Source organism: Salmo trutta, chromosome 14, assembly GCF_901001165.1.
Source record: "Salmo trutta chromosome 14, fSalTru1.1, whole genome shotgun sequence".
NCBI classification, from domain to species: Eukaryota; Metazoa; Chordata; class Actinopteri; order Salmoniformes; family Salmonidae; genus Salmo; species Salmo trutta.
This window is the reverse complement of record NC_042970.1, coordinates 80,744,203-80,812,814: the sequence shown is the minus strand read 5'-3', so window position 1 is coordinate 80,812,814 and position 68,612 is coordinate 80,744,203. Positions and strand designations below refer to the sequence as shown.

The window sequence follows — 68,612 nt, the reverse complement described above, 5'->3', positions numbered from 1 at the left end:
TTAATTATAATACATATGAGGGATTTTCGGTGAAATACATAAAGTATATGTTATACCTGTAAAACATACGTAGCATTTGCTTCGACACAGGTGTTGTGCTGAAAATCTCCCCTCTGCCAGAATCCCCCCCTTTGTGTTCTTCATTGCTGCGACTTGATTGCTAGTTGTCGTTTCTGCTCTCCACTCCTTTGTCAGTTTAGCGTACATGTCACTGATCTTAGTGGCAGAAAGCATTTTTGTCTGCAGTTTTCGGTTTGGCTATTTGTTTCAAGTGTATGTAGCGGTTCTAGCTTGTATGGCGCCCTGGGCGAACCCCCCTTCAGCGCCCGCCTCGCCCACACCCGGGGGCGACAGATCGCCTGTACCTAAATCCACTACTGATTTTCGTATTAGTCTATAAATAAATCTCTTTGACAAAATTCGTCATCTCTCCCATGTCTTATTCAACTAGTATTTTTGAAAGTGTAAGGATAATTATTCAGCCATAGTTCTGAAATGTTTATTTATTGCCAACATTTTACTCCCTCCTCTATGTTTAATATAACACACATACATTCATTATTAATTTCGGTTGCCTATCCTGACGTGAAGTTTGTTCTATAGAAAGTATTTGACTCTGATGTGTGTCACAGAAAGTATTTGACTCGAGCCACAAAATTAAGGAAATTAGAAGGGGGGATTCTGGCAGGGGGATTTTCAGCACAACACCAGTACCTAACTTAAATGCTGGCTGCTAGCTAACATCAAGTATCTGCATTTGGAGCAAGTTGTGAACTCGATTATCTTTTGGACACCCAAAGCTATGAACATCGTGCATATGTCATGTATGGAACTAGTCTGGGCTGTAGTCTGTTTAGCTAACATTCCACTCCTTGTAACATTGCAAAGGGGGTCTGTAATGTATTGCATTGTTATCTAGGTATTCAATTCCCTTTTTAAATTATGCAAGACTACTTTACAATAATGGCAATTATGCATTATTTTAATCTTCCAATTTACCCATGTGGATCTGACATGCATCGAATGCTACATAACTTTGCATGCATGCTTTCCATAAATGCAATGTACTGATGAAATCCCCCCCATGAATAATAAAAAAGGCAAGAAATGCAACATTAGGCCAACCTGACTAGCGGGGAAAGTGTTAAAAACCGTAGCTATCGATCGTCAACACGACAGGATCTGAATGTAGGAAGAGACGAGTCACGCGCCTGTTTAGACAGTTTTCACAGCCTTCTTGATATGAAGTCAATCAACTGTATTCGCTTCTCAAATCGAGGTTATTGAGTTGACGATGTTTTGTGCTGTATAAATGTTTGGGAAAGTATTTGTTTTAAGCAAATAACGCCTGCCTGCCAGCTGCGAGAGAAAAGTAATCGCTTCCGCAATAAAATCCGACGGGCTAACGGTGCCTGTACACTAAATAGCGGTAAATTGCCGCGTGTCTCTTAGGCCACCCATTGTAACTCGCTTGTGGGCGTGCTGGGATTATATGGCAGCATGTAGCAGCATGTTCGATTGGGAAATGAGAAAGTAAATGAACTACCTAGATAGCTGAATGCAGCCTGCCGCAATATTGGTTAACATATGGCATACACACAAACTTGGCAGTTGTGTCAAGTTGGCTGGATGTCCTTTGGGTGGCGGGCCATGCACGATACACACGGGAAACTGTCGAGCGTGACAAATCCAGCAGCGTTGCAGTTCTTGACACACTCAAACCGGTGCGCCTGGCACCTACTACCATACCCCATTCAAAGGCACTTAAATATTTTGTGTTGCCCATTCACCCTCTGAAGGGCACACACAATCCATGTCTCAATTGTCTCAAGGCTTAAAAATCCTTCATTAACCTGTCTCCTCCCCTTCATCTACACTGAAGTGGATTTAACAAGTGATGTCAATAAGGGAGTATACATTCACCTGGTCAGTCTATGTCATGGAAAGAGCAGGCATTCATAATGTTTTGAACAAACAGGACACGCACGCCTCTGAGAATCACGCAGCGCTGCTGGGCTGGCCAGTAGGGTCTCAGTAGGGTCACACATGCCGCTTTGAATGGGTCGGTTGTGTGAAGACGACACAAATAACTTTGTCCTTTTTAAAATATTTATTTTGAGTGAAAACATCTTCACAAATCGTGATTTTATCAGGAGAGAAGATATTCCATGCGGTAATAATCAGATTATTTCTCTCTCTATCTCTCTGTCTCTCTGTCTATGGCGCACCGCTCACCATCTGCATTTTTTGTGATACCGGGAGCACGTCAGCTGGTGCGTGGTAGCTGCAGTGTTAGTAATAACGGACAGCATTACTGTGCAGACACGGAGGACCGTCTCTCGCGGGTGACGGGTCCGGGTCCGTTGCATTTCTAACTGCCATGGGGAGAAAACGGTCGGCTGAAAACACTCCGGCTCAAGGGTGAATGACCGCACACCGAGAGGCGAGCGAGCAGATGCTGTTAATTCAACAACCAAATGCAATTGATTTTACATACAACAACACCAGAAGCTTTCGTCAGAGCTTTGGACTCTAAACTTTTATATTTCTTAGTTATATCTTGTCTAAAACTCCCCCGATATTTGGTGTTTGGACTGGTGAGAACAGAAGGTGAGTACATCATAAGAGATGGAGGGAGAGGGGGACTCATTTAAGGTTAACTTGAGTGTATCAATGTGGTATCATGTGGTATATGCAGTACTTAGATGTAGAAATGCAACCAGTGTTTCTGGCTCTCTCTTCTGCACTTCCTTTTCTCTGCATGCTCTCTCCCTTTTTCTCTTCCTATATTTTTCTCTCTCTCTTTCTCTCTAGGTCTCTCTCTCTCTCTAGGTCTCTGTCTCTATCTCTCTCTCCTTGTCTCGCTCTCTCTAGATCTCTCTGTCTCTCTCTATCTAGGTCTCTATCTCTCTCTTTCCAGGTCTCTCTCTCTCTAGGTCTCTGTCTCTATCTAGGTCTTTATCTCTGTCTCTCTCTCTCTAGGTCTCTCTGTCTCGCTCTCTCTAGGTCTCTCTCTCTCTGGGTCTCTCTCTCTAGGTCTCTCTCTCTCTCCTCTGCCATCAAGAGTGGTTGGTTGACGGTTACTATGGTATCACTGGGGTGGTAAAGGCTCAAATTACCGTCAGACTAGAGGGAAGAGGGGATACAACTCAGACTAGAGGGAAGAGGGGATACAACTCAGACTAGAGGGAAGAGGGGATACAACTCAGACTAGAGGGAAGAGGGGATACAACTCAGACTAGAGGGAAGAGGGGATACAACTCAGACTAGAGGGAAGAGGGGATACAACTCAGACTAGAGGGAAGAGGGGATACAACTCAGACTAGAGGGAAGAGGGGATACAACTCAGACTAGAGGGAAGAGGGGATACAACTCAGACTAGAGGGAAGAGGGGATACAACTCAGACTAGAGGGAAGAGGGGATACAACTCAGACTAGAGGGAAGAGGGGATACAACTCAGACTAGAGGGAAGAGGGGATACAACTCAGACTAGAGGGAAGAGGGGATACAACTCAGACTAGAGGGAAGAGGGGATACAACTCAGACTAGAGGGAAGAGGGGATACAACTCAGACTAGAGGGAAGAGGGGATACAACTCAGACTAGAGGGAAGAGGGGATACAACTCAGACTAGAGGGAAGAGGGGATACAACTCAGACTAGAGGGAAGAGGGGATACAACTCAGACTAGAGGGAAGGAGTAGAGGAGACAGGTTGAAGGGAATAAAAAGGTTGTTGTTGTCTATCCTCTCCTTCTCTCCTTTTTATGTCTGTCTGTCTGTCTGTCTGTCTGTCTGTCTGTCTGTCTGTCTGTCTCTCTCTCTCTCGGTGTGTGTGTGTACAGATGAAGTGGGTAACAGGTGTGTGTGATGGTGGTCTCTTCACAGAGAGCTACTGTAACATCTGCAACGCTCAACTCATCTCAGAGTCTCAACGCGTGGCACACTACGAGGTTAGTCTCACACACACACACACACACACACACACACACACACACACACACACACACACACACACCTGTAAATACCCTGTAACAGTTTCCTTTGTCTTGTCTCTTGTCCTTCAGAGTAAGAAACATGCCAACAAGGTCCGTCTCTTCTACATGCTTCACCCTGAGGATGGAGGACCTGCCTCCAAGAGACTGAGACCTGACAACGCTGTACGTCTGTCTGTGTGTGTGTGTCAGTGTTCGTGTCTTTCTCGCATCCCTTCTCTCTCTTTCTCTCTCTACCTCTTCCTCTGCTAGGCCAACTAACAGTCAGTCAGACAGAATGTTACCTCTTCCTCTGCTAGGCCAACTAACAGTCAGTCAGACAGAATGTTACCTCTTCCTCTGCTAGGCCAACTAACAGTCAGTCAGACAGAATGTTACCTCTTCCTCTGCTAGGGTAACTCTTTGTACGTGCAGAGTGTGTGTGTGTGTGTACATTCAAAGCGCAGTGTGTCCAGCAGTCCTGTGGGTCTGCAGATAAAACTCAGCTTCCTTTGATCTCTGCAATGAATTAGGGAGGTTGAATCTCTCTCACACACACACACACACACACATCTCTCTCTCTCTCTCTCTCTCTCTCTCTCTCTACTATCTCTCTTTCTCCTCCAGGATAGTGAGGAGAGAGCTGTGGATGGTAACAAGTGTTGTAGTCTGTGTAACATGTTCTTTACCTCAGCCATAGTGGCCCAGTCCCACTACCAGGGAAAGACCCATGCTAAGAGCGTCAAACTAGTGTTGGGCTCCTCACCTACTATTTCTACTACCTCAGGTAACACACACTCGCACGTTTTCCAATACACACACACACTTTCCTTAATAAACACGTTTCATGAATACGCACTCCTTATTTCCTGTTTCCTGTGTCACAGACTCCTCCCCCTGTCCATCAGACACGCCCCCTCTGCCAATGCCGCCTCCCCCAGCCCCTCCCATTACCTGGCTAGTGACCAATGGCAACACAGCGTGTAGGTCGTGCTTCCTGTGTGGGGTATGGTTCAACAACCCAGCGATGGCCCAACAGCACTATGAGGGGAAGAAGCACCGCCGGAACGCAGCCAGGAGACAACTACTGGATCAACTAGCTGATAACCTGGACAGCAACCAGAACACAGGTTAGAGGTCAGGGGTTAGAGGTCAGGGGTTAAAGTTCAGGGGTCAGGAATGCAGCCAGGGCACGACTTCTGGAACAACTGACAGATAATTGGATATGAAGCAGAACACATGTTAGAGGTCAGCTGTTAGAGGTCAGAGGTTTGGGAGATTAGAGGTCAAACTAGGGTCAAAGGTTATGGCAGGTGTAGCTAGGCGTAGGGTCTAAGATTATATAAGGTATGATTACAGGACCGGTGTTATGGTGGCTTTAGGGGGCGTGGCCCACCCTACCATACCCTGCCGTACCTCCTTGACCATCCAAATAAAATATTTAAATATAGATGATTTATTTGACCTAGATGCACGCCGACAGAGACAAATAAATCTCAGATAAAGCATCGGAGCGAAACAGCGACTGATATTATATAAGAATGGCTAATAGTAGGTTAACACCATCTGCTTTAATTCACGGAAACTGTCATTCAAGAAGATCTAAACGCATATTCCCATGAAACTGATTGACATCAAATGATTGACGTGCAGTTTGGACATTTCACCTGTAAAACGTGAAGAATTATCATTAAAGCAGATGGTGTTAACTAACTATTAGCCATTCTTATATGATATTAAGCTGTTTCCTGAGTGAATTAAAGCAGATGGTGACTGATCAACAAGTAGCCTATCTGAACACTGAGTTGACATCATATTTGCTTAGCAACAATATAAGCTCAAGAAACTTGTCATGATTGACGGCCATGTTTTCCAAGTTACCGTAATTTTCGGACTATTAAGCGCACCTGAATATAAGCCGCACCCACTGAATTAAATTTTTTTATTTGAACATAAATAAGCCGCACATGTCTATAAGCCGCAGGTGCCTACCGGTACATTGAAACAAATGAACTTTACACAGGCTTTAACGAAACACGGCTTGTAACAGAAATAAATAGGCTTTAACGAAACAAGGCTTGTAATAAAAATAAATAGGCTTTAACGAAACACAGCTTGTAACAAAAAATAAAAAATTAGCAGTAAGCTTTAGTTGTCTTTTTGCACTGAGTCAATTCCTCACGCTGCTGTTTCCAACGTCTTATCATCGACTCATTAAGACCAAGCTCCCGTGCAGCAGCTCTATTTCCTTTTCCAACAGCCAGATCAATCGCCTTCAACTTGAAAGCTGCATCATATGCATTTCTCCGTGTCTTTGCCATGATGAGGGTGACAAAATGACTACCGTAATCAGAATGATAGGAAGTTTGAGAGCGCTTGATTTAATCTAAACAGTAAAAAAAAAAAGTTGTTTGACCTTAACCCGTTCGGCAATTTCATTGGTCTAATGAAAGCTTCATGCCCCCAAAAAACTGAGCACGTCACAGAATGTTTTTTTTTTGCAAAAAAAAATTGAAAGCGGGAAAAATCCATTTATTAGCCGCGTCATTGTTTAAGCCGCGAGGTTCAAAGCTGGGAAAAAAGTTGCGGCTTACAGTCTGGAATTTACGGTATATGCAGCTTTGTGCCTGTGTCCTCTAGCTGAGCCCACATTTACCAATAACTTTAACTACATCAATCACACGTTTCATGACCTGCCTTCTCTTTCTGACCTGGTCTTGTTGAACTGACATGTGCTTATCACTCAGAAGGGTACGGATGTCTGCTTTGCTGGCTCTGAGGAAAAAGGCATCTGCACTTTCTCTATGGGTCTTGCTTCTCTCATGTTCCTGTACTCTCTGATGGGCATGTTTCCAGGCCTGCATGCCTCCTTTGACAAATGCACTATCACTGGCTGAAGGTTTTGCAAATGCAAGACAAACTGAGCAGAACAAGAACCGGCATTCTTCTCTGTTCTAAACGTTCCAAATAAACGTTCCTGAAGCCCCTGATGTTCTGAAAGAGCTGCAACACCTGAACCCGTACCAATCAGCTGGGCTAGACAATCTGGACCCTCTCTTTCTAAAATGATCTGCCGCCATTGTTGCAACCCCTATTACCAGTCTGTTCAACCTCTCTTTCGTATCGTCCGAGATCCCTTTAAGATTGTAAAGCTGCCGCATTCAGCCCCCTCTTCAAAGGAGGTAACACTCTAGACCCAAACTGTTATAGACCTATATCCATCCTGCCCTGCCTTTCTAAAGTCTTCAAAAGCCAAGTTAATAAACAGTTCACTGACCATTTCGAATCCCACCGTACCTTCTCCACTGTGCAATCCAGTTTCCAAGCTGGTCACTGGTGCACCTCAGCCACACTCAAGGTACCAAACGATATCATAACTGCCATCGATAAAAGACAGTACTGTGCAGCCGTCTTCATCGACCTGGCCAAGGCGTTCGACTCTGTCAATCACCGTATTCTTATTGGCAGACTCAATAGACTTGGTTCCTGAAATGACTGCCTCGCCTGGTTCACCAACTACTTCGCAGACAGAGTTAAGTGTGTCAAATCGGAGGGCCTGTTGTCCGCACAACTCTGGCAGTCTCTATGGGGGTACCACAGGGTTCAATTCTCGGGCCGACTCTTTTCTCTGTATATATCAATGATGTCGCTCTTGCTGCGGGTGATTCCAGGGTCCACGTCTACGCAGACGACACCATTCTGTATACATCTGGCCCTTCTTTGGACACTGTGTTAACTAACCTCCAAATGGCCTTCAGTGCCATACAGCACTCCTTCCATGGCCTCCAACTGCCTAACTAACCCTAGTAAAACTGACTATCCCACCGATCCTCGACTTCGGCGATGTCATCTACAAAACAGCTTCCAATACTCTACTCAGCAAACTGGATGCAGTCTATCACCGTGCCATCCGTTTTGTTACCAAAGCCCCTTATACCACCCACCACTGCGACCTGTATGCTCTAGTCGGCTGGCCCTCGCAACATATTCGTCTCCAGACCCACTGGCTCCAGGTCATCTATTAGTCTATGCTAGGTAAAGCTCCGCCTTATCTCAGCTCACTGGTCACGATAACAACTCCCAACCATAGCACGGGCTCCAGCAGGTATATCTCACTGGTCATCCCCAAAGCCAACACCTATTTTGGCCGCCTTTCCTTCCAGTTCTCTGCTGCCAGTGACTGGAACGAATTGCAAAAATTGCTGAAGCTGGAGACTTATATTTCCCTCACTTACTTTAAACATCATTTAACCGAACGCTGCAGCTGTAAATAGTCCATCTGTAAATAGCCCACCCAATCTACCTACCTCATCCTCATATTGTTTTGATTTACTTTTCTGCTCTTTTGCACACCAGAATCTCTACTTGTACATCATCATCTGCTCATCTATCACTCCAATGTTAATCTGCTAAATTGTAATTACTTCGCTACTATGGCCTATTTATTGCCTTACCTCCTCACGCCATTTGCACACACTGTATATAGACTCTTTTTTTTCTATTGTGTTATTGACTGTACGATTGTTTATTCCATTTGTAACTCTGTGTTGTTGTTTGTGTCGCACTGCTTTGCTTTATCTTGGCCAGGTCGCAGTTGTAAATGAGAAGTTGTTCTCAACTAGCTTACCTGGTGAAATAAAAAATCGCCACGATTCTCCTCACCCTGACCACTCCTCTGATTGAGAGGTAATTATAATTGACCTTTGTGTTGAAAATAAAAATGCTATTGCAACCTCTTTGAAATAAGGAATTGAGACAAACTCAAGACAATTTTCAGGTGTTTAATACCAAGGATGCCATCAGCTGAGTGCATACATTTAGAAAGATCACAACACATCTTATACTCTTCCCTTGAAGGCGTCACCTACCCAGCTATACATTTTATGACCCCAATGACTTTCCCCTTCTTTCCCCTGTGGAATATCCATGGTCCTCTTTGTTTAGCTATCCATCTTCTGGGCCTGACCCTGATCTCTGATCCTAGGCAATTTCCTCTTATGTGATTAGGTTCTGGTTTCCTAAATTAGCATACACAAAGTTTCATGTCAACTCAATTAATACTCACTGTAATCATTCACTAAACAGGATAAAAAACAAACTACAGTTGAACTTGAAACATGTTACATTTGACCAGATTCCATCTGATTTTTAGTTACACAATATAAAACATTTTCTATTTCCTTTGTAGAAGAATCTTATGTGTTACCCCTAAATGTTTGACATCGTCCTCATCGATTCTTCCATGTCTCTTTATCTTCAGGGGGCGACGCAAGGCCCTGATGCAATGCCGGGCTACCAGCATGTCCGCAGGCTTGCCAGGGCCTTGGTGGGGGTGAGGAACCGTCAGGGGCTGTCGGACCGCAGGGTAGATGGTCTGGTGGCGCTGTGGCTGGCGCTTGATCTACCCTGCCCGACACCAGGAGAGGATCGTTCAGGGGCGGTTCAAGGCAACGAAGGGGAAGTCGTCCATTATCCTAGGAAAAGACTCTCTCCAACGGTATGTTGTTAGTGTTCATGTCCTCCACCTTACTGTTATATTGCCTGCCTTTACATTAAATGCATATGAAGGTCAGGCGATGGATATCATTATTTTCAATGTTCTCTAATTATTTATCTCCTCTGTTTCAGTTGCCTTCTCGGACTCAACTCGGGCCCTGCAAATTGGCCAGGCACCAGCCGTTTGGTGGAGGCAATTTGCAGTCAGCTCTGCCAAATCCATCCCAAAAAGAGCAGGTGGGCGCTCATTCTGGCAGACTACGTGGCCATCAGGGAGGAGGTGCTGAACAGCCCAAGGTTGATGGCCCAGACCAACCTTCAGCTCTTTGAGCTGAATCAAAGGACCATCAGTCAGTGGTAAGACATTAACTTATGGAAGACTTGTTACATAAACCAATGTGACTAATGACAATCTGAGTGACAGCTTGTGTTTGTTTTCTCTCCCTGTTTCAGGTACTCCCGGCGTCAGGAGAGGATGGTGCCGCAGCAGGGATTGGGGCTCGCTGCTGCCCCCAGCGTCACCGCCCAGCCCCTCCCTGCAGCCAAGCCCCTCCACTACCAGCAGGAGGGTAGCAAGACACCCTTCCCTTTCCCTAATCCGGTCCCACGCCAGACCACCCAGCAAGGAGGGCCTGCCCATTCTGCCAGCCCACCTGGAGCAACAACCCCCCTGCACATCCTGGCCCCTCCCAACCTCCTCCAGTGCCAAGGACAATGGCTTGGAGGAGGAAGAGGATGGCGGAGGATACAGAGGAGGGGACAGCCGGAAAGAGAAGGCGACGTGAGCAGTACATCTGCGCCAAATGCGGGTTGCGGGAGACAGTGCACAGCCGCTTCGGCAGCGTGGCGTTCTGCTCTGTTGCTGCGGGGGGGTAAGATCGTGGCCGGCGGAAATTAAGGACGCTAAGAGGCAAGGTGAAGAAAACTGAGCCACTGGCTGGGTGGTCGGATGTTTTTTGTTGTTGTAAATAGCTCACTGTCCCCCTCTACCTGGACTGAGACCTTGAGCTCAGTGAAGAGGCTTGTGTGTGTTGAGGACCCTCAGAGCTATATTGTCTGTAGTCTATAAGACTACTGGTAGGGTAACCCATGGTAGGCAGTTCTGAGGCGAGACACCAGACTAACATCGGTCCGTTCCCAAGCAAAATGCACGTTTTATTAGCACATTAACATTTTATTTAGATAGTGAAATAAAAGTACTGTATAGCAAAAACAGACAGGATCGTGATGAACCTGTAAAAAAAAGGGATAGACATTAAAATATACATATACAAATCAAACATGATTTATCGATACATCTTCAAGTGAAAACTCAACTTCTTGGTAGAGCTAATGTTTTTTTCTACAGCAGTAGCTATAACACATAGGTAAAACAATATAAGGCATGAATAGCTTACCTTATGCAAGTATAGACATTTCCGTCCACAGGTCAGTGGCCCAGATGCACTTTCTTCAAACTGCTCTTGATGGTGTAATGCCAATGTTATACATACACCAGGCCATCCGATTTGACACATTGAACTCTATCAGAGAAGTAGTTGGTGAACCAGGCGAAGCAATCATTTGAGAAACCAAGGCTATTGAGTCTGCCGATAAGGATGTGGTGATTGACAGAGTCGAAAGCCTTGGCTAGGTCAATGAATACGGCAGCACAGTATTGTTTCTTATCGATGGCGGTTACGATATCGTTGAGTGTGGCTGAGATGCACCCATGACCAGCTCTGAAACCAGATTGCATAGTGGATAAGGTGCGGTGGGATTCGAAATGGTCGGTAATCTGTTTGTTGACTTGGCTTTCGAAGACCTTAGAAAGGCAGGGTAGGATAGGATAGATATAGGTCTGTAGCAGTTTGGGTCAAGAGTGTCCCCTCCTTTTAAGAGGGGGATGACAGCAGCTGCTTTCCATTCTTTTGGAATCTCAGACGACAAGAAGGAGAGGTTGAACAGGCTAGTAATAGGGGTTGCAACAATTTCGGCAGATAATTTTAGAAAGAAAGGGTCCAGATTGTCTAGCCCGGCTGATTTGTAGGGGTCCAGATTTTGCAGCTCTTTCAGAACATCAGCTGACTGGATTTGGGAGAAGGAGAAATGGGGAAGGCTTGGGCGAGTAGCTGTGGGGGGTGCAGTGCTGTTGACTGCAGTAGGGGTAGCCAGGTGGAAAGCATGGCCAACCGTAGAAAAATGCTTATTGAAATTCTCAATTATAATGGATTTATCAGAGATGACAGAGTTTCCTATCCTCAGTGCAGTGGGCAGCTGGGAGGAGGTGTTCTTATTCTCCATGGACTTTACAGTGTCCCAGAACTTTTTTGAGTTTGTGTTGCAGGAAGCAAATTTCTGCTTGAAAAAGCCAACCTTGGCTTTTCTAACTGCCTGTGTATATTGGTTTCTAACTTTCCTGAAAAGTTGCATATCACGGGGGCTGTTCGATGCTAATGCAGAACGCCACAGGATGTGTTTGTGTTGGTTAAGGGCAGTCAGGTCTGGAGAGAACCAAGGGCTATATCTGTTCCTGGTTCTAAATTTCGTGAATGACGCATGCTTATTTAAGATGGTGAGGAAGGCATTTAAAAAAAATAACCAGGCATCCTCTACTGACGGAATGAGGTCAATATCCTTCCAGGATACCCGGGCCAGGTGGATTAGAAAGGCTTGCTCACTGAAATTACAGAACTATATTACAGAACTATTTACGACGATCCTCCAACTCCTTCCTTCGCCTCCTGTGGTCCTTGGCACCCGAGGCTCAGGGCCTCTCTTCTCCTCCAACCACTCCACAGCAGTTTTTCCTCCTCCTGCTGCCTCACAGAAGTGCTCTCCCCTGTACTGGCTGTGGGCAAATTCTTTTCTTTTAGGCTTGCCACATACCTTGCAGGGGAAAGCAACAGGAAACCTCCTCTTCGTCACAGGTCCATGACCAGCCTGTGCATTTCTCCTCCTCAAATCTGTGTACCTGGTCAAGGGGAGGCCTTTTGTGAGGGTGGAAGTGGCAGCAACTCTAGCAATAGAGGGTTTGCTTGTTGGTGGGTGCCGCTTATCTTTCCTCCTGACCCCCTTGTTGATTCTAGATGGAGCTGGCTTCAGTTTCTTGTCTACAGAGGGAAACACAGGTAGTGGCTTATTATCACACATTACACAAAGGGAAATTGATTGTTTTTCTTTTCATTAACTTAAGTTTTATTGATTATTTATTGTTTGGATAGTTTCTTTTTGTAAGATGAACAAAATGTATGGGATAAAGACCTCACCTTTGGGGAACCGCCAGTTCAGAACTGGAGGCCACCATTGTGACGACCCTCCAACTCTGTCTGCTGTATTTTCTCTCTTCGCTCTTGTTCCTTATTAGGACGCCAGTGGGCGGAGTTGGAAGGGTCGTCAGCTAGATGGGAAACACCTGGGCTCGGGTGTGTCCCAGGATAAAGACACCTCTTCCACAGTCATTGGAGAGACTCTCTCCATGCAGACACCTTGTTTTTGGTTGCGCTAGTTATGGTATCTAAAAAATATATATTTTTGATACTCCTTGTCTCCACGTTGTCTCCCTTTTGTTGCGAACTCTGAGCCGGTTCGTAACACCATGGACGGCTACATTTCAGGTGTGGAGGTGGGTACTTGTATCTCCCAGCATGCCGCTGGGCTCTCTCCTCTCTTTCCCTCGGCTGCCTTTTTATTCTTATCAAGTCCAGTTGGGCCTTGTGTGCTTTCTTCCTCCTCCTCCTCCGATCCTTTTTCAAAATATATTGTTGGAAAGCATGCATTCTTGTCCCAGGCAAGGTGTTGAGCTGCCTTATCCAGCCTATGTAGCTGTGAGAATTAGAATTAGCAGATACACTGAAAAGGGTGGATAACAAATATTCAGATATATTACATATGTTAAAACAAGTTACCTTCTTTGTTTACGGTCTGTAGACTGCATCGATAATATTTCTATAGCCTGGCCTATTGAAAACTGTATCCATCTTGAGTAATAGTTCTTTGCAAACTCACTCTCCCAAACTTCAACAAGTGAAGGTGCGCAGCAACCAATCAGATTAGTGGGCATCACTGGGGAGGCTGGGGGTGATTGACTCCCTGCTGTCACCTATAGTATCTGCTGGTCATCTCAAATGTCTCAGTAGAACTTGCCTGTTTTTTCTGTGCTACAACTCTGCAAACAGTGTGTTTATTGAACTTTAAAGAGAGTGTATGACAAATCTAAATGAATTCCAAGGGAGAAAAAGTGCTTGTATTCAATTATTTATTTCACAGGGAATGTCAAGTGTGAAACAACCCAGCATAATAACCACATACTTTGTTACAAGTTAAGAATTTTAAATGAGCTAAAGGTACAAACAATCAATGTCATAAAAAAACAAAACAACAAAGAACATATGTACAAGAACTACTTTACACACCAGTCAGTCAGAGTTTACTGGCCTTTGCTAGCACCATGCTGGGCCCTCATGATTGCCAGCCACTCCTCAATAGTTTGGCCACCAGAGGTAGCAGCACAGAATCTCACAGTACCATACATACTGTGTCCAAATTCAGAAGTTTTAGGCTTGCCACATTTAGAGCACTTATAGCCTTCGTATGGCTTGTGCGCTCTGACTTTAATGCCAGACTCCAGCTTCTTCCTCCTCCATTTGGTGGTCCTGGAGACCTTGGGTCCAGCAGGAGGAGGGGGAAGAGGAGTGGAGGTCGAGGGCAGCTCTTGGGAGACTGGAGTTGTAGGGAGGGAGGTGGTAGGCAGACTGGGTGGCGGTAGAGGTGGCAGTGGCTGACTAGTGGCTGCTCTGCCACGCTGTGTAGCCTGCCCCGTTCTGTCCTCTGGTAGGTGCTGCTGGTTGATGGGCCTGGCAGCGGTGAAGTGCTCCTGACTGCAGCGTGGAAGGAGCCTGACTCCTCCCTCTCTGCAGTCATGCTGTCCTGGGTCTGGTGCAGGGCCACTCTCTCCATAGAGGATATCCGTTTGTTGTCCCTGTGTGAAAAACATGGAATATGTTAATTGTTATCAGGAACACTGTCAACCAGTGTTAAAAACTTACCACTGTGTCCAGGTCAGCTTGTTGACCTCAAAGTTGCAGCCTTGTGTGGGTTTTCAGGTTTGGGCTGCCCAGCACCATGGTCCTGATCCTCCTGTAGTCCCCCAGGATAGCACCCCACCTGTTGACCCGGTTACCAAGAACCGTCTTGCCAGCAGGGTGCTTGTGGCACAGCTCCACAAAAATGGCCTCCACTGTCCTGCTGGTGTTGGGCCACTGAGCAGGTCCAGAGCCTTGGCCAAGCAGGGAGCTGAAGGTAGATTAAGTTAACAAAAGGAAACATCACGTTAATGAGAAATACACTCATGTCTTTATGTGTGTAGTGAGTTTAGAACAATGTGTAGTACGCACCGCTTCATACTCTCTTCCCCCTTCACGGTGGAGGTCTTTGAATTTTTAAAGTGCCCCTGCAGGACTCGGTCCCGGAACCTCTCTGGGTAGGAGACTGCCGCCTTGTCTCTCTCTGGAAGATTTCCCCAGAGAGCCATGGTCTCCTCTATTTGCCTGTTAGAGATCCATGGCCCCTCCAGCAGCCTCACCAGACTCTTGGCAAGGAGGACCACGTGCTGGTATCCACTAACCCCATCAGGTCCTATGTACTCCTGGAAATAGAAGAGTCATAGGGAAGGGTTGGAGTAATAGTCAGATTAATTGTCATGAATGGAAAGAAACTTCAGAGTGAGCTGTTAGGATGTGGATAGTCACTTACGTCATCGTCCAGGTCCTGACTGGCAGCAAGTGTAGTGTCCACCTCCATAGTGTCATCAGGGGGTGTGACGACAGGTACCTGGGATGGGTTGGGTTGAGTGGGCTTAGTGAGCGGTGGAGTGGCCTTCCTGAGTGGAGGTACTGGTGGGAGACTGTCATCGAGGGCGGGCAAGGACATGGTGGGGTCATCCTCCTCCTCAAGCTCTCTCAGGTCCTCCTCCTCTCCCTCTCCTCCCTCAAATACATCAGGTGTCCCGTCTGGGACATCCGGGTCCTTACCGAGGTTGGACTCCAGCCTCTGGTCACCATGGGTCTGGGAGAAGAGGTACTCGACCCCAATGAGTTCCCCTTAAACAGAGAGACAACAAAAAAAGAGAGTAGTACATAAACAGACTGCACATGTTTTAGTGTGTGTGTATATATAATTGTATAATTTAGAAATACATACCAGTGTACTTTGCAGGCCTTGTGTGATCCTTCACAAGACTGCAGCCCAGGAGCTTCTGGCTCAGCTCATTGATGGCGTACTGGGCTACACCATCATAGCAGTGCAGGGTCTGCTTCTGCCCCCCCCCCCCGCTTCGGCACGGTCCTCATTCCACCAAACCAACCCTTCAAGGAGGTAGGCCTGAAAGTGCTCGGCACACGCACTTGTTCCTATAAATGACGACAACAAGAAATAAGAACTCTTCACATGCACACAGTTGTTAACACAACATGACGTAACAACATGACCCAGTTTAACATTTAACATACCAGGAATGAAGCGGTTGAAGATTCCAGGGAGGTGGACCCACGTGAGCAGCGCAACACAGGCAGTATGACCCCTCCCTTGGTCACGTCCTTGCCCTTGTTGGTGTAGATGCTGACATCAGGGGGGTCCTGAATGCAGACCAGGTGGTGTCTCTGGGTCTGCCAGATGGCCTGCATTCGGTCACGGTCCAGGAGCCGGATGCCCATGGTGTCTGTGGCATCCATGAAGGTGTCCAGGAGCTCCCCGATGAGACGCTCGGTCTCCTCCGCCCCGCGCGTGCGGCGACGATGACAGTGCCGAGCCATCTCCTTCAGGCTGATCCTCTTCATCAGTTGTGTGTTGCTGAGCCCCGTGATGTGGCTCTCCTTGAGCTCACCTCGCTTGGCCTCCCGCAGGCGCTCCACATCATCTGCACACCACACCAACATGCAGGAGGAGAGCCGCTGCATAAAGAGAGCATAGAGAGGATGGCTCTCTGTGGTCACTCCCCGAGCAAAACGACGGATGAAGTGCCACACATCCAGCCGGACGATGAGTTCATCCCACTGGCTGAACATGGCTGCCGTCTTCCCCTTTCCCATCAGGGCGCAGCAGTCCCGGTTGACATACAGCAGCTTGGGAGGTGCCACTCCAGCTCTACTGTAGCGCTGCTGGAGGCCAGCTGCCATGTCGAGCAGGCCCTCTCCTTCACTGTCTGTGAGGACCGTAATGAGCACCTGGCCGTACTCATTACCCACGTTTGTGGCCCACGCTGCTGTCCCGTGTGCCTTCCCAGCTAGTTTCTTGGTCACCTGAGGGGAGTCAAACAAACACAGACAAGACAGACAAACACACAGTCATGTCAGTGAGTGGACACAAAGTTTCACAATACATTTAAGTCATAAAATAAGTCATAATAAATTATTCATTTGATTGTCTCTAACTAACTCGGATTATTTCTGGTCAAAACATCTTAAATCACCTTCTTGGTTGAATCCATCTTCAGGATGGACCCAAAGGTGGAGGTGACTCTGGCCTTAAAGTCCTCTAGCTGGAACAGAACATCATAGCCGTGGACAGTCAGCAGCCACTGGGCTGAGGGCACATCCAAAAAGGGAGGAGGAGGTGTTACCCTCAGTGGTGCGGCACCTGGGACCACAAAGTGGTCACTGACGGACAGGTAGTCCAGGGTCCGACTCATCCAGGTCAGGCTGTGCTGCTCCCTCAGCTGGTTGTACAGCCTGGTCACACTGTTCCCCAGTGTCCTCTCCCTCATCAGCCTGACCACCTTCAGGTCACAGGACAGCCTAATACACAGAGACAATTGGGTCAAAAAAGAGGAGGGAGGAGAAGGGGGTTCTAGAAACACTTTGATAAAGGAAGGAGGGGCTTGGGGAGAGGGTGAGGAGTGTGTGGATGGGGGTTCTAGAAACACTTTGATAAAGGAAGGAGGGGCTTGGGGAGAGGGTGAGGAGTGTGTGGATGGGGGTTCTAGAAACACTTTGATAAAGGAAGGAGGGGCTTGGGGAGAGGGTGAGGAGTGTGTGGATGGGGGTTCTAGAAACACTTTGGTAAAGGAAGGAGGGGCTTGGGGAGAGGGTGAGGAGTGTGTGGATGGGGGTTCTAGAAACACTTTGATAAAGGAAGGAGGGGCTTGGGGAGAGGGTGAGGAGTGTGTGGATGGGGGTTCTAGAAACACTTTGATAAAGGAAGGAGGGGCTTGGGGAGAGGGTGAGGAGTGTGTGGATGGGGGTTCTAGAAACACTTTGATAAAGGAAGGAGGGGCTTGGGGAGAGGGTGAGGAGTGTGTGGATGGGGGTTCTAGAAACACTTTGATAAAGGAAGGAGGGGCTTGGGGAGAGGGTGAGGAGTGTGTGGATGGGGGTTCTAGAAACACTTTGATAAAGGAAGGAGGGGCTTGGGGAGAGGGTGAGGAGTGTGTGGATGGGGGTTCTAGAAACACTTTGATAAAGGAAGGAGGGGCTTGGGGAGAGGGTGAGGAGTGTGTGGATGGGGGTTCTAGAAACACTTTGATAAAGGAAGGAGGGGCTTGGGGAGAGGGTGAGGAGTGTGTGGATGGGGGTTCTAGAAACACTTTGATAAAGGAAGGAGGGGCTTGGGGAGAGGGTGAGGAGTGTGTGGATGGGGGTTCTAGAAACACTTTGATAAAGGAAGGAGGGGCTTGGGGAGAGGGTGAGGAGTGTGTGGATGGGGGTTCTAGAAACACTTTGGTAAAGGAAGGAGGGGCTTGGGGAGAGGGTGAGGAGTGTGTGGATGGGGGTTCTAGAAACACTTTGATAAAGGAAGGAGGGGCTTGGGGAGAGGGTGAGGAGTGTGTGGATGGGGGTTCTAGAAACACTTTGATAAAGGAAGGAGGGGCTTGGGGAGAGGGTGAGGAGTGTGTGGATGGGGGTTCTAGAAACACTTTGATAAAGGAAGGAGGGGCTTGGGGAGAGGGTGAGGAGTGTGTGGATGGGGGTTCTAGAAACACTTTGATAAGGGAAGGAGGGGCTTGGGGAGAGGGTGACTTTGAAACACTTTGCTTTGTTTGGGCAGTTCCTGATAAGAGATCAAAGGTCAGACATTCAGATCAAAGAGCTAATTAACATTTCAATGGGGCTTTGAAACATCAAAACCTCAGTGTTGACAAGAACCTACTGACCGCCTCTTTTTCTCACTATGATGCTTTTTTTCTGTTTTTCCTCAAAGTGAACAAGAGCTTTGATTTTCAGAGGTGTGAATTACAAACCTGTAAGTCAAGATGGCTGGGAACTTGAAGCGATGACTTGCGTCCAGCTGGTTCAAGACTTCCAGTGACCATCCTGCTAGCTTCTTCTTACAGAGGCGACACTCCAGGTACTCTGTCCCCATATAATACCAGCCATCCATGTCAAGCACCCTCCGGACCGTCTTGTACACCCCACAGCCTGTGAGCTTTTGACGCTTGCACTGTGGCTGAATGCACACAAACTCAAAGGCCCACAGGCGGTAGGGCATCCAAAGGCAGAACGGCCGGAGGAAGTAGGCGGTGGGAGAAGCTGGAGGCTGATGGCTGATGTTAGGAGGCAGAGGAGGGAAGTACCACAGCTCGAGCTGGCTTTTCAGGACACATTTTAGATGCTTGTCCCGTACCAAAATGGCCCGACTGACCCACTCTTGCTGCTCCTTTGGGAGGGTCTGCTTCCATCCCTCAGGGAGAAGCACCTGCAACAGAGCAGAGAATCAATACATTTCTTTTCCATCCCCACAACCAAAAGTGAAATGAAATAGCCAAGTCATAGTTGAGATGAGACGTTTACCTGAGCGTCAGCAGCAGGCTGTACTGGTCCAGCTGTTGCCTGGGAGCTTGACCGGAGCTGAGGAGGGGCAGTAGGAGCTAGCACAGCAGGGGGGGCGGTGGCAGTGGGAGCAGTAGGAACTGCTACAGGAGCACAGGAGTTAGTCTCACAAAATATTTCAGAGAAATTAGTGAGATAATTCAATTAGAATAGAGCTTCAGCTTCAAAACATGTTAACAGCCTGTTGACAGCAAGTGCACTTTGGTTTAGTTTTGATCAGTGTTATCAGTGGTAGAGGTTAGGAATCTAGGTTAAACACAATCTACATTTAAAAGCTACAAACGACAGATGTATAGTGGGTAGACATCTACAAGCAAAGAATATGGCCAAGCAAAGTGATGCAGACTGAAATACAGGTTGGAATGGTGACAAGACAAGCTACAGTAAACATATCATTCCACAAAAAGATGAGGAAGGCTTTTTCTATGGCAAGCAAAATGGATGCAAAAATGAGAAATTCTACAATGATTGCTAAGCCCAGCTAGGAGGTGTTAACAATTTTACCACTTACCTTACACTTTAAAGTGGTATCCTGTTAATGTTAACAACAACAGATAGTTATTAGGGGAAAGGTCATTTCATATGTATATTCTTCTCAACAGAAATAAACAACAAAGTGCCATAACAGAGTACAGTACCTTGGTCAAAACCCACGCAGATAGACAGCAACTCCTGATCTGATGGCTCGGCAGCTAAGAAACACAGACAAACATAATGACACAGTTATATTGTCAATTGCTACACTGTTTGATTTACTATTTGATTGACTTAGATGACTACAGAATATATATTTACATGGATTAGGAGGCTCTACAGCTGTTGCTGTGTCCCTGCGCTGGACATAGACCTTGAAGTGGCCCATTGAGGTCCCCGGCTTTACTTGGTATTTCCTAAAGCAGGCCATGTAGCTGTATTGAGATAAAGGAAATAAACAAGTCCCAAACAGGCCAAAAAGAGGCTTAAAGAGATTTTTACAATGGTCATTACAATGTAAGGTCACTATACCTCTTCCTTTCCTTGTCTTTGGCCTCATAAAGGTCTTTGTAGGTAAGGGACTTGTGGTTCCCAAAGCCAACAAGGCACGAGTCCTCCTGGTCAGGTCGGGGGGGCAAGGTCCCATCCCGTACCCTGCGTTCCTCCACTGCCTTCTGGACCTCAGGAAACAGGTTAGTATACCTGTCCGGATGGTAGGGAAAATGTTATAAATTGTATTGTGATTCTGACTGATTTCATGTTTATGTCATTTTATAAGAAATTACAACTATTTAAGGAAAAGAGTACCAGTCAAACTGGTCCTTGTTGGCCATTTCAGGAGACATGTCTGTGTCCCCCATCTCCCTCTCTTGCTGGTGAGAAGCCAAGACCATGACGGCATCGTGGCTTAGCAGCCACTTGAAGGTTTGACCACGGTATTTGCCGAACTGGATGGCCCTCTCACTGTCCACCAGTCAGCTATCATCCGGGTCACCCCCTCTGGCTACCACACAAGCCTTTGCCTTCGCCTTCACTTGTCGTGGCTTCAGCACCCGGACTACACCTGTACACTCTTCCTCCTGGATGGTCCTGGCAACCCTGGCAGCCTCTTCAGATGCCCTCAGGGTGAGGGCACCAGAGGACTCCAACCGGAAAGCAGGGGTGTAGACATAATCCATTCTTCCTTTCATTAAGAGAGGTTATTCACACACATACGTTGTTATTTGTTGACAGCAATACACAGTGGACCACATTGCTACCCTGCTTACAGTAGAGCCCATACAGTGTTAAATGTCAATTTGATTCTACATATAATGTTTGCTAGCTGCCCCATACAGCGTTAAATGTCCATTTCATTCTACAGTTTTCTGCTCCCCCAAAATCCACGGAGAAATTCTGTGCAGTTAGTTCTCCATCATTCCGAGTACTTGTGAGAAAGGTAGTTGCCAATGTAACGTTCGATATATATTTCATCGCGTATTTCGGAACACAATTGTGTATTTAGGTAAATTAAGGTGAGTTTCAATTGTTGATTTTGTTGTCATCACGGATTTCAAAAAACATTTGGGTATTTAGATTAATGTGAGTTTCAATCGTGGTCGTAAAGGAAAGGTTAGCTATATTTCATGGCAGGGGGAGGCGGCACATGAATAACAGATAAGAATCCCATTGGTGGCATAATTTGCAATTTGACCAATCAGTCTCTGCAACCAAAAGTGCAACAAATGCAACTAGCCAATGAGGTTAGCCAAAGATTTGAAACAGAAAAGCAACAGATAGCAAAGAATATTCCCTGGCTCAGATTGCACCGAAAACCAGTTGTAAGTCTCTCGTACCAAGTACGCCACACTACGGGGGATGGTGTCATTGGAAGCATGATTTACAGCAAGCTGCAGAGAGTGGCACACACAGCGAATAAGAACCAGATATTTGAGGCCATACTCCTCCTTCAGCACTTTATCCTCTTACATCTACACGTTCCGCTAGCGGAACGTCTGCTCCAATATCCAATGATGGGCGGGGCGCGAAATTCAAACTCCTCTAAATCCGAAAACTTACACTTTTCAAACATATGACTATGTTACAGCTATTTAAAGACAAGACTCTCCTTTATCTAACCAAACTGTCCGATTTCAAAAAGGCTTTACAGCGAAAGCAAAACATTAGATTATGTCAGCAGAGTACCCAGCCAGGAATAATCACACAGCCATTTTTCAAGCTAGCATATCATGTCACATAAACCCAAACCATATCTAAATGCAGCACTAACCTTTGATGATCTTCATCAGATGACACACCTAGGACATTGTGTTATACAATACATGCATGTCTGTTCAATCAAGTTCATATTTATATCAAAAACCAGCTTTTTACATTAGCATGTGACGTTCAGAACTAGCATTCCCACCGAACACTTCCGGTGATTTTACTAAATTACTCACGATAAACGTTCACAAAAAGCATAACAATTATTTTAAGAATTATAGATACAGAACTCCTCTATGCACTCGATATGTCCGATTTTAAAATAGCTTTTCGGATGAAGCACATTTTGCAATAATGTAAGTACATAGCCCGGCGTTACAGGGCTAGCTATTTAGACACCCACCCAGTGTAGCCTTCACCAAAATCACATTTCCTATAAGAAAAATGTTCTTACCTTGCTTGTTCTTCATCAGAATACACTGCCAGGACTTCTACTTCAATAACAAATGTAGGTTTGGTCCCAAATAATCCATCGTTATATCCAAACAGCGACGTTTTGTTCGTGCGTTCTAGACACTATCCCAACGCTAAATCTCGGCCACGAGCATGACGCAAAATATGACAAAAAATTTCGAAATATTCCATTACCGTACTTCGAAGCATGTCAACCGCTGTTTAAAACCAATATTTATGCAATTTATCTCGTAGAGAAGCGATAATATTCCGACCGGGAATCTGCCTGTCTGTAAACTGAGGAAAAAACCAAAAGCCGGGGGCGGGGCGTGTCACGCGCCTAAGGCTTAGTCCATTGACTGACCACTCAGCATTTGCTCTCGTGTGCTTCAGCCAGGGCTTTGAATGACATCATTCCTGTTTTTCCCGGGCTGTGAGACTCCATTGTTGACGTGAGAAGTGTCACGTAAGAGCAGAGATCCTTTGTAAACGATAGAGAGAATCAAGAAGGGCAAGAAATGTTCAGACAGGGTACTTCCTGAACAGAAGCATCTCAGGTTTTTGCCTGCCATAGGAGTTCTGTTATACTCACAGACACCATTCAAACAGTTTCAGAAACTTTGGAGTGTTTTCTCTCCAAAGCTAATAATTATATGCATATTCCAGTTTCTGGGCAGGACTAATAATCAGATTAAATCGGGTACGTTTTTTATCCAGCCGTGAAAATACTGCCCCCTAGATGTAACAGGTTATGGACCCCATTGTTAATCCCCGTCAGTCCCTATCCTCAGGAGTTTCTCTTTTTTAACCTCTTGAGCGTCTCATCCCGTTAGCGGGATCATTTTCCAGCGAAAAACTCCTAGCGACATTAGCATAACGAAATTCAATTATTATTTTTTTTTCAAATATAGGACTGTCTCATATCGTTTTATAGATACACCTCTCTTGAATCGACCCTCGTCGTCCGATTTCAAAAAGGTTTTACAGGAAAAGCACAACATTAGATTATGTTAGAGGAGTACATGGTAAAAGTAGCATCATTTGAATTTTCCGACCAACCACATGCATCACAAATAACCAAAAAACAGCTAAATGCAGCACTAACCTTTTACAAACTTCATCAGATGACACACCTAGGACATCATGTTACACACAGCATGCATTCTTTTGTTCAATAATGGTCATATTTCTATATAAAAACAGCATTTTACATCGGCGTCTGACGTTGGCTAACTATTTTCCCATAAAATACGTCCCGGGAAACAGTGCTACAATTTCCTAAATTACTATTCGAAAACGATTTTTTTATTTTATATTGTCAATCTAAGATTTATAGATGAATATCTCTTGAAAACACCCGTCATAACAGATTTTAAATTAACTTTACAGGGTAATCACACTTTGAGATAAAAGGGGATGCGAGACTCAGAAAATGAGCTAGAAAACCTAGCTCGGCGCCATCTTGGAACAATCGCAAATCACATATAATCTTGTATAATATTGTCAATAATCCCTTACCTTTAGTTGTCTTCATCAGAAAGCACTTCCAGGGATCCCAGGTCCACGACAAATGTATTTTCGGTCGAAAAAGTCCATCCTTTATGTTCCATTAGCTTGCTGTTGTTAGCGCGTCTGAAGGCTGTATCCAAATGTTGATCCGGGCGCGGGACTTCGGTTTAGAAAAATAACTATTTTCCCTCCTTTAGGTTCGTTCAAACATGTCAAACGTTGTATAACATTAATCTTCGGGGCCTGTTTCAACAAGAGAGCCAATAAGATTCGAGTGGGACGATTTCATTGTGTTTCAAAACGTTTCCAAAGGTGGGGGTAGACACGGCCGCCGACGTCACAATGCTTGATGGCCCTCCTACTGTGACCAATTGCCACAGCGTCTCCTTCACTGAGTTTCGACAGTAGAAGGCTCAAAACACTTTGTAAAGACTGGGGACATCTAGTGGAAGCAATAGAAAGTGCTCAATGAACGATTTTTCACGTTGTGAATTACAGGCAAGGCTGTGAAGTCGGGTCCACAATTCAGAATCCCACTTCCTGTTTCAATCGGTCTCGGGGTTTTGACTGCCATATGAGTTATGTTATACTCACAGACACCATTCAAACAGTTTTAGAAACGTTAGGGTGTTTTCTATCCATATAAAATAAGTATATGCATGTCCTAGCTTCTGAGTTTGATTAGTAGGCCGTTGAAAATGGGAACACATTTTTTCCAAAATGCGCTGTGGCGCCCCCTATGGTAGGATATCCTCAAGATTAAGACGACACTTCTCGAGGAAAGCCACAACAGCACGGGCTATAGATTTGGCATCTCCTCCCTCCAACTCAACAAGCCCCAGAAATGTTGATACAATTGTCTGCTTGGTGTCAAAGTACCTTATCACAACCCCCAGGTACTTAGAAACACACATCGAGGAGGAGGCTGAAACGCTGGTCACCCACATCTGCGACCAACTTTTTCAGAAAGTATGGTGCTAGAACACCATTAATCATTTCTGTGCACTTTGTCCTGTGCATTTTGAAGTGGGTAGCAGCAGTGGAGTCTGAGAAAGCAGCTCTACATGCTTCTCCAATGTGATCACATGCCAGTCAATTTTTTTTAACCATAAATGGCAGCTTGTTTTGGGTGGAACTGTTATAAGGCTTTGCCTTTTGAGTATGTTTTTGAGTTGTCGTGATTTTTTACATCGCTAAGTTTGGCGTAGAAATCAGCCTTACAATACAGGCAGTATGCCCGTGTATCATCTCCAATAAACGGCTTCAACCAGCCTTTGAATTCAGGGTTTGATTCCCACTCCTTTCTGTATTTTTGAGTGTACAGTTTAGACTGAGACATGATGAGCTAGCCAGCTAGATGTTTAGCTTATGTCACAGAGAGGCACACACACAGTGGACAAGGTGAGTAAGTGACTGAGGCTGTGTGAGTCAAATGCAGTCATTTATTTTAGACAAAGAACATTTGACATTTATATCAGCCAGCGGTGGCTTCCCGCATGCGTGATTCATTTGCAGTCTGGAAGCGGAGGGGTGAACATCTGCTCTGACTGCAGCTGGGGGGGACTGCTGCGTGAGGACTGGGCCGCCTGTGAGTGCTTTGGGATGGGGCTCACGGCAGCACCCGCTGCTCGTTGAGAAGAGTAAGAACGATATGTGCTTTCACGTCAGTCTCCAATAACAACAGAAAAATACGCTAGATTTGTTGCTAGTCGATTTTTTGAAAATGTGTCATTAGAGGGGTCTGAATACTCGCTAAATATAGCGACTGAGTCGCTAAGTTGGCAACACTGAGTCTATCAGCTCTGTTCAGATAAAATGTACGTGTTGCACCGACCAAACTGCAGCTAAAAACTGTCTAATAGCTCTAAACTTGAGTGAAACACACATGTAGCACAGACCAACTGTTGCTAACAGCTCGCTTTTCAGAGTAAAACACATGTTGCGCTGGCAGTAGTCAGTAAAGTCCGCTAGCTACTGATAATAGCCAATACCGCTCTGTTGAAAATGTAAAACAGGTGATGCACCGATCCACCGGGTGTACATACTGTCCATAAACCACTAAAAGTGGTATAACTTAAAGTTACTGAAGCTAGCTAGCTATTTAGCTCTTGCTAGATGCTCACATTTGCATCTGACTATGCAAATCGTGCAGTAACAGTAAGCCTACTCTACAATGCTAGCTAGCTATAATGTTGCTCAACACTTTTAATTTGCACACAAAGTTAAGCAATAACAGTGAACTTACCTGGAATTCTAATTAAGTATAGAAATGAAGTCATTCTGTGGTTCTGTGAATGACTTCTGATGTTCGGCAGATCCACGCTCTCGATCTGTCCACTCTTTCCATTCACCAGACACTTGACAATGGCGGAAAAATCTAAATTTAACCAACATTAGTGGGCATGGTCATGCTGTTTTACTCCAATATAATTTAATCTGTATTTTTGCTCCCACTCCAGCGGCCACTGGTAATAATTACACTCTAAAATGATTTCATTTCACTACTTGAGAGGAAAATAATTTTAACTCCAGAAAAAAACACTCCAGTTTTTACTGTGTGCAAGCTAACATCAAGTAATTTAGGTACCGGTGTTGTGCCGAAAATCCCCCTGCCAGAATCCCCCCCACCCCCTTCTAATTTCCTTAATTTTGTGGCTCGAGGCAAATACTTTCTGTGACACACATCAGAGTCAAATACTTTCTATAGAACAAACTTCACGTCAGGATAGGCAACCAAAATTAATAATGAATGTATGTGTGTTATATTAAACAGAGGAGGGAGTAAAATGTTGGCAATAAACATTTCAGAACAACTATGAATTATTATCCTTACACTTTCAAAAATACTAGTTGAATAAGACATTGGAGATGTGAGGATTTTTGTCAAAGATTTATTTATAGACTAATACAAAAATCAGTAGCGGACTTAGGTACAGGCGACATGGGCAGCCGTCCAGGGGCATCTTGCCAGGGGGATAAGGGGCACTCCCGGGTGTGGGCGGGGCGGGCGCTGAAGGGGGGTTCACCCAGGGTGCCATACAAGCTAGAACCGCAACATACACTTGAAACCGCAACATACACTTGAAACAAATAGCCAAACCAAAAACTGCAGACAAAAATGCTTTCTGCTACTAAGATCAGTGAAATGTTCGCTAAACTGACAAAGGAGTGGAGAGCAGAAACGACAACTAGCAATCAAGTCGCAGCAATGAAGAACGCAAAGGGGGGGATTCTGGCAGAGGGGAGATTTTCAGCACAACACCTGTGCCGAAGCAAATGCTACGTATGTTTTACAGGTATAACATATACCTTATGTATTTCACCGAAAATCCCTCATATTTATTATAATACATTTTTTTAAGGTTATTTTGAGATGTGTTACACTACTTTTAAGAGTGAACTATTATTGTATTGTATGTATTTTCTAAATTGTGTTAATGCCGTGAGGTCATCAACAGGAGCCATGCACATGTTCGCAAATGTACAAAAAAAGACAATTGAAAATTATATCGTCATTGATTTAGTGTTGCACTACTGTTTTTAGGAATCTATATATTAGTGTTAACCTCTCTGGGGTATGTGGGACGCTAGCGGTCCAATTTGGCATAGTGTTTAATATCTTAACAATGTGGAGTAATTATAGGAACCGGGGCAGGAACCGGGGCTTGGTCAGTTGGGGGCAGAGGCAGAGGGAGCGATCGGTGGGACCTGTAGGGCTACGGCTTTTGCAGTGACAGAAATAAATAGGTTAAATGAATGAATTAATAAATAAAATAAATGCAAGCATGAATGGACAGACATATTGCAAATGTAGATAAGTGATTCAGTTAATAGTTCATACATGCAGTGACTCTCCTCTAAACCCAGATGACTCTTACCAATACATTTCCTTGGGCTGACGATAGCGACAAATTTAATATGTCAGCAAACTTTAACTGAATACTTATCAAAACGTATCAAATTTCCTATGTCAATTAATAGTGACGTAAAATACGTGTCTATGTCAGCAGCAGCTTTGACCAGCTCTGCGTCCGATAGATCTGTTGGTGGCAGTGCTGGTCGAGGGAAAGACACCCCTATTTCTTCATCTTCGACTGCAAGTCACCTAGGCGAGAGAGCGCCTTGAAAGGAACGCAGAGATCGCAGGACCAAGAAGCCTTTGAAAACAAAACATAGCAAATATGTCATCATTTCCAACTGTGTGGAACAAGTTGAATTATATTTTCCTTTAAGATGATATGTAACATTTACGTAGCCGCACTCTTGGGCCGGGTGGTGCTGGTGGGGGTGGTGCTGGCTGCGGCGGGCCTGGTCACAGCAGCTACCCCCTCCTAGTCTCTGCGCTGAATGTAGTCGATCAAGGCGGCCATCACACTCCCAGGATAACGGGGTGTCTGCGTCCTCATGCTCCTGACATATCTGTGTGAGACACAGCAGAGGGAACGTTTGAGATGAACATAGAAAACACAAAAGACGCACGCCCATTACTTTATCCTGTCCGCACCCATAGCCTCATACAGGTCCTGCAGCGTGTCCCACTTGTACTTCCCGATGCCAACAAGGGCCTGAAATCAGCACGGGAACCAATTAACTGTCAGAGCAAAAGAGTTACATCTTACATACAATGAGGAGAATTAAACAAACTCACCTGGCTGGGAGGACTTTAGCTACCTCGTGCGTCCGGTTGAACCTGACCATCTCAGCGAAGGCCGGATAGGCGCACAAGTAGCAAGTCAAGGGGTCCTTGTTGGCTCATCAGGGGATGCTGGGAAACGCTGCGCTCTCGCTCCCTCTCCTTCTGATGCACTGTTACCACGTGCACCATGTAGCCCACGTCGTTCTCCATCATCCACTTGAAGGTCTGACCCCGGTACTTGCCGAACTGAACCATGCACGGGCTCAGGATGACCGTCTCTGCACCGTGTTCTCCTCCCTCGGAGACGACGCAGGCTCGAGCCTCTGCCTCCGCTTCCTCCCACTTCTTAGTCCTCACAGGAGGGCCCTGAGCACCAAAAGCAGGGGGGCCGTCAGTGGCCACTTTTACTGCCTTGGGTGTGACCTTGAGGACCAACTCCTGTGAGGGCGTGAAACGGAACCTCCCGCCGCTTTGGCAACCCGCATTTGGCGCAGACGTACTGCTCACGTTGCCTTCTCTACCTGGCTGTCACCTCCTCTGTGTCCTCTGCCTCCTCCAAGCCGTTGTCCTTGGCACTGGAGGAGGTGAAGAGAAGCCCGTATGTTGTCCTTGGGCTTGGGAGGGGCCGGGAAGTGCGGGGGGTTGTTGCTCCAGGTGGGGTGGCTGAATGGGCGCTTGGGCGGGCTCTCCTTGCTGGGTGGTCTGGCGTGGGACCGGGGGGGGGCGGCGTAGGGAAAGGGAAGGGTGCCTGGATTCCCTCCCGCTGGTAGTGGAGGGGCTTGGCTTGAGGGAGGGGCTGGGCGGTGACGCTGGGGGCAACAGCGAGCCCCAATCTCTGCTGTAGCACCATCCTCTCCCTCTCCTTCTGACGCCGGGAGTACCTGAAACAGGTAGAGAAAACAAACGCAAGCTGTCACTCAGATTGTCATTAGTCACATGGCTTTATGTAACAAGTCTTCCATAAGTTAATGTCTTACCACTGACTGATGGTCCTTTGATTCAGCTCAAAGAGCTGAAGGTTGGTCTGGGCCATCAACCTCGGGCTGTTCAGCACTGCCTCCCGGATTGCCACGTAGTCTGCCAGAATGAGCGCCCACCTGCTCTTTTTGACGCCGGCAGACTGCGTGGCGCTGGGATGTCTTCCATAAGTTAATGTCTTACCACTGACTGATGGTCCTTTGATTCAGCTCAAAGAGCTGAAGGTTGGTCTGGGCCATCAACCTCGGGCTGTTCAGCACTGCCTCCCGGATTGCCACGTAGTCTGCCAGAATGAGCGCCCACCTGCTCTTTTTGACGCCGGCAGACTGCGTGGCGCTGGGATGGATTTGGCAGAGCTGACTGCAAATTGCCTCCACCAAACGGCTGGTGCCCGGCCAATTTGCAGGGCCCGAGTTCAGTCCGAGAAGGCAACTGAAACAGAGGAGATAAATAATTAGAGAACATTGAAAATGATGAACCTTAATGTAAAGGCAGGCAATATAATAGTAAGGTGGAGGACATGAACACTAACAACATACCGTTGGAGAGAGTCTTTTCCTAGGATAATGGACGACTTCCCCTTCGATGCCTTGAACCGCCCCTGAACGATCCTCTCCTGGTGTCGGGCAGGGTAGATCAAACGTTGCTTGTCAAAGTCTGGCAGCGCCAGCCAGAGCGCCACCAGACTGTCTACCCTGCGGTCCGACAGCCCCTGACGGCTCCTCACCTCCACCAAGGCCCTGGCAAGCCTGCGGACATGCTGGTAGCCCGGCATTGCATCAGGGCCTTGAGTCTCCCCCTGAAGATAAAGAGACATGAAAGAATCGATGAGGACGATGTCACACATAAGATATTTCTACAAAGGAAATAGATGTTATTTTACATTGTGTAACTGATAATCACACTGATGAATTCATTTAAAATGAAACTAGGATTAAAAAAAATTAATAATCCTGTTTGTTTACTGAATGATTACTGTGAGTATTAATGGAGTTTAGGTCTCAATTCCACATTTCAAAGAGGTTGCAATAGCATGTATTTTTGTTCTCAACACCACAAAAGGTAAATTATAATTACCTCTGAATCAGAGGAGTGGTCAGGGTGAGGAGAACCATGTCGATCAGGGGCCTCAGGAAAGCTTCCGTCTTCAGGGGCGGTGGGACTGGATGGCCCAGACCTGGGTGCGTCTGCGGGTTCCCCTGACAGAGGTGCCGCTGAGCTGGAGGACGGGGCGATCATAGGAGTGACGTGAGGGATGTGGACTGTCGGGTCAACATCCTCCTGAAAGCCCTCGTCCTCCTCGTCGAGCTGCTCGACGGCGGCTGCCTCTTCCGGAAGGTCAGGGTCCGCGCTGACATCCTGCAGCACTCTGCCAGTCCTCATTCCACCTCACCAGTCCATCCAACAGGAATGCCTGGAAATGCATGGCATTTGCCCTGGTACCTGAGAGAACAATACATGATTAAGGTGGGAGAGCTGTTGCTGTTAACATTCAACTTTAAGCTCCACAATGACAATTACCTGGGATGAACCGGTTTAGGTGGAGGTGGAATGACTCCAAGGATGTGGAGCCCCGTGCGCAGCGATAAACCGGCAAAATCACGCAGCCCTTGGTGATTTTGCCAGTCTCGGTGTACAGCTTTACACCGGGTGGGTCCTGTATGCAGTGGAGGTGGCGCCTCTGCTCTTTCCAGATTGCCTGGATGCGGATTGAGTCCAGCAACAGGATGCCCAGGGTGTCGACCCCCTTCTCACTGTTGAAGGTCTCGAGGAGGTCAAGGACTTCGGTCGCCACAGCTCCACGCGTACGACGCCGACAGTGAAGCGCCATCTCCATCCTGCTGATCTTCCTCGAAACCTCCGCCCCGGTGAGGCCGACCATCCCGTGCTTCCCCTCCAGCTCAGACCTCTTGGCCTCCAGCAGTCGGCGGACATCGCCTGCATCCCACTCTAAGATGCAGACTGACAGCTGCCGCATGAAGGGACCGTAGAGCTGGTGGCTCTCAGTGGTGACACCTGACGTGAACCGTCGCATCAGGTGCCAGATGTCCAGCCGAACCACCAGCTGGTCCCACTCATTGTACATGGCAGCTGTCTTTGAGCCGCCGAAGCTGGAGCAGCAGTCTCGGTCAACGTATATGAGCTGGGGGGGCGCCACCCCGGCGAGCCGGTACCGCTCCATGAGACCAGCCGCCATGGGGAGCAGGCCCTCGCCCTCACCGGCAGTGAGGACACTGACGAGGACCTGCCCATGCTCGTTACCGACGTTGGTAACCCAGGCAGCCGTGTCTGCAGCGGTACCCGCAAGCTTTTTAGTCACCTGGAGACAGACACGCAAAGACAGAAAGGTCAAGACGTTATTTTAATATATATATACACACAAAATCAGACATGACTTATCTTTAAGTGAAATCAGACATGACTTATCTTTAAGGGAAAACTCACCTTCTTTGTAGAGTCCATCTTTAAGATGGACCCAAAGATGGAGGTGACCCTGGCCTTCACCTTGTCCAGCTGCGACGGCACGTCATGGCTGTAGACTGTCAGCAGCCAGACGGGTGAGGGCACCGGGGGCATCTCCGGTGGATCAGTGAACTGCCGCCCAGTGCCCAAGGCCAGAAACTGCTCGCACTCCCCGAGGTACCGGATACAACTCCGCATCCAGGACTCGCTGTGACTTTCACACAGCTTGCTGTAGGTCTGTGACGCACTGTTCCCCAAAGTGCGCGACCTCAGCATCCTCACAACCCGCAGGTCACAGGACAGCCTAGAGAGAAAGAGAGAGATAAAGCATATGAATGACATGCATCCATTATACTTCATTACTAACTAACAAAATCTTGTGAACTTACTTGTATGTCAATATTGCTGGAAACTGGCAACGATGCCGAGCGTCCAGCTGACGGATTATAGGAACCGGGACCGGGGCAGGAACCGGGGCCTGGTCAGTTGGGGGCAGAGGCCGAGGGAGCGATGGGGGGACCTGTAGGGCTACGGCTTTTGCAGTGACACAGAAATAAATAGGTTAAATGAATGAATTAATAAATAAAATAAATGCAAGCATGAATGGACAGACATATTACAAATGTAGATGACAGTGATTAAGTTAATAGCACATTCCAACATGCCCAGATGAATATCAATCAGTGATAGGATGTAACAAAAATATTAAATGAGTGTTGGTCAAGTTTGAGTGTAAAACTGAAATGAAATTAGTGATTAAAATGGAAAAGAGAAAGTCATGATTAAGTGACATACAGGATGACAGCGACATACAGGATGACAGCTACACGCAGGATGACAGCTACAGTGGCAAGGTAAGATATTTAATAGTTCATACATGCAGTGACTCTCCTCTAAACCCAGATGACTCTTACCAATACATTTCCTTGGGCTGACGATAGGAAAAAATTGAACACACTTTAATATGTCAGCAAACTTTAACTGAATACTTATCAAAACGTATCAAATTTCCTATGTCAATAAATAGTGACGTAAAAACATACGTGTCTATGTCAGCAGCTGCTTTGACCAGCTCTGCTTCCGATAGATCTGTTGGTGGCAGTGCTGGTCGAGGGAAAGACCCCTATATCACGTGGAGAGAAAGGATTGTGAGCTTGTTAAAGGAATTTATATCTTGATGATAATAATCAATAATAAATTCGCCTTGACTAATGCCCAAGGTTTGTAAGACAATGGGTTAAAATAATTAGGCAAGGACTCAGCTTTCTGCAAAAGGTATCTGTAGCTTTTTTCAGAGAACGTTCTGAGGTCAGGATAACAAAACAGTCATTATATAGTTCTTGCTTTCTTACGCACATGCATTTACACACAAACTGTTGGTGACCTGCATCCCCCATAGACTTCTCACACTGTTTATCACTATCCCGAGCTCAGCCTGTTCTTTTCCCTCAAGGTTAGAAATGCTTTGAAGCTTTCACTCCCTGGACCATCTGTCTCCTGGTGTCCCTCCTAATTGCATACACACATTTCTTTCCCTATCCCGTGGTTCCTGGACTTTCCAGAACTAATCAAACTAATCGATCCCTACATTGATTATTCATTAACCCTGCTGTATGACTAATAATTCATCATGGTCTATTGATTCATTTACCTTTAATAGATAATTCTCTTATCAGAGCTACACAGCTTATCCAAAAAATTCATATTTATCTTACATGTGTAACTTCACACTCACCTTGAACTGCAGGCTGAGAAGCAATGAGTTTCTTCATCTTCGCCTGCAGTTCACCTGGGCGAGAGAGCGCCTTGAAAGAAACGCAGAGATCGCAGGACCAAGAAGCCTTTGAAAACAAAACATAGCAAATATGTCATCATTTCCAACTGTGTGGAACAAGTAGAATTATATTTTCCTTTAAGATGATATGTAACACTTACGTAGCCGCACTCTTGGGCCGGGTGGTGCTGGTGGGGGTGGTGCTGGCTGCGGCGGGCCTGGTCACAGCAGCTACCCCCTCCTAGTCTCTGCGCTGAATGTAGTCGATCAAGGCGGCCATCGCACTCCCAGGATAACGGGGTGTCTGCGTCCTCATGCTCCTGACATATCTGTGTGAGACACAGCAGAGGGAACGTTTGAGAACATACGTAGAAAACACAAAAGACGCACGCCCATTACTTTATCCTGTCCGCACCCGTAGCCTCATACAGGTCCTGCAGCGTGTCCCACTTATACTTCCCGATGCCAACAAGGGCCTTGCCCTCCTGGCCTGAAATCAGCACGGGAACCAATTAACTGTCAGAGCAAAAGAGTTACATCTTACATACAATGAGGAGAATTAAACAAACTCACCTGGCTGGGAGGACTTTAGCTACCTCGTGCGTCCGGTTGAACCTGACCATCTCAGCGAAGGCCAGATAGGCGCACGAGTAGCAAGTCAAGGGGTCCTTGTTGGCTCATCAGGGGATGCTGGGAAACGCTGCGCTCTCGCTCCCTCTCCTTCTGATGCACTGTTACCACGTGCACCATGTAGCCCACGTCGTTCTCCATCATCCACTTGAAGGTCTGACCCCGGTACTTGCCGAACTGAACCATGCACGGGCTCAGGATGACCGTCTCTGCACCGGGGTCACCTCCCTCGGAGACGACGCCGGCTCGAGCCTCTGCCTCCACTTCCTTCCACTTCTTAGCCCTCACAAGAGGGCCCTGAGCACCAAAAGCAGGGGGGCCGTCAGCGGATACTTTTACTGCCTTGGGTGTGACCTTGAGGACCAACTCCTGTGAGGGCGCGAAACGGAACCTTGGATTTTCCATTTTAGGAGGCAAGAAAAAAACCTATCATGACTGATGAGTGCAGTGACAAGTGACAGCATAACCGTATTAGATACATAGAAAGGAACTTACGTTTGCTTGATAGGTCTGCTAGGAGGAGGACAGCAGTGGGGGGTATGGGGGTTATGGTTAGGGTGATTATTTCATTTGCCGTTAAATTCAGTTTACATAGAAAGACACGTTTGCCCCAATGACCATCAGGTTGCCACATATCATACAATGCATTCAACTACATACACTTCAAACGCATGCCATCAAAAAACTAAAGAAAAGACAATTAAATAGTATAGAATTCTAACTTTGAGTTGATATAGATGTTAGCTAAGGTTTTACAGGATTGTCAGTGGTCAAATAAACTTTGAATGTTGTACGCCTCCAGTAGCTAGCGATCTATGAAAGTTATTAAATTACACAGTTTGGGTAGCCCCTGTAGTCAAACAAGTCGGTTGACTAGACGTGTTATTGTCATATTTCATCACATTTATAGTCGTCGACGTTAAATTAGTTGCAAATTAAGAAAAATTACCTCAGATACTCACCGAGTAGCATCAATGGCCGACAGAAAAAGATTTTGTGATTAAGTGACGTTTGGAAGATGATTGGCTTAAAAACTTTTGGAACAAACTAGGCTCTTCATTGGTGGATTTTTGCTCTCTTTCTCCAATTTGGAACAAACTGAAGCATCTGATTGGAGGATAGGACTAATAGAATAATATGGGTATTTGGAACAGAGAAGAATGCCCGTCTCAGTCCATCTTGTAGGTTGGCCCCTGGGGGCCCCTGGGAGCACCTTAACAGACTTTACAGGGCCCCCAAAGATTGCTGAAATGTACTTGATGTGAACATGACAAGGTATTGAATGAATTCCGTCATATTCATGTGAAAACATGTGAAATAGTCACACTGGGCCTTTTCCCAAAATTCAAAAACAGAATAACTAATGAGCCATTTGACACATGTTAGTTTTAGGCTCTCAAGCCATGCTCTACTTTATTTATCAACCAAGAAAACAGATAAAACAAATCCTTAATTTAACTATTTACATATTAAACATAACTATTAAACATATTACACATCGTTTGACACAACTAACTTAACATTTTTCTTACATTTTATTTCTGCTTTATTTAACCAGGTAGGCAAGTTGAGAACAAGTTCTCATTTACAATTGCGACCTGGCCAAGATAAAGCAAAGCAGTTCGACACATACAACAACACAGAGTTACACATGCAGTAAAACAAACATACAGTCAATAATACAGTAGAAAAATAAGTCTATATACAATGTGAGCAAATGAGGTGAGATAAGGGAGGTAAAGGCAAAAAAGGCCATGGTGGCAAAGTAAATACAATATAGCAAGTAAAACACTGGAATGGTAGATTTGTAGTGGAAGAAAGTGCAAAATAGAAATAATGGGGTGCAAAGGAGCAAAAGAAATAAATACAGTTGGGGAAGAGGTAGTTGTATGGGCTAAATTATAGATGGGCTATGTACAGGTGCAGTGATCTGTGAGCTGCTCTGACAGCTGGTGCTTAAAGCTAGTGAGGGAGATAAGTGTTTCCAGTTTCAGAGATTTTTGTAGTTTGTTCCAGTCATTGGCAGCAGAGAACTGGAAGGAGAGACGGCCAAAGGAGAAATTGGCTTTGGGGGTGACCAGAGAGATATACCTGCTGGAGCGCGTGCTACAGGTGGGTGCTGCTTTGGTGACCAGTGAGTGGAGATAAGGGGGGACTTTACCTAGCAGGGTCTTGTAGATGACCTGGAGCCAGTGGGTTTGGCGACGAGTATGAAGCGAGGGCCATCCAACGAGAGCGCACAGGTCGCAGTGGTGGGTAGTATATCTTCTTATGGATAGGGGGCACTATTTTCACGACCGGGTGAAAATAAAGTACCCGATTTAATCTGGTTACTACTCTGGCCCAGAAACTAGAATATGCATATAATTAGTATATGTGGATAGAAAATACTCTAAAACTGTTTGAATGGTGTCTGTGAGTATAACAGAACTCATATGGCAGGCCAAAACCTGAGAAGATTCCATACAGGAAGTGCCCTGTCTGACCATTTCTTGTCCTTCTAGGTTATCTCTATCGAAAATACAGTATCTCTGCTGTAACGTGACAATTTCTAAGGCTTCCATAGGCTCTCTGAAGGCGCCAGAAAGTGGATTGGGATCTCTGCAGTCTCTGGGCAAGGTTCAGCAGCTCTGTTTGCGAATGGTCAGCCTAGTGGCTCAGAGCCTGGCGATGCGCCCGCACGACAGGATTCCATGTTTTTCTTCACCTGTTTGAACGAAAACAACATCGTCCGGTTGGAATATTATCTCTAATTTATGAGAAAAATGGCATAAAAATAGATTTTAAACAGCGTTTGACATGCTTCTAAGTACGGTAATGGAATATTTTGAAATGATTTGTCACGATACACACCCGCGCGTCACCGTTCGGATAGGGACCTGAACGCACGAACAAAACGGAGGATATTTGCACATAACTATGGATTATTTTGAACCAGAACAACATTTGTTGTTGAAGTAGAAGTCCTGGGAGTGCATTCTGATGAAGAACAGCAAAGGTAATCCAATTTGTTTTATAGTAATTCTGAGTTTAGTGAACGCCAAACTTGGTGGGTGTCAAATTAGCTAGCCCGTGATGGCGAGCTATCTACTCAGAATATTGCAAAAGGTGCTTTTGCCGAAAAGCTATTTTAAAATATGACACTGCGATTGCATAAAGGAGTTCTGTATCTATAATTCTTAAAATAATTGTTATGTAGTTTGTAAACGTTTATCAAGAGTAATTTAGTAAATTCACCGGACGTTTTCGGTGGGTTTGCTAGTTCTGAACAGCACATGCTAATATAAAAAGCTGTTTTTTTTATATAAATAATGAACTTAATTGAACAAAACATGCATGTATTGTATAACATAATGTCCTAGGAGTGTCATCTGATGAAGATCATCAAAGGTTGCTGCATTTAGCTGTGGTTTTGGTTTTTGTGACATATATTCTTGCTTGAAAAATGTCTGTGATGTATTTCTGGCTGGGTACTCCCCTAACATAATCTAATGTTTTGGATATTGATGTCACGTACCACTAGCGGAACGTCTAGATGTAAGAGGATATGGGGCTTTGGTTACAAAACGGATGGCACTGTGATAGACTGCATCCAGTTTATTGAGTAGGTTATTGGAGGCTATTTTGTAAATGACATCGCCGAAGTCGAGGATCGGTAGGATGGTCAGTTTTACGAGGGCATGTTTGGCAGCATGCTTTGTTGAGAAATAGGAAGCCAATTCTAGATTTAACTTTGGATTGGAGATGTTTGATGTGAGTCTGGAAGGAAAGCTTACAGTCTAACCAGACACCTAGGTATTTGTAGTTGTCCACATAAGTCAGAACCGTCCAGAGTAGTGATGCTGGATGGGCGGGCAGGTGTAGGCAGCGATCGGTTGAAGAGCATGCATTTAGTTTTACTTGTATTTAAGAGCAGTTGGAGGCCACGGAAGGAGAGTTGTATGGCATTGAAGCTCGTCTGGAGGGTTGTTAACACAGTGTCCAAAGAAGGGCCAGAAGTATACAGAATGGTGACGTCTGCGTAGAGGTGGATCAGAGACTCACCAGCAGCAAGAGCGACATCATTGATGTATACAGAGAAAACAGTTGGCCCAAGAATTTAACCCTGTGGCACCGCCATAGAGACTACCATTTGACACATTGAACTCTGTCAGAGAAGTAGTTGGTGAACCAGGCGAGGCAATTATTTGAGAAACCAAGGCTATTGAGTCTGCCGATGAGGATGTGGTGATTGACAGAGTTGAAAGCCTTGGCTAGGTCAATGAATACGGCAGCACAGTATTGTTTCTTATCGATGGCGGTTACGATATCGTTGAGCGTGGCTGAGGTGCACCCATGACCAGCTCTGAAACCAGATTGCATAGCGGAGAAGGTGCGGTGGGATTCGAAATGGTCGGTAATCTGTTTGTTGACTTGGCTTTCGAAGACCTTAGAAAGGCAGGGTAGGATAGATATAGGTCTGTAGCAGTTTGGGTCAAGAGTATCCCCTCCTTTGAAGAGGGGGATGACAGCAGCTGTTTTCCAATCTTTTGAAATCTCAGACGACACGAAGGAGAGGTTGAACAGGCTAGTAATAGGGGTTGCAACAATTTCGGCAGATCATTTTAGAAAGAAAGGGTCCAGATTGTCTAGCCCGGCTGATTTGTAGGGGTCCAGATTTTGCAGCTCTTTCAGAACATCAGCTGACTGGATTTGGGAGAAGGAGAAATGGGGAAGGCTTGGGCGAGAAGCTGTGGGGGGTGCAGTGCTGTTGACCGCAGTAGGGGTAGCCAGGTGGAAAGCATGGCCAACAGTAGAAAAATGCTTATTAAAATTCTCAATTATAGTGGATTTATCGGAGGTGACAGAGTTTCCTATCCTCAGTGCAGTGGGCAGCTGGGAGGAGGTGTTCTTATTCTCCATGGACTTTACAGTGTCCCAGAACTTTTTTGAGTTTGTGTTGCAGGAAGCAAATTTCTGCTTGAAAAAGCTAGCCTTGGCTTTTCTAACTTCCTGTGTATATTGGTTTCTAACTTCCCTGAAAAGTTGCATATCACGGGGGCTGTTCGATGCTAATGCAGAACGCCACAGGATGTTTTTGTGTTGGTTAAGGGCAGTCAGGTCTGGAGAGAACCAAGGGCTATATCTGTTCCTGGTTCTAAATTTCGTGAATGACGCATGTTTATTTAAGATGGTGAGGAAGGCATTTAAAAAAAATAACCAGGCATCCTCTACTGACGGAATGAGGTCAATATCCTTCCAGGATACCCGGGCCAGGTGGATTAGAAAGGCTTGCTCACTGAAATTACAGAACTATATTACAGAACATATTACAGAACTATTTACGACGACCCTCCAACTCCTTCCTTCGCCTCCTGTGGTCCTTGGCACCCGAGGCTCAGGCCCTCTCTTCTCCTCCAACCACTCCACAGCAGTTTTTCCTCCTCCTGCTGCCTCACAGAAGTACTCTCCCCTGTACTGGCTGTGGGCAAATTCTTTTCTTTTAGGCTTGCCACATACCTTGCAGGGGAAAGCAACAGGAAACCTCCTTTTCGTCACAGGTCCATGACCAGCCTGTGCATTTCTCCTCCTCAAATCTGTGTACCTGGTCAAGGAGAGGCCTTTTGTGAGGGTGGAAGTGGCAGCAACTCTAGCAATAGGGGGTTTGCTTGTTGGTGGGTGCCGCTTATCTTTCCTCCTGACCCCCTTGTTGATTCTAGATGGAGCTGGCTTCAGTTTCTTGTCTACAGAGGGAAACACAGGTAGTGGCTTATTATAACACATTACACAAAGGGAAATTGATTGTTTTTCTTTTCATTAACTTAAGTTTTATTGATTATTTATTGTTTGGATAGTTTCTTTTTGTAAGATGAACAAAATGTATGGGATAAAGACCTCACCTTTGGGGAACCGCCAGTTCAGAACTGGAGGCCACCATTGTGACGACCCTCCAACTCTGTCTGCTGTATTTTCTCTCTTCGCTCTTGTTCCTTATTAGGACGCCAGTGGGCGGAGTTGGAAGGGTCGTCAGCTAGATGGGAAACACCTGGGCTCGGGTGTGTCCCAGGATAAAGACACCTCTTCCACAGTCATTGGAGAGACTCTCTCCATGCAGACACCTTGTTTTTGGTTGGGCTAGTTATGGTATCTAAAAAATATATATTTTTGATACTCCTCGTCTCCACGTTGTCTCCGTTTTGTTGCGAACTCTGAACCGGTTCGTAACACCATGGACGGCTACATTTCAGGTGTGGAGGTGGGTCCTTGTATCTCCCAGCATGCCGCTGGGCTCTCTCCTCTCTTTCACTCGGCTGCCTTTTTGTTCTTATCAAGTCCAGTTGGGACTTGTGTGCTTTCTTCCTCCTCCGATCCTTTTTCAAAATATATTGTTGGAAAGCACGCATTCTTGTCCCAGGCAAGGTGTTGAGCTGCCTTATCCAGCCTATGTAGCTGTGAGAATTAGAATTAGCAGATACACTGAAAAGGGTGGATAACAAATATTCAGATATATTACATATAATGTTAAAACAAGTTACCTTCTTGGTTTACGGTCTGTAGAGTTGTAGACTGCATCGATAATATTTCTATAGCCTGGCCTATTGAAAACTGTATCCATCTTGAGTAATAGTTCTTTGCAAACTCACTCTCCCAAACTTCAACAAGTGAAGGTGCGCAGCAACCAATCAGATTAGTGGGCATCACTGGGGAGGCTGGGGGTGATTGACTCCCTGCTGTCACCTATAGTATCTGCTGGTCATCTCAAATGTCTCAGTAGAACTTGCCTGTTTTTTATGTGCTACAACTCTGCAAACAGTGTGTTTATTGAACTTTAAAGAGAGTGTATGACAAATCTAAATGAATTTCAAGGGAGAAAAAGTGCTTGTATTAAATTATTTATTTCACAGGGAATGTCGCGTGTGAAACACAGCATAATACACACATACTTTGTTAACAAGTTAAGAATTTTAAATGAGCTAAAGGTACAAACAATCAATGTCATAAAAAAACAAAACAACAAAGAACATATGTACAAGAACTACTTTACACACCAGTCAGTCAGAGTTTACTGGCCTTGGCTAGCACCATGCTGGGCCCTCATGATTGCCAGCCACTCCTCAATAGTTTGGCCACCAGAGGTAGCAGCACAGAATCTTCACAGTACCATACATACTGTGTCCAAATTCAGAAGTTTTAGGCTTGCCACATTTAGAGCACTTATAGCCTTCGTATGGCTTGTGCGCTCTGACTGTAATGCCAGACTCAAGCTTCTTCCTCCTCCATTTGGTGGTCCTGGAGACCTTGGGTCCAGCAGGAGGAGGGGGAAGAGGAGTGGAGGTCGAGGGCAGCTCTTGGGAGACTGGAGTTGTAGGGAGGGAGGTGGTAGGCAGACTGGGTGGCGGTAGAGGTGGCAGTGGCTGACTAGTGGCTGCTCTGCCACGCTGTGTAGCCTGCCCCGTTCTGTCCTCTGGTAGGTGCTGCTGGTTGATGGGCCTGTCAGCGGTGAAGTGCTCCTGACTGCAGCGTGGAAGGAGCCTGACTCTTCCCTCTCTGCAGTCATGCTGTCCTGGGTCTGGTGCAGGGCCACTCTCTCCATAGAGGATATCCGTTTGTTGTACCTGTGTGAAAAACATGGAATATGTTAATTGTTATCAGGAACACTGTCAACCAGTGTTAAAAACTTACCACTGTGTCCAGGTCAGCTTGTTGACCTCAAAGTTGCAGCCTTGTGTGGGTTTTCAGGTTTGGGCTGCCCAGCACCATGGTCCTGATCCTCCTGTAGTCCCCCAGGATAGCACCCCACCTGTTGACCCGGTTACCAAGAACCGTCTTGCCAGCAGGGTGCTTGTGGCACAGCTCCACAAAAATGGCCTCCACTGTCCTGCTGGTGTTGGGCCACTGAGCAGGTCCAGAGCCTTGGCCAAGCAGGGAGCTGAAGGTAGATTAAGTTAACAAAAGGAAACATCACGTTAATGAGAAATACACTCATGTCTTTATGTGTGTAGTGAGTTTAGAACAATGTGTAGTACGCACCGCTTCATACTCTCTTCCCCCTTCACGGTGGAGGTCTTTGAATTTTTAAAGTGCCCCTGCAGGACTCGGTCCCGGAACCTCTCTGGGTAGGAGACTGCCGCCTTGTCTCTCTCTGGAAGATTTCCCCAGAGAGCCATGATCTCCTCTATTTGCCTATTAGAGATCCATGGCCCCTCCAGCAGCCTCACCAGACTCTTGGCAAGGAGGACCACGTGCTGGTATCCACTAACCCCATCAGGTCCTATGTACTCCTGGAAATAGAAGAGTCATAGGGAAGGGTTGGATTAATAGTCAGAATAATTGTCACGAATGGAAAGAAACTTGAGAGTGAGCTGTTAGGATGTGGATAGTCACTTACGTCATCGTCCAGGTCCTGACTGGCAGCAAGTGTAGTGTCCACCTCCATAGTGTCATCAGGGGGTGTGACGACAGGTACCTGGGATGGGTTGGGTTGAGTGGGCGGTGGAGTGGCCTTCCTGAGTGGAGGTACTGGTGGGAGACTGTCATCGAGGGCGGGCAAGGACATGGTGGGGTCATCCTCCTCCTCAAGCTCTCCCAGGTCCTCCTCCTCTCCCTCTCCTCCCTCAAATACATCAGGTGTCCCGTCTGGGACATCCGGGTCCTTACCGAGGTTGGACTCCAGCCTCTGGTCACCATGGGTCTGGGAGAAGAGGTACTCGACCCCAATGAGTTCCCCTTAAACAGAGAGACAACAAAAAAAGAGAGTAGTACATAAACAGACTGCACATGTTTTAGTGTGTGTATATATAATTGTATAATTTAGAAATACATACCAGTGTACTTTGCAGGCCTTGTGTGATCCTTCACAAGACTGCAGCCCAGGAGCTTCTGGCTCAGCTCATTGATGGCGTACTGGGCTACACCATCATAGCAGTGCAGGGTCTGCTTCTGCCCCCCCCCCCCCGCTTCGGCACGGTCCTCATTCCACCAAACCAACCCTTCAAAGAGGTAGGCCTGAAAGTGCTCGGCACACGCACTTGTTCCTATAAATGACATCAACAAGAAATAAGAACTCTTCACATGCACACAGTTGTTAACACACAACACAACATGACGTAACAACATGACCCAGTTTAACATTTAACATACCAGGAATGAAGCGGTGGAGGTGGAAAGATTCCAGGGAGGTGGACCCACGTGAGCAGCGCAACACAGGCAGGATGACCCCTCCCTCGGTCACGTCCTTGCCCTTGTTGGTGTAGATGCTGACATCAGGGGGGTCCTGAATGCAGACCAGGTGGTGTCTCTGGGTCTGCCAGATGGCCTGCATTCGGTCACGGTCCAGGAGCCGGATGCCCATGGTGTCTGTGGCATCCATGAAGGTGTCCAGGAGCTCCCCGATGAGACGCTCGGTCTCCTCCGCCCCGCGCGTGCGGCGACGACAGTGCCGAGCCATCTCCTTCAGGCTGATCCTCTTCATCAGTTGTGTGTCGCTGAGCCCCGTGATGTGGCTCTCCTTGAGCTCACCTCGCTTGGCCTCCCGCAGGCGCTCCACATCATCTGCACACCACACCAACATGCAGGAGGAGAGCCTCTGCATAAAGAGAGCATAGAGAGGATGGCTCTCTGTGGTCACTCCCCGAGCAAAACGACGGATGAAGTGCCACACATCCAGCCGGACGATGAGTTCATCCCACTGGCTGAACATGGCTGCCGTCTTCCCCTTTCCCATCAGGGCGCAGCAGTCCCGGTTGACATACAGCAGCTTGGGAGGTGCCACTCCAGCTCTACCGTAGCGCTGCTGGAGGCCAGCTGCCATGTCGAGCAGGCCCTCTCATTCGCTGTCTGTGAGGACCGTAATGAGCACCTGGCCGTACTCATTGCCCACGTTTGTGGCCCACGCTGCTGTCCCGTGTGCCTTCCCAGCTAGTTTCTTGGTCACCTGAGGGGAGTCAAACAAACACAGACAAGACAGACAAACACACAGTCATGTCAGTGAGTGGACACAAAGTTTCACAATACATTTAAGTCATAAAATAAGTCATAATAAATTATTATTCATTTGATTGTCTCTAACGAACTCGTATTATTTCTGGTCAAAACATCTTAAATCACCTTCTTGGTTGAATCCATCTTCAGGATGGACCCAAAGGTGGAGGTGACTCTGGCCTTAAAGTCCTCTAGCTGGAACAGAACATCATAGCCGTGGACAGTCAGCAGCCACTGGGCTGAGGGCACATCCAAAAAGGGAGGAGGAGGTGTTACCCTCAGTGGTGCGGCACCTGGGACCACAAAGTGGTCACTGACGGACAGGTAGTCCAGGGTCCGACTCATCCAGGTCAGGCTGTGCTGCTCCCTCAGCTGGTTGTACAGCCTGGTCACACTGTTCCCCAGTGTCCTCTCCCTCATCAGCCTGACCACCTTCAGGTCACAGGACAGCCTAATACACAGAGACAATTGGGTCAAAAAAGAGGAGGGAGGAGAAGGGGGTTCTAGAAACACTTTGATAAAGGAAGGAGGGGCTTGGGGAGAGGGTGAGGAGTGTGTGGATGGGGGTTCTAGAAACACTTTGATAAAGGAAGGAGGGGCTTGGGGAGAGGGTGAGGAGTGTGTGGATGGGGGTTCTAGAAACACTTTGATAAAGGAAGGAGGGGCTTGGGGAGAGGGTGAGGAGTGTGTGGATGGGGGTTCTAGAAACACTTTGATAAAGGAAGGAGGGGCTTGGGGAGAGGGTGAGGAGTGTGTGGATGGGGGTTCTAGAAACACTTTGATAAAGGAAGGAGGGGCTTGGGGAGAGGGTGAGGAGTGTGTGGATGGGGGTTCTAGAAACACTTTGATAAAGGAAGGAGGGGCTTGGGGAGAGGGTGAGGAGTGTGTGGATGGGGGTTCTAGAAACACTTTGATAAAGGAAGGAGGGGCTTGGGGAGAGGGTGAGGAGTGTGTGGATGGGGGTTCTAGAAACACTTTGATAAAGGAAGGAGGGGCTTGGGGAGAGGGTGAGGAGTGTGTGGATGGGGGTTCTAGAAACACTTTGATAAGGGAAGGAGGGGCTTGGGGAGAGGGTGAGGAGTGTGTGGATGGGGGTTCTAGAAACACTTTGATAAAGGAAGGAGGGGCTTGGGGAGAGGGTGAGGAGTGTGTGGATGGGGGTTCTAGAAACACTTTGATAAAGGAAGGAGGGGCTTGGGGAGAGGGTGAGGAGTGTGTGGATGGGGGTTCTAGAAACACTTTGATAAGGGAAGGAGGGGCTTGGGGAGAGGGTGAGGAGTGTGTGGATGGGGGTTCTAGAAACACTTTGATAAGGGAAGGAGGGGCTTGGGGAGAGGGTGAGGAGTGTGTGGATGGGGGTTCTAGAAACACTTTGATAAAGGAAGGAGGGGCTTGGGGAGAGGGTGAGGAGTGTGTGGATGGGGGTTCTAGAAACACTTTGATAAGGGAAGGAGGGGCTTGGGGAGAGGGTGACTTTGAAACACTTTGCTTTGTTTGGGCAGTTCCTGATAAGAGATCAAAGGTCAGACATTCAGATCAAAGAGCTAATTAACATTTCAATGGGGCTTTGAAACATCAAAACCTCAGTGTTGACAAGAACCTACTGACCGCCTCTTTTTCTCACTATGATGCTTTTTTTCTGTTTTTCCTCAAAGTGAACAAGAGCTTTGATTTTCAGAGGTGTGAATTACAAACCTGTAAGTCAAGATGGCTGGGAACTTGGAGCGATGACTTGCGTCCAGCTGGTTCAAGACATCCAGTGACCATCCTGCTAGCTTCTTCTTACAGAGGCGACACTCCAGGTACTCTGTCCCCATATAATACCAGCCATCCATGTCAAGCACCCTCCGGACCGTCTTGTACACCCCACAGCCTGTGAGCTTTTGACGCTTGCACTGTGGCTGAATGCACACAAACTCAAAGGCCCACAGGCGGTAGGGCATCCAGAGGCAGAACGGCCGGAGGAAGTAGGCGGTGGGAGAAGCTGGAGGCTGATGGCTGATGTTAGGAGGCAGAGGAGGGAAGTACCACAGCTCGAGCTGGCTTTTCAGGACACATTTTAGATGCTTGTCCCGTACGAAAATGGCCCGACTGACCCACTCTTGCTGCTCCTTTGGGAGGGTCTGCTCCCATCCCTCAGGGAGAAGCACCTGCAACAGAGCAGAGAATCAATACATTTCTTTTCCATCCCCACACAACCAAAAGTGAAATGAAATAGCCAAGTCATAGTTCAGATGAGACGTTTACCTGAGCGTCAGCAGCAGGCTGTACTGGTCCAGCTGTTGCCTGGGAGGTTGACCGGAGCTGAGGAGGGGCAGTAGGAGCTAGCACAGCAGGGGGGGCGGTGGCAGTGGGAGCAGTAGGAACTGCTACAGGAGCACAGGAGTTAGTCTCAAAATATTTCAGAGAAATTAGTGAGATAATTCAATTAGAAAAGAGCTTCAGCTTCAAAACATGTTAACAGCCTGTTGACAGCAAGTGCACTTTGGTTTAGTTTTGATCAGTGTTATCAGTGGTAGAGGTTAGGAATCTAGGTTAAACACAATCTACATTTAAAAGCTACAAACGACAGATGTATAGTGGGTAGACATCTACAAGCAAAGAATATGGCCAAGCAAAGTGATGCAGACTGAAATACAGGTTGGAATGGTGACAAGACAAGCTACAGTAAACATATCATTCCACAAAAAGATGAGGAAGGCTTTTTCTATGGCAAGCAAAATGGATGCAAAAATGAGAAATTCTACAATGATTTCTAAGCCCGGCTAGGAGGTGTTTTAACAGTTTTACCACTTACCTTACCACTTTAAAGTGTATCCTGTTAATGCTAACAACAACAGATAGTTATTAGGGGAAAGGTCATTTCATATGTATATTCTTCTCAACAGAAATAAACAATAAAGTGCCATAACAGAGTACAGTACCTTGGTCAAAACCCACGCAGATAGACAGCAACTCCTGATCTGATGGCTCGGCAGCTAAGAAACACAGACAAACATAATGACACAGTTATATTGTCAATTGCTACACTGTTTGATTTACTATTTGATTGACTTAGATGACTACAGAATATATATTTACATGGATTAGGAGGCTCTACAGCTGTTGCTGTGTCCCTGCGCTGGACATAGACCTTGAAGTGGCCCATTGAGGTCCCCGGCTTTACTTGGTATTTCCTAAAGCAGGCCATGTAGCTGTATTGAGATAAAGGAAATAAACAAGTCCCAAACAGGCCAAAAAGAGGCTTAAAGAGATTTTTACAATGGTCATTACAATGTAAGGTCACTATACCTCTTCCTCTCCTTGTCTTTGGCCTCATAAAGGTCTTTGTAGGTAAGGGACTTGTGGTTCCCAAAGCCAACAAGGCACGAGTCCTCCTGGTCAGGTCGGGGGGGCAAGGTCCCATCCCGTACCCTGCGTTCCTCCACTGCCTTCTGGACCTCAGGAAACAGGTTAGTATACCTGTCCGGATGGTTGGGAAAATGTTATAAATTGTATTGTGATTCTGACTGATTTCATGTTTATGTCATTTTATAAGAAATTACAACTATTTAAGGAAAAGAGTACCAGTCAAACTGGTCCTTGTTGGCCATTTCAGGAGACATGTCTGTGTCCCCCATCTCCCTCTCTTGCTGGTGAGAAGCCAAGACCATGACGGCATAGCCGACATCGTGGCTTAGCAGCCACTTGAAGGTTTGACCACGGTATTTGCCAAACTGGATGGCCCTCTCACTGTCCACCAGTCAGCTATCATCCGGGTCACCCCCTCTGGCTACCACACAAGCCTTTGCCTTCGCCTTCACTTGTCGTGGCTTCAGCACCCGGACTACACCTGTACACTCTTCCTCCTGGATGGTCCTGGCAACCCTGGCAGCCTCTTCAGATGCCCTCAGGGTGAGGGCACCAGAGGACTCCAACCGGAAAGCAGGGGTGTAGACATAATCCATTCTTCCTTTCATTAAGAGAGGTTATTCACACACATACGTTGTTATTTGTTGACAGCAATACACAGTGGACCACATTGCTACCCTGCTTACAGTAGAGCCCATACAGCGTTAAATGTCAATTTGATTCTACATATGTTTGCTAGCTGCCCCATACAGCGTTAAATGTCCATTTCATTCTACATATAACGTTAGCTAGCTGGCAAGTGTGCGTTGTAGTACACTAAGTTAACACTGCACGTGAACTACATTGGCTGAATATCTAAATATATAACGTTAACTATCAATTATTATCGCCCTTTATTACACATTATTAGTTAGCGACAGGACTCGTTTTCAAGAAAATAGACGACTGAAACTCACATTAATTCACCTAAATACACAACTGTGTTCTGAAACCTGCCATGAAATATAGCTAACCTTACCTTTACGACCACGATTGAAACTCACATTAATTCATCTAAATACCCAAACGTTTGTTGAAATCCGTGATGACAACAAAATCAACAACTGAAACTCACCTTAATTCACCTAAATACACAATTGTGTTCCGAAATCCGTGATGAAATATAGCTAACGTTACCTTTCCAACTATCTTTCTCACAAGTACTCGGAATGATGCAGAACTAACTATAGAATTTCTCCGTGGATTTTGGGGGAGGCGGGACATGAATAACAGATAAGAATCCCATTGGTGGCGTAATTTGCAATTTGACCAATCAGTCTCTGCAACCAAAAGTGCAACAAATGCAACTAGCCAATGAGGTTAGCCAAAGATTTGAAACAGAAAAGCAACAGAAAGCAAAGAAGATTCCCTGGCTCAGATTGCACGAGGAGGAGGCTGAAACGCTGGTCACCCACATCTGCGACCAACTTTTTCAGAAAGTATGGTCCTAGAACACCATTTATCATTTCTGTGCACTTTGAAGTGGGTAGCAGCAGTGGAGTCTGAGAAAGCAGCTCTACATGCTTCTCCAATGTGATCGCATGCCAGCATGGAACAGTGTTCAGCGATGGTGGCCTCAGCCTTTTTTGCAGAGTCAATTTTTTTTAACCATAAATGGCAGCTTGTTTTGGGTGGAACTGTTATAAGGCTTTGCCTTTTGAGTATGTTTTTGAGTTGTCATGTGTTTTTTTACATCGCTAAGTTTGACGTAGAAATCAGCCTTACAATACAGGCAGTATGCCCGTGTATCATCTCCAATAAACGGCTTCAACCAGCCTTTGAATTCAGGGTTTGATTCCCACTCCTTTCTGTATTTTTGAGTGTACAGTTTAGACTGAGACATGATGAGCTAGCCAGCTAGATGTTTAGCTTATGTCACAGAGAGGCACACACACAGTGGACAAGGTGAGTAAGTGACTGAGGCTGTGTGAGTCAAATGCAGTGATTTATTTTAGACAAATAACATTTTACATTTATATCAGCCAGCTGCGGGCTTCCCGCATGTGTGATTCATTTGCAGTCTGGACGTGGAGGGGTGAACATCTCCTGCTCTGACTGCAGCTGGGGGGGACTGCTGCGTGAGGACTGGGCTGCCTGTGAGTGCTTTGGGATGGGGCTCACGGCAGCACCCGCTGCTCGTTGAGAAGAGTAAGAACGATATGTGCTTTCACGTCAGTCTCCAAATAACAGAAAAAGTCGCTAGATTTGTTGCTAGTCGATTTTTTAAAAATATGTCATTAGAGGGGTCTGAATACTCGCTAAATATAGCGACTGAGTCGCTAAGTTGGCAACACTGAGTATCAGCTCTGTTCAGATAAAATGTACGTGTTGCACCGACCAAACTGCAGCTAAAAACTGTCTAATAGCTCTAAACTTGAGTGAAACACACATGTAGCACAGACCAACTGCCGCTAACTGTCTCCTAGCAGCTCGGTTTTCAGAGTAAAACACATGTTGCGCTGGCAGTAGTCAGTAAAGTCCGCTAGCTACTGATAATAGCCAATACCGCTCTGTTGAAAATGTAAAACAGGTGATGCACCGATCCACCGGGTGTACATACTGTCCATAAACCACTAAAAGTGGTATAACTTAAAGTTACTGAAGCTAGCTAGCTATTTAGCTCTTGCTAGATGCTCACATTTGCATCTGACTGTGCAAATCGTGCAGTAACATTAAGTATAGAAATGAAGTCATTCTGTGGTTCTGTGAATGACTTCTGATGTTCGGCAGATCCACGCTCTCGATCTGTCCACTCTTTCCATTCACCAGACACTAGACAATGGTGGAAAAATCTAAATTTAACCAACATTAGTGGGCATGGTCATGCTGTTTTACTCCAATATAATTTAATCTGTATTTTTGCTCCCACTCCAGCGGCCACTGGTAATAATTACACTCTAAAATGATTTCATTTCACTACTTGAGAGGAAAATATATTTAACTCCAGAAAAAACACTCCAGTTTTTACTGTGTGCTAGCTAACATCAAGTAAGTTAGGTACCGGTTTTGTGCCGAAAACCCCCCTGCCAGAATCCCCCCCACCCCCTTCTAATTTCCTTAATTTTGTGGCTCGAGTCAAATACTTTCTGTGACGCACATCAGAGTCAAATACTTTCTATAGAACAAACTTCACGTCAGGATAGGCAACCAAAACTAATAATGAATGTATGTGTGTTATATTAAACATAGAGGAGGGAGTAAAATGTTGGCAAGCAATAAACATTTCAGAACAACTATGAATTATTATCCTTACACTTTCAAAAATACTAGTTGAATAAGACATTGGAGATGTGACGATTTTTGGCAAAGAGATTTATTTATAGACTAATACAAAAATCAGTAGCGGATTTAGGTACAGGCAACATGGGCAGCCGCCCAGGGGCATCTTGCCGGGGGCGATAAGGGGCGCTCCCGGGTGTGGGCGGGGCGGGGCGCTGAAGGGGGGGTTCGCCCAGGGCGCCACACAAGCTAGAACCGCAACATACACTTGAAACAAATAGCCAAACCAAAAACTGCAGACAAAAATGCTTTCTGCTACTAAGATCAGTGAAATGTTCGCTAAACTGACAAAGGAGTGGAGAGCAGAAACGACAACTAGCAATCAAGTCGCAGCAATGAAGAACACAAAGGGGGGGATTCTGGCAGAGGGGAGATTTTCAGCACAACACCTGTGCCGAAGCAAATGCTACGTATGTTTTACAGGTATAACATATACCTTATGTATTTCACCGAAAATCCCTCATATTTATTATAATACATTTTTTTAAGGTTATTTTGAGATGTGTTACACTACTTTTAAGAGTGAACTATTGTATTGTATTTATTTTCTAAATTGTGTTAATGCTGTGAGGTCATCAACGGGAGCCATGCACATGTTCGCAAATGTCCACAAATGTACAAAAAAAGACAATTGAAAATTATATCGTAATTGATTTAGTGTTGCACTACTGTTTTTAGGAATCTATATATTAGTGTTAACCTCTCTAGGGTATGTGGGACGCTAGCGGTCCAATTTGGCATAGTGTTTAATATCTTAACAATGTGGAGTAATTATAGGAACCGGGCCAGGACCGGGGCAGGTACCGGGGCTTGGTCAGTTGGGGGCAGAGGCCGAGGGAGCGATCGGGGGACCTGTAGGGCTTCGGCTTTTGCAGTGACAGAAATAAATAGGTTAAATGAATGAATGAATAAATAAAATAAATGCAAGCATGAATGGACAGACATATTACAAATGTAGATAACAGTGATTCAGTTAATAGTTCATACCTAAAGTGACTCTCCTCTAAACCCAGATGACTCTTACCAATACATTTCCTTGGGCTGACGATAGCGACAAATTTAACACACTTTAATATGTCAGCAAACTTTAACTGAATACTTATCAAAATGTATCAAATTTCCTATGTCAATTAATAGTGACGTAAAATACATGTGTCTATGTCAGCAACTGCTTTGACCAGCTCTGCTTCCGATAGATCTGTTGGTGGCAGTGCTGGTCAAGGGAAAGACACCCCTATTTCTTCATCTTCGCCTGCAGTTCACCTGGGCGAGAGAGCGCCTTGAAAGGAACGCAGAGATCGCAGGACCAAGAAGCCTTTGAAAGCAAAACATAGCAAATATGTCAACATTTCCAACTGTGTGGAACAAGTAGAATTATATTTTCCTTTAAGATGATATGTAACATTTACGTAGCTGCACTCTTGGGCCGGGTGGTGCTGGCTGCGGCGGGCCTGGTCACAGCAGCTACCCCCTCCTAGTCTCTGCGCTGAATGTAGTCAATCAAGGCGGCCATCGCACTCCCAAGATAACGGGGTGTCTGCGTCCTCATGCTCCTGACATATCTGTGTGAGACACAGCAGAGGGAACGTTTGAGATGAACATAGAAAACACAAAAGACGCACGCCCATTACTTTATCCTGTCCGCACCCATGGCCTCATACAGGTCCTGCAGCGTGTCCCACTTGTACTTCCCGATGCCAACAAGGGCCTTGCCCTCCTGGCCTGAAATCAGCACGGGAACCAATTAACTGTCAGAGCAAAAGAGTTACATCTTACATACAATGAGGAGAATTAAACAAACTCACCTGGCTGGGAGGACTTTAGCTACCTCGTGCGTCCGGTTGAACCTGACCATCTCAGCGAAGGCCGGATAGGCGCACGAGTAGCAAGTCAAGGGGTCCTAGTTGGCTCATCAGGGGATGCTGGGAAACGCTGCGCTCTCGCTCCCTCTCCTTCTGATGCACTGTTACCACGTGCACCATGTAGCCCACGTAGTTCTCCATCATCCACTTGAAGGTCTGACCCCGGTACTTGCTGAACTGAACAATGCACCGGCTCAGGATGACCGAATCTGCACCGTGTTCACCTCCCTCGGAGACGACGCAGGCTCGAGCTTCTGCCTCCGCTTCCTCCCACTTCTTAGTCCTCACAGGAGGGCCCTGAGCACCAAAAGCAGGGGGGCCGTCAGTGGCCACTTTTACTGCCTTGGGTGTGACCTTGAGGACCAACTCCTGTGAGGGCGTGAAACGGAACCTCCCGCCGCTTTGGCAACCCGCATTTGGCGCAGACGTACTGCTCACGTTGCCTTCTCTACCCGGCTGTCACCTCCTCTGTGTCCTCTGCCTCCTCCAAGCCGTTGTCCTTGGCACTGGAGGAGGTGAAGAGCAGGCCGTCTGTGGTCCTTGGGCTTCGGAGGGGCTGGGAAGTGTGGGGGGTTGTTGCTCCAGGTGGGCTGGCAGAATAAGTGCTTAGACGGGCTCTCCTTGCTGGGTGGTCTGGTGTGGGACCGGGGGGGGGCGGCGTAGGGAAAGGGAAGGGTGCCTTTATACCCTCCCGCTGGAAGTGGAGGGGCTTGGCTTCAGGGAGGGGCTGGGCGGTGACGCTGGGGGCAACAGCAAGCCCCAATCCCTGCTTCAGCACCATCCTCTCCCTCTCCTTCTGACGCCGGGAGTACCTGAAACAGGTAGAGAAAACAAACACAAGCTGTCACTCAGATTGTCATTAGTCACATTGGTTTATGTAACAAGTCTTCCATAAGTTAATGTCTTACCACTGACTGATGGTCCTTTTATTCAGCTCAAAGAGCTGAATGTTGGTCTGGGCCATCAACCTCGGGCTGTTCAGCACTGCCTCCCGGATGGCCACGTAGTCTGCCAGAATGAGCGCCCACCTGCTCTTTTTGACACCGGCAGACTGCGTGGCGCTGGGATGGATTTGGCAGAGCTGACTGCAAATTGCCTCCACCAAACGGCTGGTGCCTGGCCAATTTGCAGGGCCCGAGTTGAGTCCGAGAAGGCAACTGAAACAGAGGAGATAATTAGAGAACATTGAAAAATAATGATAGCCATCGCCTGACCTTCATATGCATTTTATGTAAAGGCAGGCAATATAACAGTAAGGTGGAGGACATGAACAACATACCGTTGGAGAGAGTCTTTTCCTAAGATAATGGACGACTTCCCCTTTGTTGCCTTGAACCGCCCCTGAACGATCCTCGCCTGGTGTCGGGCAGGGTAGATCAAGCGTTGCTTGTCAAAGTCTGGCAGCGCCAGCCACAGTGGCACCAGACTGTCTACCCTGCGGTCCGACAGCCCCTGACGGTTCCTCACCACCACCAAGGCCCTGACAAGCCTGCGGACATGCTGGTAGCCCAGCATTTTTTAAATTTATTTATTTCACCTTTATTTAACCAGGTAGGCAAGTTGAGAACAAGTTCTCATTTACAATTGCGACCTGGCCAAGATGAAGCAAAGCAGTTCGACAACATACAAAAACACAGAGTTACACATGGAGTAAAACAAACATACAGTCAATAATACAGTAGAAAAATAAGTCTATATACAATGTGAGCAAATGAGGTGAGATAAGGGAGGTAAAGGCAAAAAAGGCCATGGTGGCAGAGTAAATAAAGTATAGCAAGTAAAACACTGGAATAGTAGATTTGTTATTTGAAGAAAGTTCAAAGTTAAAATATAAATAATATGGTGCAAAGGAGCAAAATAAATAAAGTAGGGGAAGAGGTAGTAGTTTGGGCTAAATTATAGATGGGCTATGTACAGGTGCAGTGATCTGGGAGCTGCTCTGATAGCTGGTGCTTAAAGCTAGTGAGGGAGATAAGTGTTTCCAGTTTCAGAGATTTTTGTAGTTCGTTCTAGTCATTGGCAGCAGAGATCTGGAAGGAGAGACGACCAAAGGAGGAGTTGGCTTTAGGGGTGACCAGAGAGATATACCTGCTGGAGTGCGTGCTACAGGTGGGTGCTGCTATGGTGACCAGTGAGCGGAGATAAGGGGGGACTTTACCTAGCAGGGTCTTGTAGATGACCTGGAGCCAATGTATTTGGCGACGATTATGAAGCGAAGGCCAGCCAACGAGAGGGTACAGGTCGCAGTGGTGGGTAGTATATGGGGCTTTGGTGACAAAACGGATGGCACTGTGATAGACTGCATCCAGTTTATTGAGTAGGGTATTGGAGGCTATTTTGTAAATGACATCGCCGAAGTCGAGGATTGGTGGGATGGTCAGTTTTACGAGGGTAAGTTTGGCAGCATGAGTGAAGGATGCTTTGTTGCGAAATAGGAAGCCAATTCTAGATTTAACTTTGGATTGGAGATGATTGATGTGAGTCTAGAAGGAGAGTTTACAGTCTAACCAGACACCTAGGTATTTGTAGTTGTCCACAAATTCTAAGTCAGAACCGTCCAGAGAAGTGATGCTGGACAGGCGGGCAGGTGCAGGCAGCGATCGGTTGAAGAGCATACATTTAGTTTTACTTGTATTTAGGAGCAGTTGGAGACCACGGAAGGAGTTGTATGGCATTGAAGCTCGTCTGGAGGGTTGTTAAGTGTCCAAAGAAGGGCCAGAAGTATACAGAATGGTGTCGTCTGCGTAGAGGTGGATCAGAGATTCACCAGCAGCAAGAGCGACATCATTGATGTATACAGAGAAAAGAGTTGGCCCAAGAATTGAACCCCATAGAGACTGCCAGAGGTCCGGACAGCAGGCCCTCCGATTTGACACATTGAACTCTATCAGAGAAGTAGTTGGTGAACCAGGCGACGCAATCGTTTGAGAAACCAAGGCTACTGAGTCTGCCGATGAGGATGTGGTGATTAAGAGTCAAACGCTTTGGCCAGGTCAATGAATATGGCAGCACAGTATTGTTTCTTATCGATGGCGGTTACGATGTCGTTTAGGACCTTGAGCGTGGCTGAGGTGCACCCATGACCAGCTCTGAAACCAGATTGCATAGCGGAGAGGGTGCGGTGGGATTCGAAATGGTTGGTAATCTGTTTGTTGACTTGGCTTTCGAAGACCTTAGAAAGGCAGGTAGGATGGATATAGGTCTGTAGCAATTTGGGTCAAGAGTGTCACCTCCTTTGAAGAGGGGGATGACAGCAGCTGCTTTCCAATCTAAGGGAATCTCAGATGACACGAAAGAGAGGTTGAACAGGCTAGTAATAGGGGTTGCAATAATTTCGGCAGATAATTTTAGAAAGAAAGGGTCCAGATTGTCAAGCCCAGCTGATTTGTAGGGTTCCAGATTTTGCAGCTCTTTCAGAACATCAGCTGAATGGATTTGGGAGAAGGAGAAATGGGGGAGGCTTGGGCGAGTAGCTGTGGGGGGTGCAGTGCTGTTGAATGCAGTAGGGGTAGTTAGGTGGAAAGCATGGCCAGCCGTAGAAAAATGCTTATTGAAATTCTCAATTATAGTGGGCTTATCGGTGGTGACAGAGTTTCCTATCCTCAGTGCAGTGGGCAGCTGGGAGGAGGTGTTCTTATTCTCCATGGACTTTACAGTGTCCCAGAACTTTTTTGAGTTTGTGTTGCAGGAAGCAAATTTCTGTTTGAAAAAGCTAGCCTTGGCCTTTCTAACTTCCCTGAAAAGTTGCATATCGCGGGGGCAGTTCGATGCTAATGCAGAACGCCACAGGATATTTTTGTGTTGGTTAAAGGCAGTCAGGTCTGGGGAGAACCAAGGGCTATATCTGTTCCTGGTTATAAATTTCTTGAAAGGGGCATGCTTATTTACGATGGTGAGGAAGGCATTTTAAAAAAATAACCAGGCATCCTCTACTGACGGGATGAGGTCAATATCCTTCCAGGATACCAGGGCCAGGTCGATTAGAAAGGCTTGCTCGTTGAAATGTTTCAGGGAGCGTTTGACAGTGATGAGTTGAGGTCGTTTGACCGCTGACCCATTACGGGTGCAGGCAATGAGGCAGTGATCGCTGAGATCTTGGTTGAAAACAGCAGAGGTGTATTTAGAGGGCACGTTGGTTAGGATGATATCAATGAGGGTGCCAGTGTTTGCGGCTTTGGGGTTGTACCTGGTGGATTCATTAATAATTTGTGTGAGATTGAGGGCATCAAGGTTGGATTGTAGGATGGCTGGGGTGTTAAGCATGTCCCAGTTTAGGTCACCTAGTAGCACGAGCTCTGAAGATAGATGGGGGGCAATCAGTTCACATATGGTGTCCAGAGCACAGCTGGGGGCAGAGGGTGGTCTATAGCAGGTGGCAACGGTGAGAGACTTGTTTTTAGAGAGGTGGATTTTTAAAAGTAGAAGTTCAAATTGTTTGGGTACAGACCTGGAAAGCAGGACAGAACTCTGCAGGCTATCTCTGCAGTAGATTGCAACACCGCCCCCTTTGGTCGTTCTATCTTGTCTGAAAACTTTGTAGTTAGGGATGAAGATTTCAGAGTTTCCATCTAGGATATTGCCCATTCTTCTCTGTCCAAGGAGGAGGGGAAACGGGGGATTTTGCTGGGTGAGAGGAGGAGTTTGGCAGCTGCTGTGTGTGTCAACAACGCATATTAAGTAGCCATGTGCACCAGGTCTAAACAGTGATGACAATAGACACAGATGCCCAGTCTAGGAGTTTTAATGAAATGAAAGACAATTATTATTGCAATGTAAATCCAATGAACAAATGTCAGCAATCTCTACAAATCAAATAACACACATTAATTAATGTAATGTACGGTGTGTGTGTATATATATATATATATATATATATATATATATATATATATATATATATACACACACATTAATTAATGTAATGTACGGTGTGTGTGTATATATATATATATACACACATTAATTAATGTAATGTACGGTGTGTGTGTGTATATATATATACACACATTAATTAATCTAATGTACGGTGTGTGTGTATATATATATATACACACATTAATTAATCTAATGTACGGTGTGTGTGTATATATATGCTGACATAAAACTCCTATATACATACATATATATATATACACACACACTGTACATTACATTAATTAATATATATATATATATGTGTGCATTCATACAGGCTCTAACTATTTCTTTTAACAGTCATGTGTATGTATAACATTGGCGCTAGTGCATCTTGGCCCCCTGACCTGTGGACAGAAATGTCTATACTAGCAAAAGGTAAGCTATTCATGTGTTATAGCTACTGCTGTAGAAAAAAAACATTAGCTCTACCAAAAAGTTGAGTTTTCACTTGAAAATGTATTGATAAATCATGTTTGATTTGTATATTTTAATGTCTATCCTTGTTTTTTTACAGGTTCATCACTATCCTGTCTGTCTTTGCTATACAGTCCTTTAATTGAACTATGTAAATAAAATGTTCATGTGCTAATTAAAACATGTCTGTCTTTGCTATACAGTCCTTTAATTGAACTATGTAAATAAAATGTTCATGTGCTAATTAAAACATGTCTGTCTTTGCTATACAGTCCTTTAATTGAACTATGTAAATAAAATGTTCATGTGCTAATTAAAACATGCATTTTGCTTGGGAACGGACCGATGTTAGTCTGGTGTCTCGCCTCAGAACTGCCTACCATGGGTGACCCTACCAGTAGTCTTATAGACTACAGGCAGTATAGCTCTGAGGGTCATAACACACAAGCCTCTACACCGCGCTCAAGGTCTCGGTCCAGGTAGAGGGGAACAGTGAACTATTTACAAAAAAAACGAGGGGAACAGTGAACTATTTACAAAAAAACGTCCAACCACCCAGCCAGTGGCTCAGTGTCCTTCACCTCGCCCCTCAGCGTCCTTCATTTCCGCCAGCCACTGGGCCACGGTCTTACCCCCCGCAGCCACAGAGCAGAACGCTACGCCGCCTAAGCGGCTGTGGCCCGTCTCCCGCCGCGTCGGCAACCCGCATTTGGCGCAGACGTAATGCTCACGTTGCCTTCTCTTCCCGGCCGTCACCTCCTCTGTATCGTCCGCCATCCTCTTCCTCCTCCAAGCCGTTGTCCTTGGCACTGGAGGAGGTGAAGAGAAGCCCGTATGTTGTCCTTGGGCTTGGGAGGGGCCGGGAAGTGCGGGGGGTTGTTGCTCCAGGTGGGGTGGCTGAATGGGCGCTTGGGCGGGCTCTCCTTGCTGGGTGGTCTGGCGTGGGACCGGGGGGGGCGGCGTAGGGAAAGGGAAGGGTGCCTGGATTCCCTCCCGCTGGTAGTGGAGGGGCTTGGCTTGAGGGAGGGGCTGGGCGGTGACGCTGGGGGCAACAGCGAGCCCCAATCCCTGCTGCAGCACCATCCTCTCCCTCTCCTTCTGACGCCGGGAGTACCTGAAACAGGTAGAGAAAACAAACGCAAGCTGTCACTCAGATTGTCATTAGTCACATGGCTTTATGTAACAAGTCTTCCATAAGTTAATGTCTTACCACTGACTGATGGTCCTTTGATTCAGCTCAAAGAGCTGAAGGTTGGTCTGGGCCATCAACCTCGGGCTGTTCAGCACTGCCTCCCGGATTGCCACGTAGTCTGCCAGAATGAGCGCCCACCTGCTCTTTTTGACGCCGGCAGACTGCGTGGCGCTGGGATGGATTTGGCAGAGCTGACTGCAAATTGCCTCCACCAAACGGCTGGTGCCCGGCCAATTTGCAGGGCCCGAGTTCAGTCCGAGAAGGCAACTGAAACAGAGGAGATAAATAATTAGAGAACATTGAAAATGATGAACCTTAATGTAAAGGCAGGCAATATAATAGTAAGGTGGAGGACATGAACACTAACAACATACCGTTGGAGAGAGTCTTTTCCTAGGATAATGGACGACTTCCCCTTCGATGCCTTGAACCGCCCCTGAACGATCCTCTCCTGGTGTCGGGCAGGGTAGATCAAACGTTGCTTGTCAAAGTCTGGCAGCGCCACCAGACTGTCTACCCTGCGGTCCGACAGCCCCTGACGGCTCCTCACCTCCACCAAGGCCCTGGCAAGCCTGCGGACATGCTGGTAGCCCGGCATTGCATCAGGGCCTTGAGTCTCCCCCTGAAGACAAAGAGACATGAAAGAATCGATGAGGACGATGTCACACATAAGATGTTTCTACAAAGGAAATAGATGTTATTTTACATTGTGTAACTGATAATCACACTGATGAATTCACTTAAAATGAAACTAGGATTAAAAAAAATTAATAATCCTGTTTGTTTACTGAATGATTACTGTGAGTATTAATGGAGTTTAGGTCTCAATTCCACATTTCAAAGAGGTTGCAATAGCATGTATTTTTGTTCTCAACACCACAAAAGGTAAATTATAATTACCTCTGAATCAGAGGAGTGGTCAGGGTGAGGAGAACCATGTCGATCAGGGGCCTCAGGAGAGCTTCCGTCTTCAGGGGCGGTGGGACTGGATGGCCCAGACCTGGGTGCGTCTGCGGGTTCCCCTGACAGAGGTGCCGCTGAGCTGGAGGACGGGGCGATCATAGGAGTGACGTGAGGGATGTGGACTGTCGGGTCAACATCCTCCTGAAAGCCCTCGTCCTCCTCGTCGAGCTGCTCGACGGCGGCTGCCTCTTCCGGAAGGTCAGGGTCCGCGCTGACATCCTGCAGCACTCTGCCAGTCCTCATTCCACCTCACCAGTCCATCCAACAGGAATGCCTGGAAATGCATGGCATTTGCCCTGGTACCTGAGAGAACAATACATGATTAAGGTGGGAGAGCTGTTGCTGTTAACATTCAACTTTAAGCTCCACAATGACAATTACCTGGGATGAACCGGTTTAGGTGGAGGTGGAATGACTCCAAGGATGTGGAGCCCCGTGCGCAGCGATAAACCGGCAAAATCACGCAGCCCTTGGTGATTTTGCCAGTCTCGGTGTACAGCTTTACACCGGGTGGGTCCTGTATGCAGTGGAGGTGGCGCCTCTGCTCTTTCCAGATTGCCTGGATGCGGATTGAGTCCAGCAACAGGATGCCCAGGGTGTCGACCCCCTTCTCACTGTTGAAGGTCTCGAGGAGGTCAAGGACTTCGGTCGCCACAGCTCCACGCGTACGACGCCAACAGTGAAGCGCCATCTCCTTCCTGCTGATCTTCCTCGAAACCTCCGCCCCGGTGAGGCCGACCATCCTGTGCTTCCCCTCCAGCTCAGACCTCTTGGCCTCCAGCAGTCGGCGGACATCGCCTGCATCCCACTCTAAGATGCAGACTGACAGCTGCCGCATGAAGGGACCATAGAGCTGGTGGCTCTCAGTGGTGACACCTGACGTGAACCGTCGCATCAGGTGCCAGATGTCCAGCCGAACCACCAGCTGGTCCCACTCATTGTACATGGCAGCTGTCTTTGAGCCGCCGAAGCTGGAGCAGCAGTCTCGGTCAACGTATATGAGCTGGGGGGGCGCCACCCCGGCGAGCCGGTACCGCTCCATGAGACCAGCCGCCATGGGGAGCAGGCCCTCGCCCTCACCGGCAGTGAGGACACTGACGAGGACCTGCCCATGCTCGTTACCGACGTTGGTAACCCAGGCAGCCGTGTCTGCAGCGGTACCCGCAAGCTTTTTAGTCACCTGGAGACAGACACGCAAAGACAGAAAGGTCAAGACGTTATTTTAATATATATATACACACAAAATCAGACATGACTTATCTTTAAGGGAAAACTCACCTTCTTTGTAGAGTCCATCTTTAAGATGGACCCAAAGATGGAGGTGACCCTGGCCTTCACCTTGTCCAGCTGCGACAGCACGTCATGGCTGTAGACTGTCAGCAGCCAGACGGGTGAGGGCACCGGGGGCATCTCCGGTGGATCAGTGAACTGCCGCCCAGTGCCCAAGGCCAGAAACTGCTCGCACTCCCCGAGGTACCGTATACAACTCCGCATCCAGGACTCGCTGTGACTTTCACACAGCTTGCTGTAGGTCTGTGACGCACTGTTCCCCAAAGTGCGCGACCTCAGCATCCTCACAACCCGCAGGTCACAGGACAGCCTAGAGAGAAAGAGAGAGATAAAGCATATGAATGACATGCATCCATTATACTTTATTACTAACTAACAAAATCTTGTGAACTTACTTGTATGTCAATATTGCTGGAAACTGGCAGCGATGCCGAGCGTCCAGCTGACGGATTATAGGAACCGGGACCGGGGCAGGAACCGGGGCCTGGTCAGTTGGGGGCAGAGGCCGAGGGAGCGATGGGGGGACCTGTAGGGCTACGGCTTTTGCAGTGACACAGAAATAAATAGGTTAAATGAATGAATTAATAAATAAAATAAATGCAAGCATGAATGGACAGACATATTACAAATGTAGATGACAGTGATTAAGTTAATAGCACATTCCAACATGCCCAGATGAATATCAATCAGTGATAGGATGTAACAAAAATATTAAATGAGTGTTGGTCAAGTTTGAGTGTAAAACTGAAATGAAATTAGTGATTAAAATGGAAAAGAGAAAGTCATGATTAAGTGACATACAGGATGACAGCGACATACAGGATGACAGCTACACGCAGGATGACAGCTACAGTGGCAAGGTAAGATATTTAATAGTTCATACATGCAGTGACTCTCCTCTAAACCCAGATGACTCTTACCAATACATTTCCTTGGGCTGACGATAGGAAAAAATTGAACACACTTTAATATGTCAGCAAACTTTAACTGAATACTTATCAAAACGTATCAAATTTCCTATGTCAATAAATAGTGACGTAAAAACATACGTGTCTATGTCAGCAGCTGCTTTGACCAGCTCTGCTTCCGATAGATCTGTTGGTGGCAGTGCTGGTCGAGGGAAAGACCCCTATATCACGTGGAGAGAAAGGATTGTGAGCTTGTTAAAGGAATTTATATCTTGATGATAATAATCAATAATAAATTCGCCTTGACTAATGCCCAAGGTTTGTAAGACAATGGGTTAAAATAATTAGGCAAGGACTCAGCTTTCTGCAAAAGGTATCTGTAGCTTTTTTCAGAGAACGTTCTGAGGTCAGGATAACAAAACAGTCATTATATAGTTCTTGCTTTCTTACGCACATGCATTTACACACAAACTGTTGGTGACCTGCATCCCCCATAGACTTCTCACACTGTTTATCACTATCCCGAGCTCAGCCTGTTCTTTTCCCTCAAGGTTAGAAATGCTTTGAAGCTTTCACTCCCTGGACCATCTGTCTCCTGGTGTCCCTCCTAATTGCATACACACATTTCTTTCCCTATCCCGTGGTTCCTGGACTTTCCAGAACTAATCAAACTAATCGATCCCTACATTGATTATTCATTAACCCTGCTGTATGACTAATAATTCATCATGGTCTATTGATTCATTTACCTTTAATAGATAATTCTCTTATCAGAGCTACACAGCTTATCCAAAAAATTCATATTTATCTTACATGTGTAACTTCACACTCACCTTGAACTGCAGGCTGAGAAGCAATGAGTTTCTTCATCTTCGCCTGCAGTTCACCTGGGCGAGAGAGCGCCTTGAAAGAAACGCAGAGATCGCAGGACCAAGAAGCCTTTGAAAACAAAACATAGCAAATATGTCATCATTTCCAACTGTGTGGAACAAGTAGAATTATATTTTCCTTTAAGATGATATGTAACACTTACGTAGCCGCACTCTTGGGCCGGGTGGTGCTGGTGGGGGTGGTGCTGGCTGCGGCGGGCCTGGTCACAGCAGCTACCCCCTCCTAGTCTCTGCGCTGAATGTAGTCGATCAAGGCGGCCATCGCACTCCCAGGATAACGGGGTGTCTGCGTCCTCATGCTCCTGACATATCTGTGTGAGACACAGCAGAGGGAACGTTTGAGAACATACGTAGAAAACACAAAAGACGCACGCCCATTACTTTATCCTGTCCGCACCCGTAGCCTCATACAGGTCCTGCAGCGTGTCCCACTTATACTTCCCGATGCCAACAAGGGCCTTGCCCTCCTGGCCTGAAATCAGCACGGGAACCAATTAACTGTCAGAGCAAAAGAGTTACATCTTACATACAATGAGGAGAATTAAACAAACTCACCTGGCTGGGAGGACTTTAGCTACCTCGTGCGTCCGGTTGAACCTGACCATCTCAGCGAAGGCCGGATAGGCGCACGAGTAGCAAGTCAAGGGGTCCTTGTTGGCTCATCAGGGGATGCTGGGAAACGCTGCGCTCTCGCTCCCTCTCCTTCTGATGCACTGTTACCACGTGCACCATGTAGCCCACGTCGTTCTCCATCATCCACTTGAAGGTCTGACCCCGGTACTTGCCGAACTGAACCATGCACGGGCTCAGGATGACCGTCTCTGCACCGGGGTCACCTCCCTCGGAGACGACGCCGGCTCGAGCCTCTGCCTCCACTTCCTTCCACTTCTTAGCCCTCACAAGAGGGCCCTGAGCACCAAAAGCAGGGGGGCCGTCAGCGGATACTTTTACTGCCTTGGGTGTGACCTTGAGGACCAACTCCTGTGAGGGCGTGAAACGGAACCTTGGATTTTCCATTTTAGGAGGCAAGAAAAAAACCTATCATGACTGATGAGTGCAGTGACAAGTGACAGCATAACCGTATTAGATACATAGAAAGGAACTTACGTTTGCTTGATAGGTCTGCTAGGAGGAGGACAGCAGTGGGGGGTATGGGGGTTATGGTTAGGGTGATTATTTCATTTGCCGTTAAATTCAGTTTACATAGAAAGACACGTTTGCCCCAATGACCATCAGGTTGCCACATATCATACAATGCATTCAACTACATACACTTCAAACGCATGCCATCAAAAAACTAAAGAAAAGACAATTAAATAGTATAGAATTCTAACTTTGAGTTGATATAGATGTTAGCTAAGGTTTTACAGGATTGTCAGTGGTCAAATAAACTTTGAATGTTGTACGCCTCCAGTAGCTAGCGATCTATGAAAGTTATTAAATTACACAGTTTGGGTAGCCCCTGTAGTCAAACAAGTCGGTTGACTAGACGTGTTATTGTCATATTTCATCACATTTATAGTCGTCGACGTTAAATTCGTTGCAAATTAAGAAAAATTACCTCAGATACTCACCGAGTAGCATCAATGGCCGACAGAAAAAGATTTTGTGATTAAGTGACGTTTGGAAGATGATTGGCTTAAAAACTTTTGGAACAAACTAGGCTCTTCATTGGTGGATTTTTGCTCTCTTTCTCCAATTTGGAACAAACTGAAGCATCTGATTGGAGGATAGGACTAATAGAATAATATGGGTATTTGGAACAGAGAAGAATGCCCGTCTCAGTCCATCTTGTAGGTTGGCCCCTGGGGGCCCCTGGGAGCACCTTAACAGACTTTACAGGGCCCCCAAAGATTGCTGAAATGTACTTGATGTGAACATGACAAGGTATTGAATGAATTCCGTCATATTCATGTGAAAACATGTGAAATAGTCACACTGGGCCTTTTCCCAAAATTCAAAAACAGAATAACTAATGAGCCATTTGACACATGTTAGTTTTAGGCTCTCAAGCCATGCTCTACTTTATTTATCAACCAAGAAAACAGATAAAACAAATCCTTAATTTAACTATTTACATATTAAACATAACTATTAACCTCTTTGGTATAGGGGGCAGTATTGAGAATTTTGGAAAAAATATGTTCCCATTTTTAACTGCCTCCTACACCAACTCAGAAGCTAGAATATGCATATTATTGTTCAGGTTTGGATAGAAAACACTCTGAATTTTCTAAAACTGTTTGAATGGTGTCTGTGAGTATAACAGAACTCCTATGGCAGGCAAAAACCTGACAAGGTTTCAAGCAGGAAGTACCCTGTCTGACAAGGAGTCGTGCGTCTTACCTCTTTTTATTGAAAAGTAAGGATCTTAGCTGTAACGTGACAATTCCCAGGGCTCCAATAGGCTCTCAGAGCCCGCGAAATAACTGAAGGTTTACGAGGGAACCTCAGGTTGAAACATATTATCGCCTTTTGTAAGTGGATGCTCGGAGGACCTTTCAATGATGCGCGTGCATGAGTCGCTTCTGAGGAGAAATTTTATTCGGCTGTTTAGGCTCAATGCATACTCCCGGTCGGAATATTATCACTTCTCTACGACATAAATGGCATAAAAATTGGTTTTAAACAGCGGTTGACATGCTTCGAAGTACGGTAATGGAATATTTAGACATTTTTGACACGCCAATGCGCCATGCGCGACACCGCGAAGAAGCATTCTAGAACTCACGAACAAAACGTCGCTGTTTGGATATAACGATGGATTATTTGGGACCAAACCAACATTTGTTATTGAAGTAGAAGTCCTGGCAGTGTATTCTGATGAAGAACAAGCAAGGTAAGAACATCTTTCTTATAGGAAATGTGATTTTGGTGGATGCTGACCTGGGTGGGTATCTAAATAGCTAGCCCTGTAATGCCGGGCTATGTACTTAGATTATTGCAAAATGTGCTTCATCCGAAAAGCTATTTTAAAATCGGACATATCGAGTGCATAGAGGGGTAATGTATCTATAATTCTTAAAATAATTGTTATGCTTTTTGTGAACGTTTATCGTGAGTAATTTAGCAAACTGTTAGTAAATTCACCGGAAGTTTGCGGTGGTTATGCTTTTTCTGAACGTCACATGCTAATGTAAAAAGCTGGTTTTTGATATAAATATGAACTTGATTGAACAGACATGCATGTATTGTATAACACAATGTCCTAGGTGTGTCATCTGATGAAGATTATAAAAGGTTAGTGCTGCATTTAGCTGTGGTTTGGGTTTATGTGACATGATATGCTAGCTTGAAAAATGGGTGTCAGATTTTTTCTGGCTGGGCACTCTGCTGACATAATCTAATGTTTTGCTTTTGTTGTAAAGCCTTTTTGAAATCGGACAGTGGGGTTAGATTAACGAGATTCTTGTCTTTAAATAGCTGTGAAATAGTCATATGTTTGAGAAATTGAAGTTATAGCATTTCTAACGATTCAAAAATCGCGCCACTGGATTTCAGTGGCTGTTACGTAGGTGGGACGAGTTCGTCCCACATGTACTAGAGAGGTTAAACATATTACACATCGTTTGACACAACTAACTTAACATTTTTCTTACATTTTATTTCTGCTTTATTTAACCAGGTAGGCAAGTTGAGAACAAGTTCTCATTTACAATTGCGACCTGGCCAAGATAAAGCAAAGCAGTTCGACACATACAACAACACAGAGTTACACATGCAGTAAAACAAACATACAGTCAATAATACAGTAGAAAAATAAGTCTATATACAATGTGAGCAAATGAGGTGAGATAAGGGAGGTAAAGGCAAAAAAGGCCATGGTGGCAAAGTAAATACAATATAGCAAGTAAAACACTGGAATGGTAGATTTGTAGTGGAAGAAAGTGCAAAATAGAAATAATGGGGTGCAAAGGAGCAAAAGAAATAAATACAGTTGGGGAAGAGGTAGTTGTATGGGCTAAATTATAGATGGGCTATGTACAGGTGCAGTGATCTGTGAGCTGCTCTGACAGCTGGTGCTTAAAGCTAGTGAGGGAGATAAGTGTTTCCAGTTTCAGAGATTTTTGTAGTTTGTTCCAGTCATTGGCAGCAGAGAACTGGAAGGAGAGACGGCCAAAGGAGAAATTGGCTTTGGGGGTGACCAGAGAGATATACCTGCTGGAGCGCGTGCTACAGGTGGGTGCTGCTTTGGTGACCAGTGAGTGGAGATAAGGGGGGACTTTACCTAGCAGGGTCTTGTAGATGACCTGGAGCCAGTGGGTTTGGCGACGAGTATGAAGCGAGGGCCATCCAACGAGAGCGCACAGGTCGCAGTGGTGGGTAGTATATCTTCTTATGGATAGGGGGCACTATTTTCACGACCGGGTGAAAATAAAGTACCCGATTTAATCTGGTTACTACTCTGGCCCAGAAACTAGAATATGCATATAATTAGTATATGTGGATAGAAAATACTCTAAAACTGTTTGAATGGTGTCTGTGAGTATAACAGAACTCATATGGCAGGCCAAAACCTGAGAAGATTCCATACAGGAAGTGCCCTGTCTGACCATTTCTTGTCCTTCTAGGTTATCTCTATCGAAAATACAGTATCTCTGCTGTAACGTGACAATTTCTAAGGCTTCCATAGGCTCTCTGAAGGCGCCAGAAAGTGGATTGGGATCTCTGCAGTCTCTGGGCAAGGTTCAGCAGCTCTGTTTGCGAATGGTCAGCCTAGTGGCTCAGAGCCTGGCGATGCGCCCGCACGACAGGATTCCATGTTTTTCTTCACCTGTTTGAACGAAAACAACATCGTCCGGTTGGAATATTATCTCTAATTTATGAGAAAAATGGCATAAAAATAGATTTTAAACAGCGTTTGACATGCTTCTAAGTACGGTAATGGAATATTTTGAAATGATTTGTCACGATACACACCCGCGCGTCACCGTTCGGATAGGGACCTGAACGCACGAACAAAACGGAGGATATTTGCACATAACTATGGATTATTTTGAACCAGAACAACATTTGTTGTTGAAGTAGAAGTCCTGGGAGTGCATTCTGATGAAGAACAGCAAAGGTAATCCAATTTGTTTTATAGTAATTCTGAGTTTAGTGAACGCCAAACTTGGTGGGTGTCAAATTAGCTAGCCCGTGATGGCGAGCTAT

General features: G+C 46.2%; 8 protein-coding genes across 17 annotated transcripts in view; 1 reads left to right on the top strand and 7 right to left on the bottom strand.

The window, feature by feature from the left end:
- Positions 1-270, bottom strand: part of LOC115147592 (zinc finger matrin-type protein 4-like) — a 41,034-nt gene extending 40,764 nt beyond the window's left edge. Inside the window, exon 1 of the mRNA XM_029689861.1 lies at positions 57-270. The gene's annotated coding sequence lies outside the window, so the exon portion shown is untranslated. The remainder of the gene's footprint in view (positions 1-56) is intronic.
- The window catches only part of LOC115147590 (zinc finger matrin-type protein 4), a 31,155-nt gene extending 20,407 nt beyond the window's left edge, over positions 1-10,748 (top strand). For 2 of the 7 annotated variants that reach the window (XM_029689858.1, XM_029689857.1), the window contains 5 exons: positions 3,844-3,951; positions 4,066-4,158; positions 4,600-4,759; positions 4,860-5,102; positions 9,233-9,343. In XM_029689858.1, the coding sequence (XP_029545718.1) occupies positions 3,844-3,951; positions 4,066-4,158; positions 4,600-4,759; positions 4,860-5,102; positions 9,233-9,252 (624 nt within the window). In that variant the 3' untranslated portion in view covers positions 9,253-9,343. Of the gene's footprint in view, positions 1-2,127; positions 2,611-3,601; positions 3,952-4,065; positions 4,159-4,599; positions 4,760-4,859; positions 5,103-8,559; positions 8,659-9,232; positions 9,470-9,600; positions 9,826-9,921 lie in introns of those variants that run through there. The other 5 variants (XR_003866411.1, XM_029689854.1, XM_029689856.1 and 2 more) reach the window with 5 other exon arrangements.
- A 2,943-nt stretch (positions 10,749-13,691) lies between these two features.
- Positions 13,692-15,601, bottom strand: LOC115147899 (uncharacterized). Its single transcript, XM_029690158.1, has 4 exons — positions 15,595-15,601; positions 15,202-15,548; positions 14,844-15,094; positions 13,692-14,742 (listed from the first exon to the last, which is right to left on the bottom strand). The coding sequence occupies exons 1-4, from the start codon at positions 15,599-15,601 to the stop codon at positions 14,523-14,525; spliced, it is 825 nt and encodes a 274-aa protein (XP_029546018.1). The 3' UTR covers positions 13,692-14,522.
- On the bottom strand, positions 15,420-21,359 carry LOC115147587 (uncharacterized). 2 transcript variants are annotated; one of them, XM_029689850.1, is made up of 10 exons: positions 20,553-21,359; positions 20,277-20,447; positions 20,067-20,179; positions 19,910-19,963; positions 19,233-19,354; positions 18,683-19,137; positions 16,916-17,240; positions 15,957-16,745; positions 15,649-15,857; positions 15,420-15,548 (listed from the first exon to the last, which is right to left on the bottom strand). In XM_029689850.1, the coding sequence occupies exons 1-9, from the start codon at positions 20,636-20,638 to the stop codon at positions 15,741-15,743; spliced, it is 2,232 nt and encodes a 743-aa protein (XP_029545710.1). In that variant the 5' UTR covers positions 20,639-21,359; the 3' UTR covers positions 15,420-15,548; positions 15,649-15,740. The 2 variants fall into 2 exon arrangements, with proteins under 2 accessions (XP_029545710.1, XP_029545711.1); XM_029689851.1 differs by having other exon boundaries at positions 19,233-19,351.
- Positions 21,360-29,375: 8,016 nt separating this feature from the next.
- Positions 29,376-31,154, bottom strand: LOC115147588 (uncharacterized). Of its 3 annotated transcripts, XR_003866409.1 has the most exons (5): positions 31,048-31,154; positions 30,604-30,969; positions 30,066-30,325; positions 29,526-29,958; positions 29,393-29,429 (listed from the first exon to the last, which is right to left on the bottom strand). XR_003866409.1 is itself a non-coding variant. In XM_029689852.1 (3 exons), the coding sequence occupies exons 1-3, from the start codon at positions 30,907-30,909 to the stop codon at positions 29,706-29,708; spliced, it is 819 nt and encodes a 272-aa protein (XP_029545712.1). In that variant the 5' UTR covers positions 30,910-31,154; the 3' UTR covers positions 29,376-29,705. The 3 variants fall into 3 exon arrangements, 1 of the variants encoding a protein (XP_029545712.1); XR_003866408.1 differs by having other exon boundaries at positions 30,604-31,154; XM_029689852.1 differs by having other exon boundaries at positions 29,376-29,958; positions 30,604-31,154.
- Positions 31,025-32,532, bottom strand: LOC115147898 (uncharacterized). Its single transcript, XM_029690157.1, has 3 exons — positions 32,379-32,532; positions 31,972-32,293; positions 31,025-31,846 (listed from the first exon to the last, which is right to left on the bottom strand). The coding sequence occupies exons 2-3, from the start codon at positions 32,263-32,265 to the stop codon at positions 31,025-31,027; spliced, it is 1,116 nt and encodes a 371-aa protein (XP_029546017.1). The 5' UTR covers positions 32,266-32,293; positions 32,379-32,532.
- An 8,717-nt stretch (positions 32,533-41,249) lies between these two features.
- Positions 41,250-48,958, bottom strand: LOC115147586 (uncharacterized). Its single transcript, XM_029689849.1, has 12 exons — positions 47,921-48,958; positions 47,645-47,815; positions 47,435-47,547; positions 47,278-47,331; positions 46,601-46,722; positions 46,454-46,503; positions 43,514-44,151; positions 43,198-43,407; positions 42,762-43,099; positions 42,404-42,654; positions 42,056-42,302; positions 41,250-41,988 (listed from the first exon to the last, which is right to left on the bottom strand). The coding sequence occupies exons 1-11, from the start codon at positions 48,004-48,006 to the stop codon at positions 42,083-42,085; spliced, it is 2,253 nt and encodes a 750-aa protein (XP_029545709.1). The 5' UTR covers positions 48,007-48,958; the 3' UTR covers positions 41,250-41,988; positions 42,056-42,082.
- Positions 48,959-58,782: 9,824 nt separating this feature from the next.
- LOC115147897 (histone-lysine N-methyltransferase 2B-like) lies at positions 58,783-60,858 on the bottom strand. Its single transcript, XM_029690156.1, has 4 exons — positions 60,308-60,858; positions 59,782-60,029; positions 59,426-59,674; positions 58,783-59,329 (listed from the first exon to the last, which is right to left on the bottom strand). Exons 1-4 carry the CDS (start codon positions 60,611-60,613, stop codon positions 58,783-58,785), a joined length of 1,350 nt encoding a protein of 449 aa, XP_029546016.1. The 5' UTR covers positions 60,614-60,858.
- Between the last annotated feature and the right edge of the window lie 7,754 nt (positions 60,859-68,612).

Excerpts from the sequence above, each read along its gene's own strand:
- LOC115147898 (XM_029690157.1), bottom strand. The coding sequence starts at position 32,265 with ATGCTGAGGTCGCGCACTTTGGGGAACAGTGCGTCACAGACCTACAGC. Across the intron at positions 31,847-31,971 it reads AGATGGACTCTACAAAGAAG|GTGACTAAAAAGCTTGCGGG; the intron begins GTGAGTTTTCCC and ends GTCTGTCTCCAG.
- LOC115147897 (XM_029690156.1), bottom strand. The coding sequence starts at position 60,613 with ATGAGGACTGGCAGAGTGCTGCAGGATGTCAGCGCGGACCCTGACCTT. Across the intron at positions 60,030-60,307 it reads ACCACTCCTCTGATTCAGAG|GGGGAGACTCAAGGCCCTGA; the intron begins GTAATTATAATT and ends CTTTGTCTTCAG. Across the intron at positions 59,330-59,425 it reads CAAAGGACCATCAGTCAGTG|GTACTCCCGGCGTCAGAAGG; the intron begins GTAAGACATTAA and ends TACCTGTTTCAG.
- LOC115147586 (XM_029689849.1), bottom strand. The coding sequence starts at position 48,006 with ATGGTCTTGGCTTCTCACCAGCAAGAGAGGGAGATGGGGGACACAGAC. Across the intron at positions 43,408-43,513 it reads CCTCCACCGCTTCATTCCTG|GAACAAGTGCGTGTGCCGAG; the intron begins GTATGTTAAATG and ends TGTCATTTATAG. Across the intron at positions 42,655-42,761 it reads GTCAGGACCTGGACGATGAC|GAGTACATAGGACCTGATGG; the intron begins GTAAGTGACTAT and ends TTCTATTTCCAG.
- LOC115147899 (XM_029690158.1), bottom strand. Across the intron at positions 15,095-15,201 it reads GTCAGGACCTGGACGATGAC|GAGTACATAGGACCTGATGG; the intron begins GTAAGTGACTAT and ends TTCTATTTCCAG. Across the intron at positions 14,743-14,843 it reads GGGGAAGAGAGTATGAAGCG|CTCCCTGCTTGGCCAAGGCT; the intron begins GTGCGTACTACA and ends ATCTACCTTCAG.
- LOC115147588 (XM_029689852.1), bottom strand. The coding sequence starts at position 30,909 with ATGAGGACTGGCAGAGTGCTGCAGGATGTCAGCGCGGACCCTGACCTT. Across the intron at positions 30,326-30,603 it reads ACCACTCCTCTGATTCAGAG|GGGGAGACTCAAGGCCCTGA; the intron begins GTAATTATAATT and ends CTTTATCTTCAG. Across the intron at positions 29,959-30,065 it reads GGAAAAGACTCTCTCCAACG|TTGCCTTCTCGGACTGAACT; the intron begins GTATGTTGTTAG and ends CCTCTGTTTCAG.
- LOC115147587 (XM_029689850.1), bottom strand. The coding sequence starts at position 20,638 with ATGGTCTTGGCTTCTCACCAGCAAGAGAGGGAGATGGGGGACACAGAC. Across the intron at positions 16,746-16,915 it reads AGATGGATTCAACCAAGAAG|GTGACCAAGAAACTAGCTGG; the intron begins GTGATTTAAGAT and ends GACTCCCCTCAG. Across the intron at positions 15,858-15,956 it reads CTTCAACCGCTTCATTCCTG|GAACAAGTGCGTGTGCCGAG; the intron begins GTATGTTAAATG and ends CGTCATTTATAG.